Consider the following 66,995-nt stretch of genomic DNA (forward strand, 5'->3'; position numbering starts at 1 on the left):
TCAGTCAACATCTCTGACATCACCTTAGTGTTTCCACGGACGACGTCCAGTTCGCTGCGCAGCCGGCAGATCTGTGCGTTAGAGTGAATTTGTGTACAGTTTTTATATTATTAAGAATTATCCCGCTTGAATTTAACGACATCACTTAGGGGGAGAGAATCCTGACCGAAGGAACATGGAAAGTTTAACGAATAACTCAACTGGTCTCAAATGTTATTGGACTTAAAAGTGTGCAAAGAAGGACAATAAACAGCCATAAAGAATTGCAAATGACAGGAGACAATTTAATAATGGACGCTACCTGCTCAGCTGTGGGATTGATGGATCCAGAGGCCGGGACGACGGGAACCTGAGGGGCGATGTAGGCAGGGGGGACCACCTGTGGTGGGGGCTGAGGAGAGCCGCTGAACTTATGCAGGGTGGAGTCGCCCTCCGGAGCAGAAGCCAACTAGAAGCAGCCGTGGAAGACAGACAAATTACATGAGAACTTTCTTCTAGTTCCATTTGAAAAGTAAAGTTAGGCTGCGTAGGAGGAGGAATAATAAGAAAAGTAATATTGTCAGAAAGTGACGAGGACATTGATTACTCCCTCCTACCCGCTGGGGCGTGTGTATAGGCGACAGGGTCTCTAGGTCCGACATGGGGAACTCGATGCCTTTCCTCTTTAGCTCTTCATAAACTTGGACCACACCTGTAAGGTCTGGACTGCTCCTGAAGGCATCAGCCCACGCCTGGTGGGGGGAGGGTAAGGAAAGAGTGAGAGGAAGAGAGGGCATGGAAACATATTTGTTAGTTAGCAACTAAGAATTGCTTTATTGTTGTCATGACTACTCGTTGTGCACCCAATGCTCACTTGTAACATCGGGTGCACAACGACTAGTTGTTGTGCTCATCATCTCCATGAGTCAACAAGACTTGCCGCTGTGTAGAGGGACGACTGTGTGACACCTTCTCCCACCCGGGTTTCCCCAGCTGACCCCTCTAATGACTAGACAAAAACACACAACGGATCCGCCCATCCAGCCCGCACGCAGCACAGTGTGCGCAGCGACGTGGTTTCACTGGCAGAAATAAGAGCGCTGCAGTGTAAGATGAGCTGCGACAGGTAACTAGAGCCACTGCGCTTCACCTGAGGCTGTGCCTGGGGTGGCCGGGCCTCTGACATGCACCCACGGTGCCTTTAACCGTACCTGAATAAGTGCAAGTACTTTGTCTTGAACTATTGTAGGCGGGTTGTTTTTAGGGGAGATGATTTTCACGAGCACGCCATCCACAAAGTCCCTGCTGGTGACCAAAGCGTGGAAGCGATGGCCGCAGTTTTTCACACCCGTCTCCAGGACCTGACGGATGCAGAGAAGAAACCGCTGTCACTCTAAACTGTGAATCAAATCCGTTTACAGGCATTTCAAGCTCTAGCTTTTCTAACACAGAAAGTTTAAATGATCGGTGAAAGCAGATTGTACATAATACAATAAACTAAAAAAAACAACACGATAGCACTTAATATCACATATGACTCCATTGTCTGATTGGTAAAGGAGACTTTATAAATAACGCTTTTTAATACTGTAGCATTTTAATACTCACCGTTAAAGTCAACATCACTTCTCTGTAGTTCCTGTTGCCATTCAGCCTCTTCTTCACGGCTCTAATCGCATCCTTTGGCCTGCGCACACACATCGACACACACGTAACAAGTCTGAATTAAACATGAAGGATAACATAGTCCAGTAAGTCCAGAGCTTTTAAATGGATTGATAAAGTAATTCCATGCAGAACAAACACATTTACCCAGTTGACGGCGTTCTTTATGCTGCATTCTGAATGAATGAATGATGGACACAATTGCAAAAACCTGATTCCAGGTACAGGTACATGCCAATGTGCATGAACACAGTGGCTGTTAAACTTTACCTGAGGCACTAATGATTAACTTTTACACTCTTAACTCAACTAACAGACCAAATAATCCTCACAGCAGTAACACCCTTTACATTCCCCAGACGGAACGCCAATGCTGATTCAGTTTACAACCTGCTGATCAAACAAGACGTGCACACCACACACTTTAAACACACAGGACGGGGTTACAGGAGGAAGGAGATAAGCAATGAGGCCTTGCATACAGCCAAAGCATCTTCTCCTAGTATGACACAGATGGAGAAAAGAGGAAACGGATCCCTTCTGATAATGTGTCCTTCTCCAGCAACGCACTATGCAAATGGGAGACATCAATAATGCAGCCCATACAAGCGGGTTAATCAATAACAGATATGGACATTCATTGCATGCTTCCATCTGAACTCACCCATCCTCGGTCTCATTGATTAGATCACAGATTTCCATGTTAAGAGTCCAGTCTTCATTTTGCAGAGAGCCATCGGTGGCTCTCTCTGGAAACACACGACATTCGGTTAAAGGGGGAAAAAGCCCCAAAGAGACGCCTTCTTAGTTAAAGTGAGCCGACAATCATTAAGACGAAGCCGGGCGGCTACTGAGCTGTTAGCGGTGGCTTCTACCAATCACCCTCTCAGATATTACAATTACAATCACACACAAATGACTGTTTTATGTCCCACCTCAACTTGACAATGACAGATGTCAGAGCTTTAGTTTGCTAAATGTAGCGCTAGCAGTCCGCCTAGCGCAGCTAGCACTTAGCTAGGCGGCTAACGGTCCGGCTGTAGAGAACTCGTTGGGGCTCGTTAGCATGCTAACGCCAGCACGTAACTGACCATCGAACATGGACCCACACGCATCTCTACGCGGTGCCGAGTGATAAACATGCGGTTACATACCGATGCAATGCCCCACCGGGGTGCTGTAAGGGTTTCCCAGAAGGAACTCCATCTTACTCGACAACAAACAGGTCCATGGGTCGATGACGATTAAAAAAAAAAAAAGAGGAAACGTCCTAAACGTCCCGCCCACAAAGGAACGTAATTGGCTAAGAAATTCTGACATTTGGCGTGACTGGACAGCTGATACGTCCGTCACGAGAGTCGGGCGATGGTAAATAAAAGACACCAAAGGTCGCGGTAATAAAACTCTTAACGGTAATTGTGGGACTGTGCAGTCATCCTTTTGGATTCCAAAGACAAACAACAAACACGCAACAAAAGGCTTTGTTTGGACTTTAGTTCACTATAATCTTTACTGACATTTTGCTTACAAAGGTGGAATCTCAACAGTAATAGTAACAAGACCTTAAACGTTGCACATTGAAATGACTGATGTATGAAGAGTCCGTCTACTTTTCAATTGGATCTTTTGAGAAGAAATACAACTGCAAGTGGAGACTATATTAATGAATCGGTATCTGTATACACAACTCAAACTGAATATGACAAAATAAATACAACATGGATAAGGTCAATATTAACTACAGAAAATAATTTGAACGCAGTACGTTTCATGTATTGCAGACCAAACACTGTACCCGGCACAATTAGAATGGAAAGTCTGCCGTTGGTGTAGAATTTGTCCTTTGCACCGTACAAATGTGGCACAGTGCAAAAGCAGACGCGGAATTAACATTCCACCACCAAACAGACAACAACATTAGTCACTGCTCTGTTGAAACCACGCAGCGGGTCCAACAGGTTACGGATGACTGGAAACTCACTATTTAACGCTGCATAAAGACAGAAAATGTTGACTCCATAAACATCACTGCCAAACAGAGCAGACAGCATGTGTCGTTTGTCTCAATAGAAACAGAAGCACAGATACAGAGTTGCTTGGTGTGTTCTCGGTTTGAGGGCACACTTGATGGTTTTTTTTGCTTCAGCTCATCCATCTCAGTCCTGCATTAGTTTGCGCTTGACAGTCGAACTCTCCGATGCGAGGTGAACAAAAAGAGCTCCAGCTGCGGTCCGTGCCCTCAGCTCATACATGTCATAGTCATGGGCCCACTCCACGTTCCCCCAGAACCCAATCTGTGCAGGGGGGGAAAAACATGTTAGAGGAGTGGAAGATTGTCTGCAGGCAGAGCAGCAGGAACTCAACTGTTAGACTGAAGCCGTAACAGCAAAACATATTTGAATACTCTACCTGGTATTCCTCCTCCAGTCTGGAGAGCAGCACAGCTTGTTCCACTGTCAGATGTCTGTCAATCATCCCCATGGACAACACAACAGACTTCAGCTGGGTGATCACATACTCAAGACCTGCACAGGAGAAGCCATATTACTGTTCAGCTCTGTCCTTCTACAATTAAAGCTTACTGCTAGTGCAAAAGTAATAACACAACTATTACACGTATTTACAATTACCACACAGCCCAAACTAGAACATTTCTAAAACATGGCCCATTTCAGAAGAAACTAAATGTTTGTCTGGGATCAGCTTGGAGGTGATTCACCTGTCAGGGACCAGAAGTTGTAAGAAGTCAGGTGTTGCCGGAAAGTGTCTTTGGTTGCGTTTGGGATCTCAGGACCCAAAATACTGGACGAGGACCCAATGGTGACATCATATCTGCAATTGGGTTGTGAGAAATAAAGACAATGAGGAAAGTGTTTTAATGCACCTTGAGGAAAGCGAACGCTCCCGTTACCTTTTTTCCATCCAGTGCAGCACAGGGTCCCACTCATTCTTCTGCAGCTCAACCAAGGCGTTGGGCTCATCGACTCTGTAACTACACAAAACAAACATTCGACGCCACATCTGCCAGGAAACATGAAATAACATCAAGTCAAAGTTAATAAGAAACAAAGTAGTATACCAGACAGTGTCAGTCTCCAGGAACTTCAGGGCCGCAGTGATCATCTGGTCCTTGTTACGTTGGGTGGGATTGTCCAGAGCGGTGTTGCATAGTGTACTCTGCAGGAAGAGCCCCAACATTTCATTTTCAGTCTTTTTAATGCCCTTCACCAACACACTTTCTCCTCCCCTCCTGCCTTCGGCGTGACGATTACTGGAAGGCTCAATTTTAAAACCTTTAAATAAAGCTCTCAAAGAATATCCAGCAATCCTAAGCAAACATAGACCCTCCTCCAGTCGTACCAGGTGCATGGTGTAGAACTTCAGCGTGTCCCTTTGGGCGTCCCACTCGGTTGCCACGGCGATGGCCAGGGCCTCATTTGGCACTGTGAACAGCTTCCCTCCCGGCGTTTTCAATTTCCTTCTGTCCAGGTTTATCTCATACAAACCAGCTAAAAGGAAAGATTGGAATATATCATTTAAGCAGGACAATGTGTGTGTATTCTTCAAATCTAAAACATCACACATAGAGGAGGGCCGTGCTGAACAGTCACAGTGAAGAGCACCAAAGTGTCCCCAATCAATCACAGAAGACTTAAGACACGTACCTTCCCCTTGCGATATACTGACATCTTGATAAAACCGTTTTCGCTCTGGAAACAACACATCACGCGTGTCAACACAAGAACAACGAGGGTACGTTCCGACCTCGTGCACACTGGTGACGTATCTCACCTGCTGTGGCTGAGGACTGACTTCTTGTGCACAGGTGAGCGGGAGAGAGGACGCGTCCTAAGCGGCTGTGGAGCCTCCTCAACATAGTGGTGGTCATGTGAAGACGTAACGTTGATATTTATGGTTTTAAGAGAAGCTAGCTGACAGGCTAGGCTAGTTTCTGACAGCGATTCTCTACTTCGTCGAACGCTAGCTTAATAAATACGTGTTAGCATCGAGTAGTTTTCTTCCGTAACGTCAGTGGCCAATTGAATAAAGTTGCTATACCTCTATTAACTGGTTCGCATTTTCTCGCTCGGCTTTAGAAGAGCAGCCCCGGCGATGCGTGTGACCTTCTGTGTTTGAAAGATTGCGTCGCAAACAGTTCTCGTAGCAGGGAAGTGTAGTTTTAACAAGTGTCTCCACGTACCGTAACACCACAGGAGAGAACTACAGAAATATATCCCCCACAAAGCCTTCCGCAATCCGCGCCAATCAGCGAGCGGTTTGTAGGCCAGGTGAACTCTGTCGGCCAATGGGAAGCGCGCATTCTGCTGCTCGAAGTCCACATACTTTTCTGGAAGCTTGGCGCCTGGTAAACTAAACTGTGGAGGAATCGAAGGGGTTTCGAATGTCGGCGGACCTCCCGGTCCTCTGCCCCCTTCTCCATAGACGCCGACAGAGACCATCGCTCGGACTGCAATCAACCGAGACCCGTGCCCAGCCAGCCGAGCGGGAGCCATGCCTGTCCCCGCTGGACACGCCAGCGACTCCCCGGCCGCGGCCTTCGCATCCTCGGCCTCGCTTATTCCTCCGCCGCCGATTAACACCCGGCAGCCCGGTGTTGTCACCTCGCTGCTGTACAGCGGCTCCAAGTTCAGGGGCCACCAGAAGAGCAAAGGGAACTCTTACGACGTGGAGGTTGTTTTGCAGGTGGGGCAGTGGAACGCGTATCTCACGCTTTAGGGCAGCTGTCAGGGGGGGTTGATGATCTGTCAAACAGCGTAGTGATGATTGACAGCTGGGAAGCGGTGAGCTCCGGCCTGCCAACACCCCTCAACCAGAAAGACACATGCAGTGCAACACTGATCGATAGCAGTTTGCGTTTGAGTTTTACAAACCCGCATCTTTGTGGCTGTTGTGCGGAAGTATTAGTTTTGTCAAAAAGATCCGTCTACATTATTTGATTGACACTGTCATTTGAATGTAAAACTCTGAACATGAAGTAAATGTGCACTTTTCTTTTTAAGCATGTCACCATGGAGGATTCCTACTTGTGTGGCTACCTGAAGATAAAAGGGCTGACTGAGGTGTGCCAGCATTTGCCTTCTTATTGACCCACAAACATGAAGCATTTAACACTCCTTGTGTTTGTAAGACGAGTGTTTAGTCTGCTTCTCGTGTTCATGCTGTCACGTTACGTCCTAAAGACTCGACTGTCATTCTATACAAAACTCATGATAAACATTGATTATCAGCGGTGAATTCCCACCCTATAATTTAATAGGGTGACTGACAGACTCAATAATAATAATCAATAATAGACGGGACAAAGAGAAGAAAAGCCAAACCGGCATGAATCCGACTCGCAGAATCCGCAGAAAACGGTAACGTGAGCGGTTTTCTGTCGCAGGAATACCCGACTCTGACCACGTTCTTCGCCGGGGAGATCATCAGCGGGAAGCGGCCGTTTCTCACCCGGAAGTGGGACGCAGACGAGGATGTGGACCGTAAGCACTGGGTGAGGCTCGCAGCTTTGGTTCGTGGTCTTCACCAGCGCCCTGCAGCTGGCGCGTCTACCGGGACCTAATCCTTATATCGCTTCTTCTGTCAAGGGCAAGTTCCAGGCTTTCTACCAGTACGCAAAGTCATTCAACTCGGATGATTTTGACTATGAGGATCTGAAGACCTCTGACTACATATTCATGAGGTGGAAGGTAAGGCGCCCCACGTTCGGTGTGACCATGCACATGTTGTATTAAGTCACCTCTGGGCTGCAGCTGCTTCTGTTTCTCGCGCCCGTCCGTCCCTGCAGGAGCAGTTCCTGGTGCCCGACCACACAATAAAAGACATAAGCGGAGCTTCCTTTGCTGGATTCTACTACATATGCTTCCAGAAATCCACGGCAACGATCGAGGGCTACTACTACCACAGGAGCTCCGAATGGTAAAGTCCGTTGGAGTCATTTTTCAAATCAGCACACTTGTTGCTGGAAGGTTGCCGTTGCTGCAACATGTGCTCGGGGAAAAGTCCTCCATGGACCGAATGTCCACGTCTCTGCGGCGTCTGTCAGGCTGCGCTCAGATCTTTACCGTTTGATGAATGTGGCCTTTGCGAACAGCTCCTAGTTAGACTGTGTAACCTTATACGGATGAAGCAGAACAATCCGACCCTCAGTTTGTTGCATTTGATTAATATGGTTGTCATTCCTGGCTGGGAGCAAACTGAGGCCCGCTTGTACTTTAGTGTTTTCAATTTGGTTTGACATTCTTTGGCATTCCTTTCATGCGCCTCTGCACATAATGCTTCGGCCATTGTTACAAGCAGCCCCCCAAATTCCATCCAGTATATTTCATCCCTTCCTGCGACCGATCCCCAGAAGCCGTTTCCCGCTCTGATTGTTTTTCATTTGGCCGCTCGTGTCATTCCCGCTGTAATGTGGACGTTCCTCACCGTCGTGACGAATGTTATGGTCCTCTAAAGCTTCTTCAGAGGACCACCTCGCTGCCCACACAGGGAAAAGGCTGAACGCACTTTGTTTGTTTGTCAGTTCCTCAAGTCAAGAGTTTTTACATCTTAACATCCAACTTTTTTATTCTAGCAAAGCCTTTTATTCTTGCTTTTGACTTCGGTTGTATCAGAAGACTCCGGCCTGGTGTGGATGAACAGATGCTTCAGACTTTTAATACAGTCCACATGATGTTCTTTTTAACATCTTCGGCCTCCACAAACCCTCCCCGCTAGGTGGTGAAAGCTTGGTCAGTCAAACACTTGTGCCTGTAACCCGTGTGGTGTCCTCATGCTGCAGGTACCAGTCCCTGAACCTCACCCACGTTCCCGAGCACAGCGCTGCCGTCTACGAGTTCCGGTGACCCCGGCTGCCTCCGCGGATCCTCGCGTGATGGGACACAGGCGAAGGTCACAGCAGAAGGTCTGCAGACTCGTACGCGTGGCCAACAATCGGACGCAGAGTGACCGGTGGACGGATGAATGTATGGATGCCAACCAGCAGCTCCCACCGGGCCGCAGGACTTCATCATCAGTTTTAACGTCTGGTTTGAAAAACTCGCACGCTCTGTTTGCAACCAGAAGCGTCGCCGGCTTTCACTCGGCCAATGACGGGTGAGCATGAACGCACATGACCTCCCCCCCCCCCCCTGGACGACGACTCTGAGGACGCCGACACGACCTCTAACCAAGTAAAACGCCATGTCGGTGGGCGAGGAGTTTGGCTTCCTGATTGATCGGAGCGTTAATCAGCCCATAAGCTACAGCGGCAGTATTTGGGGCTCTTTGTTTGTCCGCCAACAGGATGGTTGAGTGACACTTTTAAAGGCTGCAATGTGAGTGACGAGCTGAACGAGCCCCCCCCCCCCCCAGAGATTATTATCGACATGTGGCTGCTGTGGATCTTGTTCTATTGCATTACATTTGCACAAAGACGGACTTTACGTTACAAATGATGAGCAGGACGAGCTTCTTGACGGGTTTTTAAGGGTTTGACAGCGGAGGTTCAGAGCCAAAACAAACACAAGTATTCTTTTTTCTTTTCACTGCATCAAACAAAGAGCTTTTTACTCCCTCGTCTGTCCTTTTAAACGAAGATGCTCTCCATCCCCACGTTTCTGTCCCCTCGACTATGCAACGCTTTTAACATGGCACTCTTCAAACATAAAACCTGCAGTTTTCAGAGACAGAATTGTATTCTATCCTCGTGTGTATATATAATGTGTGTATGTATATGAAAAAAGAAAAGAATCTATCTTCATGAAAGGAAATACTTTGTTCAAATTGCCTATGAAAACACTCCCTGATCATGTTCCCTTCCCGCGTGATGGTGCCATCTCTCTAAAGTTTATCAGAGTCGTATTATAACAGTGCGTTTTGGATTGAATTGGTGTGACTGTAAAGAATGGATTTAAAAAAAATACCGTTCACTGTGTTTTTATCTGACAAATATACACCTCAATCATTATTTATTCATTTTAAAGTCTAAAACAATCTGCGTTACAGTTAAATAACTATTGAAATAATTTGTCAACACTGTTAAAAAAATAATGAAACTTTTCACCCTGCATCACTTTGTTTAAAACAACCCAACAACCACTCATACAATCTTTGTCCTGAGCAGAGCAGTGTGACACAATGCCCCCGTGAAGCAGGTGTAACGTGAGCGTCGCTCAAACCAAAGACCTCTGAGGCTGATGGACGAAGGACATCTGTTATCACCAGTGACCAGTGGTGGACAGATGGACGTCTTCCACCTAACCGCTGCTACAGGAACGCGGTTCGGCCGGCAGGCGAGTTCCTCCTGAGGGGGGCATGAATGTCGCAGACTGAACCCAGCGGTCCTTCCAACCCCAAAGTCCCCCACAGGGAGGCATCAGAGGACAAGGAAGACGGTTTTTGGACATTTTCAGTGCTACGGGATTCAAAGCTCTCAGCGCCATGGATTGATTTGTACTGCGATTAATGGGATTATAATGTAGATATAAATCCCCCTGTGACACGTACCTGCAAAACTGTCAGCAACCTAATTAGCAAATGCTAGCATGCTAACATGCTACGGCAGTCCTTTCACTTTATGCAAGTCACTTTCCAGGTGTCCCGCTGACACGTCCACCCAGGTAGGACCAGTCGCAGGCGTCTGCACCTGCACAGGTAATTATTTAGTAATTACGTCTGCCGGTGTGATTACTTAATAATTACGTGTGATAATCACATACTCCAAAAACAGAGACACATAACGCCCTCATGACATCATGCACGACTTTTGGGATTTCAGCCCAATTTATTAATGTATAACGCGTGTTTAGTAACATCCGCTTACTTCAACCATTTCGAATAAGAGCAGCAGAAATGTCAAACTAACCTAAATGTTTAAGAAAGACGATAAAGCGGAACGATAACGTCAAACCCTGAAAACGAAGCCACTGGAGACGAATGTGAGACTTTTCCTGCCGCGATGTGAGACGTGTAGTGACTCTGGCGTGATGCACGCGTCCTTCTCACTCCTCTCACCGAGTGCTGCCTGTGGTTCTTCTACACCGGTGACCAGTGGTTCTGGTCTGCAGGGGGCGAACAGGAGAGCCGACGTCGGCACGAGCAAACGCCTCTGAGTGACCCGCAGGCCTCGGCAGGCCGCTGCTGGGGCGCCATGCAGGTATCGGAGACTCTCAGCGTGGCACTACGGATCGCCCGTCCGCCCCTCCTGACTGAAAGCTCTCACCAACCATTGGAGCGATTCCCAGAGACGTTTGTCTCCAGTACAACAACTCTGCATGTGTGACTGTTCAATATGATATGAATATCAATATGAGCAGACACCTGCAGACCTGTCTTGTGTTGATTAGCAAACGTTAGCATGCTAACATGCTAAACCAAGACGATGAATGCCATAAGAGACAGAATCAAACTGGCAACGCTGCATCCAAGTGGTGTGCGTTGTTCATTCGGCTGCTACGGCAGTTCTTTCACTTTATGTAAGTCACTTTCCAGGTGTACTGCTGACACGTCCGCCCAGGTAGGATCAGTCGCAGGCGTCTGCACCTGCACAGGTAACTTCTCCAAAAACAAAGACATTTTGGATGAATCTTCAGCCCAGTTTATTAATACCTTTAAAAACACCTTTTTCCCGTTTAAAAGAAAATTCATTTCAAATAAGAGCAGCAGGAATATGAAACTAACCTAAATGTTAAAGAAAGAAGATAAAGCAGTCAAAGTGAAACCTGCAGAGGTGTTGATTCGGATTCAGTCTGACAGAAACCAGTTGGGCGTAGTCAGTTTCCGGTTTTGTACACAAAAGAAAGAATTTGAAAAAGTTTGCACAACACGCAACAGATTGTTTGACATACGTGTGTATGCGCGCAGATGTCTTTTGCCAATTAAAACAATAAGGTTAAATGAGGTTAAAGATAAAACAAACATAAACATTATGATGTGAGCAAAGGAAATCTGATTTCTTGCAGCACTATTTTCCACACTGTGTGTGTTTACATGCGTTTATGTTGACTCACAGACAGACATATATGTGTGTATACATATATATATATACTTTACAGTAGTATTCTCACGGGGTTCGACAGGGTTCGGCCCATTGTCTTATCCTCCAACTTCGAGAAGAACAGGTGTATCCACCTGCAGGAGTGTCATTTTTATTGCATTATCCACATTGTGCTTTTGACTTCATGCAAGGCCTTTGGGTAAACCTTCTGCACGCCTTAATGCAGCCTACAAAAGAAAATCAAAAGTAACAAGCTGGGAAACAACTGAACTGAACGTCTTAACAAGAGGAGGATAAAAACGTCAAAGTGACCCATATAATAAACTGGTTTCATAGTGATTAGTTCATTTCACTTGAGGGAGAGTTGGTAGGAAACATGATGCATGAATGCAGAAGTATGATTGTGATCTTCCTTTGCCAGAAGATAACAACATGATGATGAAAAATGGCGAAGAAGAGTCCTTACAGCCCGGCTCCTCCACAATGCTGGGTGTCGTCGTGCCCGTTCGGGGCGCTCTGGATGGGACCGGCTGTTTGTTTGGACCAACCGTTCTGACTACATGGCAGCCTGTGTTTACCGAATCGCCGTCATACCATCTGTTTTGATATTAGATTCATCTGATCACAGATTGCAGCATGTTTGTATTTCGTTCTCCGTAGCCGAATGCTTAAAAGTGCAGTAAAGTGTCCGGCCTTTAATGTGTGCTTGCCAGCCTCACTTTTAGCCTCTAGAGAGTTTTATAGTGTTTGCCAGAGGCTGTGCAGAAAGCCACGAAGGGCGTTTCATGCCACGTCGTCATCTGTTAGGTTTGCAATTAACTGACAAGCTGAGTCCAAAAGAATTATGTGGCCATATATAAAAAACCCACAGCACATTTCCTCATGTGTGAGGGGGAAGAGGTCGGTGCTTCCTCCTTGTTATCGGCATTTAATCCGGATTAGGATTCAAAAGGTCAACCAATAGTTGGGAAAGTGTTTGTTTCGGCGAGAAACAAAGTCAGTGAGGCGGCACCAACGTTTCCCTGTCGGTCCCAAGGAAAACCGACTGTGTGGGACTGTGAAGCAGAACAAATCAAACAAAGTCATGCTCTCTGTCCAGGACGTCATGGTGAGACCTTTATGGTCCAAAGAAGACTCCCACAAAAACACACCCAGACATTTTAAAATGGTGACACCATAATTAAAGATTATTAATGTTTTCATTTTCTTTTACAAGTTGCTATAGTTCTTGATCGAAATGAATGGTGATCCGTTTATTTTCTGCAGGTTTTCTAGAGCTGCGCGGTGTGTGCAGAGTGGTTGGAACGCCCGTTTGGAGGTTTCTTGTTCTGCTGGTTGGAAACAACACTGAAACTATTCACAAAACCAACACTTTTGCAGCCAAATTCCAAGACCGCGTCGCAGAGTCAGCTGGTACGGCGTGATCGTGACACGTGCGTCCTTGTGCGTCCATGTGTGTTCTGTGGCCGCACTACCCGTTGTTATGCTCAATGCAAAGCAAAAGCCCAAAAGCCCAAAAGCCCCAAAATTCCAAAGTCGGGCTCCTCTTGTTCATGTGCCTTTACGCGCAGGCGTTGACATCCCCTCACGTTGTACACAAAGCTGGACATTCCGGCACTGTGTGTGTTGTGTGTCTGCGTGTATGTGTGTGATAACGTCCTGGCACCACTTCAGACTACGACCCCGCAGCCTGGTCCATCTGGTGAGTGGTCGGGAAAAACCCGCCGGCTCCGGTCCCACCGGGCAAGCCTCACTTTGAAGGAACACCTGTTCCCACACACACACACACACACACACACACACACACACACACACACACACACACACACACACACACACGGACACGTGCTCACCTTTTCCCAGTCACACACACACACACACGCCGGGCTCTCCACACTATCTCTGGATAAGGAAGTATTGCTGGCAGATGACAGGTGTGAATGATTGCGTAATTTAATTACCGGCGATACGAGGAAGCGATTGAGCGAGACGGCAGCTGATGTATTAACATTCTCCAGACACCTGCTAAACACGAAGCTACGACCAGGAGGCCGCTAGCTTAGCATTTAGTAGCACACAGCCTTTTCATTAGCTTGTTTTTTTTGTCATTTTTTCGTTTTTTTGTAATTTGTTTAAACAACAAAACATCATTATGTAATACGACTGATGATGAATAATCTAATTACGGACAACTATGTCTACATGTTGTATTCATTAAATGTGAGACAATTGTTTTAATAATCTCCCAATTTAAAAGCTGTCAAATAAATGACTCTGATTTGGATGCTGCCAGAACATGACGTCACTCCCGTTTGACCAATCCTCTGCTTCGGCATCCCTTTTCCCCGCCCTGTCTGACTCCGCCTCCTTCACCTGCGGTGCATATCAGAGCCAAACCGGCTCACCTGCCTGCTGAGCAGAGTCCAGCGCCTGAAGGTCCCCGAAGCTGCTCCTCATCCTCATCCTCATCCTCACGCCAGTGGACGATGTCCGGGGAAAGACGCTTCGTGTTCAGTGCCCGAGTGATCGGAGCCGTCCACAGGGACTCACCCAAGCTGAGGGTGAGGAAGACCTCGTATGACCTGTTAGATGTGTATGTGTTGATGTTTGTGTGAAGGGTTCAAGTCAAACGTCATTTCTCTCTCTCCACAGGTGTTCATGATATCGGTGTTGTGGTCCGACAAGGCTGAAGTTATTGTCTACAGGTCCTTCAGCGATTTCAAGAAACTTCACGTGAGACCAACACTTCTCCCACCTGGAAGCTCGGGGTCATTGACTATTGAGTTGTACAAATAATTCATTAAAATGTGTTTGTTTCACCCAAACAGAAGCAGCTGAAAAAGAGATTTCAACCCGTGAACACTTTAAAGAAAAACGAAAGAGTGATCCCCAAATTTAGAGGTAAGATTATTTTCACTTTGTGTCCAGACATTTATTTAAATGGTTTACTATCTGCTCATTAATTAGAGCAAGGGTCCGATATCTGGTTTGATATTAATATTATTTGATATTTTCTGCTCTGCATTAGTTTTGTGTCTTTGTTGCATTTGATAACATCTATTTCTAAGGAGAACGCTCAAAATGTTGTCCTCACATCCATGCTGGTCCTGATCCTGGAGCGTTCCTCTCTGCAGGCCAGGCCAGGAGGAACAGCCTCCAGCAGAAAGCATCACAGCGATGCGTCCAGCGCATGAAGTTCCTGGAGACCTACTGCCACAAGCTGCTGAAGTGCGACCACGCGGTGACTCAGAGCTCCGAGGCGACTCACTTCTTCTTGCCCAACGACCACGACCTGCAGGCCGACTTCACCAAGAACAGGTAGAGGGTCACGTCGGCGTGGAGCTCCGGTCCTGTGGCGGTTCCGTAGTAGTTGTGCGTTCCTAAAGGCCCGACTTCTCTCTCCCACAGCATCGTGATGCTGCTGTCTGACGATGTGCCCGATGGCGCCGCTGTGAGGCGTCAGCACGCCGCCAGCGTCACTCACCCGTTTGTCAGCCAGACTCACCGCTGCGTGGCTGCTTACGAGACAAAGGACACCAACAACCGGCCCTTTAAGGTGGCTGTGGACCAGGAGCTGGAGGTGCTGATCAAAGACCCGGCAGGTCGGTGCTAAACTTTCCCTCCGTCGCCTCCTGGAAAGCAGCAAAAAGCTCCAGATTACGCCGGCAACCGTTTCCATCCTGCTCAGAGCGCGTTTCACCTGCAGGCTGGTGGCTGGTGGAGGACGAGGACAAACACCTGGCCTGGTTTCCTGCTCCCTACCTGGAGTTGTGGGACCAAGAGGGCGGCGGCGATGATGATGATGGTGATGATGGTGACGATGATGTATTCCCACTCGCAGGTGTGTGATCCTAATTACAATGAGCAAGTACACAAAGTGACTTCATCGAACCAGCTTGATTACACAACTGTGACATTGGTGTGACCTCAGCGGCTTTACTGTGGAACTCGAGGCGCGTCGATGAAGCCGCTTCATGAAACTATGCAGCTAGTTGTCACAGACGGCAACACGTTGATGTGTGCTGACATGCACTGAGCTCGTGGTCTTGTTGGTGACCTGTAGGTGCCCTGTACTGTGCCGTGAGGAGTTACTCCACCAAGGAGGAGGACGAGGTGTCCGTGCCCATTGGCTCCGTGGTGGAAGTGCTGAGGAAGACCGATGACGGCTGGTGGTTCATCAGGTATCTCCATCTTCTTCACATGCAGAGAGGGAAAGTTAGACAGCTGGTTTTATTAGATTTTAAGTTGAAATACAGATTAACAGCAGTATGAGTATTTCTCATTGCCATGCTTGGCAATTGCTGAACAAAATTTGAATAAATCTCCATTTTTTTTTTTCTTCGCTGTGCTCTCTACAGCTTCAATGGGAAGGCAGGTTACATCCCTTCCATGCACCTGCAACCCTACAACAACCCGCGGGCCGGCCTGTACAGCCTGCAGAGAAAGCTGCACGGTTCCACTCTGAACCTGGCGACCAGCAGGGATCTTCGGCCTCCTCGTCCAGCAGGCGTCCACCCGCGGCCGTATTCTGCCGGCCAGCCGGGGAGAGGGCCCAGCGAGCCAGGTCCCCTCAGAAAGGCCCGATCCCTGGACATCCTGTCCGAGGCCCAGTCGCAATCCATAACAGTGAGAGACGACTCCACCTCAGACGGCCGTGCACGCTGCATGAGCAGCACCGTCACCGACACCAGCTTCTCAAACAGCCCATCGTCCTCACGTTCAAGAGACAAGGACCCGCGTGAGAGTCCCACCGGCGGCCCTGCAGCCTCCCTGCAGCCCGGTGACGGGGGGAGCAGCGGCCCCATTAGCGTCCTCTCGGGCCGCCGTGGCTCCAGCACCAGCTCCAGCTCCGACAGGTCCAGCACCAGCTCCGACAGGTCCAGCACCAGCTCCGACAGGTCCAGCACCAGCTCCTACACCTCCGGGTCTGCGAGCTCCAGCGGAGGTGAGACGCCCTCAGCGGCTCCCAGGGTTCCCCCCAGACCCAAGACCGAGGAGATCCTGACCCGGTGCAGCACCATGACCCGCAGGGCCGCCATGGCCTCCAGAAGCCGGCTTCAGATCCAGCCGGAGTCCATCTACAGCCGCTAGCGAATCGCTCGCCTTCTTTTTACGAGCTCTTAAGGGAACACCTGTTTAACCTGTTGCCAGGTGTGTTTGATGCAGCATTGTTGTATCTTAATTAGTTTTGTTGCACCAGAGACAAAATGAACACATGTGAAACTGTATCATCACGTAGCGTCAGAAGGAGCAGGAAACAACATGAACTAGTCGTGTAAAAGAAATGTGTGGATTGTTGGCGTTAATGAGGAAGTAGACGTTTTTATACCAACTGTTTTATGTATCTTTCTTTATCACTCATCACAATTTTTTTTTATACTGCGTTGGTGTTCGAATGTAATTAATCACTGAGTTCTTGTTCACTTTTGTTATCATTCACAGGAGTTATTCTAACCATAATTTGATTATGACCTTCACTTTTCATTTCAATTGTATAGTTATTTACACTCATGTGCAGTGGGTGCTACATCATAACCTGGTCACAAGTTCAAATAAACATGTCAATAAAATCGAATGTGCTCTTCAGTAACTCCTTCTTGCGTCCTTGTCTAATGAATATTGAGACGTGTGGACGTTTCAGCTTTGCACATCGACCTGCTGCACTTACGTGTCTTATGGACAGGAACCAATAAGTGTCCTTTAAGAGGACAGGAACCAATAAGTGGTGTGTCTTCAGTTTGCGGCGGAAGATGTGAAGGCTCTCTGCGGTCCTGGTGTCTTCAGAGAGCTCGTTCCACCATTTCGGCGCAAGGACAGCGAAGAGTCGAGACCTAGTCGAGTGTTTTGCTCTCAGTGAGGGAGGGACGAGTAGTTTTGCAGATGCGGAGAGTGCGGGTTGGGATGTCGGGTTTGACCATGTCCTGGATGTAAGCTGGACCCGATCCATTCACAGCATGGTACGTGAGCACCAGTGTTTTGAACTGGATGAGCCACCGGTACCAGTGAAGAGAGCGGAGGAGTGGAGGAGTGTGGGAGAATTTAGGTTAAAGACCAGTGGAGCTGCTGCATTCTGAATGAGCTGCAGAGGTCGAATGGCGGTGGCAGGGAGACCAGCCAGGAGCGAGTTACAGTAGTCCAGGAGGGAGACGACAAGAGCCTGAATCAGTACCTGCGCTGCCTTCTGAGTGAGAAGGGGACGTGTTCTCCTGATGTTGTAGAGCGAGTATCTGCAGGATCGCGTTGTCGCGGTGATGTTGGGAGTCAGGGAGAGTCGGCTGTCGAGTGTGACGCCGACGTTCTTAGCGGTCAAAGTGGGCGTTAACACGGAGTTCACAAAGTTGGCTGTCAGGTCCTGGGTAAGCGTAAATCATTCCATATCAATGCAGCCAGTTGTTTTTGGCTCAAGTTGTGGACGCTCTTCATACCAAAATGCTGCCAGCGTGTTTTGAATATGCCAAACATACAAGGAATTTGTCTTTGCGGTTAGTGCGCGACAGTGTGACAATAGACAAGACAGCAGTGCACAAGTAATAAAATAAAGTAAAATGAAATGTTAATGCAATGGGTTAGTAGAATAAGGCTATGGGTTGGTATAAAACAAGGGAATAAAGTAAAAAAAAAAAAAAAAAAATGTAATTTAAAAAATTGCACATTAATAAATATTCTGGGACCGGTCCATGAGACTTAAGATTCTTAAAATGAATTCTGAACCCAGCCCGGAGGCCGGTGGAGAGAGGAAAGCACCGGCGTCATGTGCCCATGTTTCTTTGTCCCGGTCAGGAGACGGGCTGCTGCATTCTGCACCAGCTGTAGACGGTTGAGTCCTGAACGGCCGATACCGACACACAGCGAGTTGCAGGAGTCCAAACGTGAAGATGTAAAAGCGTGCATGACTTTCTCCAGATCAGCCCTGTTTAGATCGGGTTGGACTTTGGCTAGAAGCCGAAGCTGAATGAAACCAACCACAGAGCTGACCTGCTTGTTCAATTTAAACGCCCCATCAATAATTACACCAAGGGTTGTGGCCTGGGAACCTTTGTAAGGTGCTAGTGGGCCAAGGGAGCTGGCAAGGACCTGGACCCAGTCAGGGCGACCAAATAGCACCATCTCTGTTTAGGTTTAAGAAGTTTAGGTCCATCCATGTTTTAATGTCCGTCATGCAATCAAACACAGCATGAAGCATTTCAGCTAAAAGGTGACAAAGGCAGAACAATGAAGGAATTAGTGACCGGCCCTGCTCATGACTCACTGCTGAGCACCGTGCATGTAATCGGGATTAGATTGGATTGGAGGACACGGTTTCATCACTGCAGAGAGCGAGTTCATCCTCCATCATAAACCGATTGTTTCGGCGCTTATCAGCCAAACGCAACAATCTCCACATCAACAAGGTCTCTGCCAACCTTTTATTTACTTTAGCTACTTTATGCTTGAAACTCCAACTCATCACAACGCGACTACAAGGGGCCGTAAGTTGAGATTCAGTTGTTGCAAAATGTGAAAACGATACAGACGTTTACCGAAGAGGAAATAGATTCGAGGGTTACGGTAACTCCTGTGTTTATCTTCAGAACCGAGGTGGATGATTAATCAAACGCGTGCCGCTGTGGACACAGTTTGCACTTTGCTTTTATTACAGTCATTAAAACAGCTCTGTAATGATTGTGTGTGTGTGTGTGTGTGTGTGATGCAATGACTGTGATTCTTGTTTTGTTGTGTAATGGATGACCCAGATTCAACTTAATATTGAGCTCATAAAGCTTCATGTTGTACATACAGATACATACAACATCTACAATCCCTTCATTATGTGCAAAATAGGTACAAAAAGGAATCCCGTCGGCGTGTGTGTGAGAAACACAAGCTGTCCTTTGTGAAGCAACCGGTGTAAACAAGTCACCACACTTACGGCCTCCAGTGGTTATGTACACGTTTACACCTCGTGTGGTCTAATATGAATCCATTAAAGCCAAAGGGAGGCACAGCTGATGCTCATTAAACTCTAGACAGTTGCTATAGCAACAGAGTCCAGACTCACACTGGTGCACGCTTCATGCATCAGCATCTCTCCAGACGCCTTTCAAACGCAGCCTCAGGAAGAAGAAACGTGAGAGATCAGAGTGAGGTGTGTGGAATCGTTGGATCAATGATCAGTTGATCGATTGGCTCGTGCTCAGCAGGGATTCTTGTGGTTAAAGGCTTCGAAATGCCTTTAGAAGGGACACTGAACTCTTTCACAGGCCTCTGGTGGCTCGAACCGGCTGTGATGCGGCGAGGTGCACGGAGCTGCTCCCCCCCCCCCCCCCCCCTCACCCCCCACCTGAGTGACAGGCGGGAGGCCGGTCCACGTCCCCACAAATGGTCTCCAGCCGTCTCACCTGTTTGGCGGATCAAAGCTCATTATTTGGGCTTTTACTTTATTTTAGTTTGAAAGTAGGAGTCACAGCTGCAGATCACGAGGGTGACGGATCCACCGGGTCCATTACGCAACAAACCCGTTGTCTTACGTCAAGTGAAGCTCTTCTTCCTGAGCTGTGTGTGTGTGTTATGAGTTATGATGTGCTGCTATAGCAACTATGCAGAAAGAAATACAGACAGTAATGAAATGAAAGATTCCATTCAGTGACTCATCGGATGGAGCCGAGCCTTCGTGTTGTCTTAACGCAGACAGACTTTAAGCTCTTTGAGAGAACGCAGTCGGCCTCTGGTCCGATCGCAGTGCGTATCAGATTGGGTTTCCTTATCTTTCCTGTAATAACACAACAAATGCTTCCCTTATCGCCACCTCAGAACTTCACAAAGGAGTCACCGTATCGATTTCCTTTGGCGGCGGGCGGATGAATGGCGCTCGGGTTAAAAGGAGCGTGACCCACTAAACCGGGTGACGGGAAGGCCACAAAAGCCGACGCGCTGCCAAGTGGCCGTCTGCACGTTCAGGTGGATGAAAGGAGGGAAGATATTACACTCCTTCATTGTTAGCGAGGCGTCGAGGTAGAAGACGTCGTTTCAGGGAAACAGAAACACAAAGCAGCGTTTCTACTGCTGATTTCTCTCATTTGACTGTAAAACCTGTTTTTAATTCTTCATTTCGTGAGCTCCTCTCTGTACTACTGTATAATGTGTATCTGTACTACTGTATAATGTGTATCTGTACAGTTACTTTAGTAACTTTTAGTTGGAAATATTTTTTGTTAAACCTTGAAACAAAAAAGACAATATTATAACTTTTGGCTATTTATTAAATAGAATGTATTCAGATGATTAAAATATATTTAATGTAGAAATACCTCAAAGGTCATACTAAAATATTTGATTCATTAAACAGGAAATTCTTGATACTTTAGTTTAAATCCGACTTTATTGTCATGTTTATAAGTTTACACATAAATAATGCAGAACATACTGTACATGAAAGGACAATATTATAAATATTAATATTAATACAATAAGCAACAAAACTAGCAACATGTTATAACAGGAAACTGTCACCGTCACATTCAGCGGCTTCATTTGGAAGCTTCGTGTTTCTGTGCTGATGTGAACATGTGAGAATTTAGAGTAAATAATCAACCAACAGTCTTAATTCAACTCAAAGCTGAAGAAGATATACAGACAATTTGTGCACTTTTGAATAAAAATGTTGTGTACATTTCATTGTTCCTTCTGACGCTTCACTGAAGCTACGTTTCTTTTATTACGGTCAACTTTCAACAAATATCTACATGCCAAAGTAACGTGGACCTCTTGCATGACAAACATGTAAATAATGATATAAACAGTGCTGCACAAAACACGGCCGACAGGTTAAATGTGTTACAAGGACATTTTCATAAATCAGAGCCGGCTCCTGGAGGCCATGGCGGCCCTGCGGGTCGTGGAGCTGCACCGGGTCAGGATCTCCTCGGTCTTGGGTCTGGGGGGAACCCCGGGAGCCGCTGAGGGCGTCTCACCTCCGCCGGAGCTCGCAGACCCGGAGCTGTCGGATCCGGTGCTGGAGCCACGGCGGCCCGAGAGGACGCTAATGGGGCTGCCGCTCCCCCCGCCACCGGGCTGCAGGGAGGCTGCGGGACCGCCGGGGCGACTTGATGAGCTCGAGGGGAAGTCGGTCTCGGCGCTCATGCTGCGCCCACGGCCGTCTGAGGTCGAGGGCGACTGCGTCTCAGAGAGGAAGTCCAGAGATCGGGCCTTCTGGAGGCGACCTCCTCTGGACTGACCTGGAGACTCTCGTGGCCGAGGAACCCGAGGAGCCTGAAAATCGCTGCCGGCCGTCAGGTTCAGAGTGGAACTGTGCAGCTTTCTGTGCAGGAGGTGCAGTGGGTGGTTGTGAGGTTTCAGGTTCCTGGAAGGGACGTAGCCTGATTTTCCATCAAACCTGATGAACCACCAGCCGTCATCGGTCTTCCTCAGCACTTCCACCACGGAGCCAATGGGCACGGACACCTCGTCCTCCTCCTTGGTGGAGTAACTCCTCACGGCACAGTACAGGGCACCTACAGGTCACCAACAAGACCACGAGCTCAGTGCATGTCAGCACACATCAACGTGTTGCCGTCTGTAACAACTAGCTGCATAGTTTCATGAAGCGGCTTCATCGACGCGCCTCGAGTTCCACAGTAAAGCCGCTGAGGTCACACCAATGTCACAGTTGTGTAATCAAGCTGGTTCGATGAAGTCACTTTGTGTACTTGCTCATTGTAATTAGGATCACACACCTGCGAGTGGGAATACATCATCGTCACCATCATCATCATCGCCGCCGCCCTCTTGGTCCCACAACTCCAGGTAGGGAGCAGGAAACCAGGCCAGGTGTTTGTCCTCGTCCTCCACCAGCCACCAGCCTGCAGGTGAAACGCGCTCTGAGCAGGATGGAAACGGTTGCCGGCGTAATCTGGAGCTTTTTGCTGCTTTCCAGGAGGCGACGGAGGGAAAGTTTAGCACCGACCTGCCGGGTCTTTGATCAGCACCTCCAGCTCCTGGTCCACAGCCACCTTAAAGGGCCGGTTGTTGGTGTCCTTTGTCTCGTAAGCAGCCACGCAGCGGTGAGTCTGGCTGACAAACGGGTGAGTGACGCTGGCGGCGTGCTGACGCCTCACAGCGGCGCCATCGGGCACATCGTCAGACAGCAGCATCACGATGCTGTGGGAGAGAGAAGTCGGGCCTTTAGGAACGCACAACTACTACGGAACCGCCACAGGACCGGAGCTCCACGCCGACGTGACCCTCTACCTGTTCTTGGTGAAGTCGGCCTGCAGGTCGTGGTCGTTGGGCAAGAAGAAGTGAGTCGCCTCGGAGCTCTGAGTCACCGCGTGGTCGCACTTCAGCAGCTTGTGGCAGTAGGTCTCCAGGAACTTCATGCGCTGGACGCATCGCTGTGATGCTTTCTGCTGGAGGCTGTTCCTCCTGGCCTGGCCTGCAGAGAGGAACGCTCCAGGATCAGGACCAGCATGGATGTGAGGACAACATTTTGAGCGTTCTCCTTAGAAATAGATGTTATCAAATGCAACAAAGACACAAAACTAATGCAGAGCAGAAAATATAAGATAATATTAATATCAAACCAGATATCGGACCCTTCCTCTAATTAATGAGCAGATAGTAAACCATTTAAATAAGCGTCTGGACATAAAGTGAAAATAATCTTACCTCTAAATTTGGGGATCACTCTTTCGTTTTTCTTTAAAGTGTTCACGGGTTGAAATCTCTTTTTCAGCTGCTTCTGTTTGGGTGAAACAAACACATTTTAATGAATTATTTGTACAACTCAATAGTCAATGACCCCGAGCTTCCAGGTGGGAGAAGTGTTGGTCTCACGTGAAGTTTCTTGAAATCGCTGAAGGACCTGTAGACAATAACTTCAGCCTTGTCGGACCACAACACCGATATCATGAACACCTGTGGAGAGAGAGAAATGACGTTTGACTTGAACCCTTCACACAAACATCAACACATACACATCTAACAGGTCACACGAGGTCTTCCTCACCCTCAGCTTGGGTGAGTCCCTGTGGACGGCTCCGATCACTCGGGCACTGAACACGAAGCGTCTTTCCCCGGACATCGTCCACTGGCGTGAGGATGAGGATGAGGATGAGGGTGAGGAGCAGCTTCAGGGACCTTCAGCGTCTGAACTCTGCTCTGCAGGCAGGTGAGCCGGCGCTGCAGCTATACAGGTAAAGGAGGCGGAGCCAGCAGCGTGCAGAGGCGTGGTCACACCGGTGAAGCCGGATCTTCTGGTTATCAAATCGTCTTTATTTAATTCAGGATTCACGCAGGAGAATTCAGCCCAGCTGCTCATTGACGGTGCTTTCCGGAAACGTTTCACACCTGAGGAGAAGAAAAGCACCTGATGGAGAATAGAAACTATTCAAGGTTTTGAGTTTAGATGTCAAAGAGCGTTGAGAATAATGTTGCCACCATTATTCTGTTTACTTTCACCGCTTTGCAAATTGAGTGCAGTTTAATTCTTAATGATGATGTTGTAGTAAATTGTTCTTGCACGAGGAGGGAATCCAGCATCCTTTATTCATAACGCGACTTGATGACGTAACGGGAATATGAAGGGAAATGGTCACAAAAATGATCTTTGTGCTTTAATTTAACCTTTAATAACTATAGAAGAATTATAAATAAATCCTTTCTTAGGTTTTTCTGTTACTTGGAATGTTATTTCATCTTAAGACATAACTGAGCAAAGTGTGTGAAGTACAAAGAATGATCCTTTCTGCGGATACAACTCGTTACATACTTGACTCATTCACACACACACACACGGGAAAGAAAAGGATTGAGGGGAATTCTTTGGACGAGTAATGAAAGGAACTTTTTTTTCAAGGAAGTGTTTGGAGTCACAGCGAGAAAGACGGGAAACATTGAGACGAGAGGCGAGTCCAACGCGAGCTGCTCATGGACGAGTTTTACTCCTGACTCAGTCCTTTATGGCCGTGTGTGTGTGTGTGTGCGTGTGCGTGTGTGTGTGTGTGCGTGTGCGTGTGTGCGTGTGTGTGTGTGTGTGTACGTGTGTGTGTGTGTGTGTGTCACACAGGCACCAGGAAACGTTCAGGAAGTCACACAAGTATCAGTGAAAAACGTCCTCAGGCATCACACTGCATCATTTCATCATTTCATCATTTCCCAGAAACGTAAAGCTCATTTTCATTGAATGTCAAATAATATGTGAGGAGAAGAAAAACACTGATTCATGTTTCTACTCAGAGTTCATGTTAAAAACCATCAGCTGCTCCGATCAATCAACATATGGATCCGTCACGTGTATCAAACATCATCAGACACACGAGGTTTATGATGCTGCATCTGACACACACACACACACACACACACACACACAGAAGGCGTGTGGTGACTGTAAGACGTCTGACTCAATTAATTCTTTTCAAACTTCCACGTTGGTGCCAACACGGAATTTCCCGTTTGAATATTTGTGCGTTGTGCACTCGTTTACATAATGTGGTTAAAGTTCATCTTGTTAGAAGTCGTGGAATCAGTTCAGTTATTTGTAGGCGATGTTTTCACACTAGATACACAACATAAGACGTAACTAAAACCAGTTGTTTTAATCAATAATATTAAAATATGTCATTACTAATAATAATCTAAGCTATTTAAACTAAGTAAATAACGTATTTAAACGTAAATAATAAAAGTAAATAACAATAATTGATCAGTGCAACAACAGTAACACTTGTGACTGTGTGTGTTTATGAGCACTTGAACGACGCTCCAGCGTGTCTGATTCCCTCTGAAGACACAACAGCTGGTAACTAATAATAAACCTGTCACCTTGGATCAAACTGTCACTTCATCCTGATGAAAGCTCGTCAGAAGGAGCTCCCTTCCTCCCTCCCTTCCTTCCTCCCTCCTAATCCCCTGAAAAACAAGTGAAAGTGTCTGACACGCGATCAATACGTGTGTGGCGATGCAGCAGCTTAGTGCGTTGAGCTGGAATCACCCCGTGAAGCTGCTGGATGATTATTAGAATGTTCATGTGGTTTATTTCCACGGTGGAATAACGACGTTCGCTGCAACGACATCATCACACTCTCAAACGCAGCCGCTCCAACAAACCATGACGCAAATAACTCGACGGCGTCCCGCAGAGCGACACGCACACACACACCCTCCCACACATCATCACACGCCTTCCTCGTGTGATTCCATTTCATGCATTTTACACGGGTTGTTTTTCCACCAGCTTGAGTCTTTGAAATGATTTGAACAAAAACACCAACATTGTGGGTTAATTTACAGCACTGTTCTGTTTAATGGTGCTTTTTTAAATATGAGGCGTTACATCGATCACACGCAGGAACAGTGTAATCTCTGCTACAAAAGAGGAAACGGGTTTCTTCTGCCTCACATTTGCGTTTTGTTCCTCGGGGTTTCGTGGCGTTGAGGTGCAGGAACCCTCACGCGTAAACATTAGTTGAAGGTATCACTTGTGCGGTTTGTCCTCTAGTCCGACTCGTGGGCCTCCGGCGGGATCCCCTGGATGGACTCGCTGGAGGAGCTGCGGGGCGGCTTGGGCCGAGCGGCCGGTCGGGGCCCGTCCACCACCGAGCGCATCAGGGGGACGCAGATGTCGTCCATGTTTGGCAGCACGAACACTTTCTGGAGGAAGGACAAGAGATGAGGGCGAAGAAAGCTGAGAGGACGACGGCAGCGAAGGACGCTTGTTCTTTTTCTACCTGGAACTCGTCCTGCAGCTTCTTTTCAATCCACTCGGTGACGTGACAGAAGGTGACCTCCCTCTCGCCGAGCTTGGGACGGACATGCAGGTCCAGCTTGGGGGGGACGCAGAAGCTGTACCTGCAGAGGAGATCGTAACAGGACCATTCAGTGTCCTGCCGCTATGCAAACCACCATCCGAACCAGAGGCATGAAGCGACGGTATTGACCATATCCTGTCTGATGGAGGCGGTGGGATGTTGACGACGAGGGTCCCTGACAGCTCCTGGACCTCCACGGTGAGCAGCAGGGGCGTGTTGGACATCTCCTCAAACTTCTTCTTGATGAACTCGTTCTCTGCCGCCTTCTGGAAGTACTTGGATTTAGCGATTTTGTCCATAAATCTCAAAATCTTGCGTCCAGTCTTCCCGCCTCCCGTCCTGTAAGACAGGATTAGACAGAGATGAAGAGGAGAGAGATGAGATGAAGAGGGAAGCAGAGAGGAGAGGAGAGGAGAGGAGAGGAGAGGAGAGGAAGAGAGGAGAGGAAGAGAGGAGAGGAAGAGAGGAGAGGAAGAGAGGAGAGGAGAGGAGAGGAGAGGGAGAGAGGAGAGGAGAGGAGAGGAAGAGAGGAGAGGAGAGGGAGACGAGAGGAGAGGAGAGGAGAGGAAGAGAGGAGAGGAGAGGAGAGGAGAGGAGAGGAGAGGAGAGGAGAGGAAGAGAGGAGAGGAGAGGAGAGGGAGAGAGGAGAGGAGAGGAGAGGAGAGGAGAGGAGGAGAGGAGAGGAAGAGAGGAGAGGAGGAGAGGAGAGGAGAGGGAGAGGAGAGGAGAGGAGAGGAAGAGAGGAGAGGAGAGGAGAGGAGAGGAGAGGAAGAGAGGAGAGGAGAGGAGAGGAAGAGAGGAGAGGAGAGGAGAGGAGAGGAAGAGAGGAGAGGAGAGGAGAGGAGAGGAGAGGAGAGGAAGAGAGGAGAGGAGAGGAGAGGAAGAGAGGAGAGGAGAGGAGAGGAGAGGGAGAGGAGAGGAGAGGAAGAGAGGAGAGGAGAGGAGAGGGAGAGGAGAGGAGAGGAGAGGGAGAGGAGAGGAAGAGAGGAGAGGAGAGGAGAGGAAGAGAGGAGAGGAGAGGAGAGGAGAGGAAGAGAGGAGAGGGAGAGGAGAGGAGAGGAGAGGAGAGGAAGAGAGGAGAGGAGAGGGAGAGGAGAGGAGAGGAGAGGAAGAGAGGAGAGGAGAGGAGAGGAGAGGAGAGGAAGAGAGGAGAGGAGAGGAGAGGAGAGGGAGAGGAGAGGAGAGGAAGAGAGGAGAGGAGAGGAGAGGAAGAGAGGAGAGGAGAGGAGAGGAGAGGAGAGAGATGAGATGAAGAGGAAAGAAGAGAGGAGAGGAGATTTAGTTTTCAGAGGCTGGAGTCAGAATCTGAGCAGAAATGAAAGGAGAGTTAAAGCCATTTGGCGAAGGACACTTTCTGCCTTTTAGCTGTTCATGTAAAAGTCTTTACATGAGTTCTCGCCGTCGGCAGTCTCTACCGCAGCACGTACCCATCAGGAGCCGGGGGGGGTCCTTTCTCCCCCGCCGGAGCCTGAGGCTCGGAGAGCAGCAGCTCCTCCTCGTCGGACGAACCCGCACTGGAAGACTCCTCGTCGCTGTCCGCCAACACGCCGAACACGGGCCTGCAGCCAGATCAGAGCCCATGTGAGCATCGGTGCTGCATCACAGAGGTGGACAGATGCTCTCAATGCGTTTCCACTGTCTGAAGGCTTGACGAGATTAACAAACACAAGCTTTCCATCTCTGCAGTAAAGCCTCAGATGCACCACAGGCAGCTCTGGGCTGTAATCCCCCCCCCACTGCAGGTCTATGACAGGCAGGTCTACGCTAGTCAATGTAATGTGGATCAGAGACAAGAGGGATGAAGAAGCTGTGTGTGTGTGTGTGTGTGTGTGTGTGTGTGTGTGTGCAGACCGGTGGCTAGCGGCTTCAGTCGTGCAGTCTGCATCCTGGCCGCCGTCTTTACCCAACTTGGACAGGTTGAACTTGGTCTGCAGGGTCATCTGCAGGCCGCCGGCGTACACCAGCTGCAGCTCCACCCACAGGCCTGCAGGGGGCGACGGGAGGAGGTCAACGCCAGACCAGCAGAACCAAGACAGGACTCTCTCACACACACACACACACACACACACTGCAGGGTGGGTGGATTAAAACAGCTTTTACAGTGATTATCAAGCCTTGAAATTGAATTTAATACAAATCAGGGCAGATTTCTAAAGCCCTCTAGGAGCTGGAAGAGGATAATTGGTCGGCAGGTGGTTACGGCGAATTGGAGGGGGGGGGGGGTTAAAGTCAGCGGCTTTCCTCTGGTGTCTGCCAGATTAGCTCACGGGCTGATGCGCGGTAAATGTCGGAGGCCGCGCGGCGCGATGAGTCTGCTGCGAGATTACAAGCGGCTGACAGCGTCTGATCTGATGCACCTTGCGTGTCCTCACCTCTGTGGTTGACCTGCGGCGTGGAGGCGGCGGTGATCTGTGGCATGGAGCAGCCCATGTCCAACTCAGTCAGCGTCAGCTCATTCATGAAGTAAGGCAGCTGTGAAATGACGTGAAATGCGTTACACTTTTCCCGTGACCCCCGATGGACACGGTGACTTTTTTTTTCTCACGAAAACTGCTCGCACTCTGATTTTGCTCAGCTTCTTCTGGATCTTGTGGGAAACCGCGTCGGACCAGCGCTTCTCCCGCAGGAAGTCCCAGAAGACCCGACCAATTAGAGCGTTGGCCCACGCCGCCTGGCTGGGCCCGGCCCGCTCCGCCGGATCACAGGTACACTGGAGAAACGTGGCAGCTGAACGCAGGGCAGGAAGGGTGGAATGAATCCTTCACTTCTTCCTTTGAGCGCCTGAAGCGCCACCTACCTTCCCTTTCAGCGTGGGACTCGACTCCGTGCCGCCGGCTGCAGGACTCCGGGGGGGGGGCCCCTCCTCTGCAGCCAGGAGACGGGCCATGTAGCTGGGGTAGTCCGGCGGGGAGAGGCCCCCGGCGCCACCGGAGCTCTGGCTGACCGGAGCCGGGGGGACGCAGGCGACCGGAGACGTTGGGGGGGCGTCGTCGGCGTCGTCGCCGTCTTCTTCGCTGCCGCCCACCCTGCCGCTCGGGACGGAGCCGCCCGGTGCCGCCGCTGGCTCACCTGGGACGACACAGGCAGCATTTGGTGCGTGTTTGAGGCCCGGTGCAGACTGATTTGTGTTGGGAGATGAAATGCAAACGATTCCGGTTTCAAACATTCACACTTTTCTTTTCCTGAAGCCATCGCGTGACGCCGCAGGGAGGCAGAGAACCGGAGCATGTAACCCATAAGCCACACATCGACACACATCCACCTCGTACCCGATCTCCCCGCCTCCCCCTCGCCGTCCATGGACGCAAACAGGAAGTGACGAAACCACTCCTCTTTCTCCCTCCCCGTGCGTCCGAAGAGGTAAAGCGTGGCGGGGGGGTCCGGGTCGCGTTCGGAGGAGGAGCTCGGCTCCGATCCTCCTCCCTCGTCCTCCCGGGAGTTCGATCCCCCGGCCAATCGGATGCAGACGGGATACTTTGGGTTCCACATCCTCTTGCGAGCCAACACAGACGGCAGCAGGAACACCTTTGCAGACGGGGGCAGAGTTTTATTGTGTCAAACGTAGAATCGATGGTCTGTGCAGTCAGATTTATTTGAATCATATGTTCTTGTCTATGTCATGTTTTTTTTCTCCCTCAGACATTTGAACATCAATGCATTACATCCCTGAACACAACATCATAACCAAAATCCATCAGCCTCAAATACACAGCAAACATTCCCACGTTGGTCGCCGTACTTTGCTGTGCGCGAGCTGGAAGCAGCGTGACCGGACGAAGGCGGCCTCGTGGGGCCTCTCGTCGTGCGCCGCCCGGCGCCCGATGTTGCTCCGCGGGGAATCGAGGCAGAGGCGAGAGCCCTGCAGGGCGGCAAACACGGAGTGCGTCGCCGCGGGATGCCACGTCTCCGGGTCGTAGTCCTGCACCTCGTTCATCCAGCCCTGAGCAGGCAGAGGAGTGTGAACGCAAACAGCACCAATCGCAAGTCATGATGCACAAAGCGAAGGAAAGAGCATCGAAAAGGGAAATGTACTTAGTGAGTGTTTTTATCAAACAAGATAAATCCTTAATTATTTTTAACATGGACAAATTAGTGGTGGATTATATGCAGAAACAGACAACTACATGCAAATAGGTGAGTTTGATTCTTCCTCCAATTAACGATGTTTTATTCAAAGTGAGATTTGATTTGTTCTTTAAAGCGCTTGAGTTTCCTCCTTCTGTCGTCTCTTTACCAGAAACCTCAGCAGCTCCCGAACCGCTAATGACCAAACCAGGGAATTATCTCGCCACCAAGACAGCAAACCCCCCCCCTCTCCAAACCCAGGCCTCCCTGACGGATGACAGCTTCCTCCCCCGGCCTCTGCAGCTGAAGCTGACCTCTCCCGATGCCCCGTGTCTCCAGCTCAGCCAGGAGGAGAACAGTAATTACCGCAGAGGCTCTGATAGCATCTTTTTATTAAAGCTTTTAATTGCACTTTAGTCTGTGAAGGAAACCGTCAGCTGAGGTGCTCGAGTGACTCAAGTTCAAACTTCCTCCAGTCGTTCCCGATACCAGAAACCTTGACTGAGTTTGGGTTCTCCCTGTTCCCCGTCGTTGTGCTAAGCTAACTGGTTGTAGCCTCACACTGGACACAACCCTGGTTTGGATGAGAGTTCGCACAGCAATGGGATTTACCTTGAGCGCGTCAGGCTCGGCGCCGACATCGACAGCTGGCGGAATCCCCCCCCCCGACGGAGTCCGTGCCGGTCCGTGTGGTGAAGCTGAGCGGCGAGACGTGGGGGAGCCCATCCTGATGAGCAGCAGTCCCAGCAAGAAGCCCAGCGCCAATCCCAGAGCCAGGCCGGACAGGTACGGGCTGAGAGGTAGGATGAAGTAGCCATAGGACAGCACCGCCACGCAGAACAAACTCATGCCGGGCAGAGGGCGCGGGGGCTGGGAGAGGTCAAAGGTCCTAACCACGGGCTCGGCCCTGGTGGGCGACGTCCTCGCCTGCCCGCGAGTCTCGGCGACCGGCGGCTGCGCGGCGTCGGCCTCCGCGCCCGCGTCCAGCTCCTCGTCACCGTGATGCGGCCGGTTGTGATGCACGGGGCAGCAGCCCCGCTGGCCCCTCCCGGGCCAGTTGAACACGGGCAAGAAGTCAGCCTCTGCTCTCCTGGCGTTCCTCACGGGAGACTCGGAGAGGACCGTGTCCGTGGCACCTTCGTGCCCCGACCCCCGGGAGCCGACCGGGGGGGCACCCGGGCCCCTACACTGGTGTCTGGGACTGCCGGCGCCCTCCTCCCTCAATATCTTACTGAACATGCTGCTGAAGGGCTCGTGCACGGCCTCCGAGAGCTTCCTCTTGGTGTCCTCCAGCTCCATCTTGAAGAAGCCCCCTTTTGGACCCTCTGCGGTGGGGGAGTGTGAGCTAGGGGAGGGGGGCGCGGTGCGGGAGTCCCCGTTGCCGCGGCCTTTGTGCTGGGTGAGCTGCTTCCACATGTGGAGGTTGAGGCGAGAGTCGGACTTTGACTGCGACACCTCCGGCTCCGAGCGGGAGATCTCGGTGGAGATGGACTTCACCAGGCTGATGATGGGCCGCGGCCTGAGAGTGGAGCTTTCTTTGAGCTCCAGCTCCGTGGAGAGAGACTTGACCAGGCTGGCCAGGGGCCGCTGGCGGGGGGAAGAAGGACCCGGGGACAGGAAGCCGTCCCCCAGAGAGCCGGGGTCCGAAGGGGAGAGAGGGACGTGGAACGACGGGGAATGCAACCTGCGCTCGTCCTCGCCGGAAGGCTGCCTCTCTTTGGGGAGCGGGACGGACGGGCAGTCGTCGTCGTGGTCGAGGGAGAAGACGAGCTCGCCGTCGTCCAGACTGTCCCATTCGCCCTCCGTCCCAGTCAGCTGGATCACAATGCCCCGGGGGAGGTGCCTCTTGGTGCCAGCGACCGGGGAGGGGCCACCACCGGCGGGGCAGCGGGCCTCCTGGGGAGGTCCGCCTCCTCTTCTCCCGCCATCCTCGCTTCTTCTCTCGCCGCTCTTTCCACTCTCTGCCATTTTCTTGGGTTCACATGGCACGGCCGAGGCACCTGGGAGTCAACGACAGAGAACGAGTGAAGAACACCGCGAAGCGTCGGAGCGAACACGAGCAGCGAGGGGAGGAGCCACGGAGAGATTGGACGCAATCTTTTCTGCGCTTGTGCGTCGTTTCCTGCCGGTGACGTGTGCGATCTCTGCATCAACGGGAGAATGTCGCTTAGTCGTCTGAAGACTTTTGATCCAAATAAGCAACTCTCTGCTCTGGCTTACAGAGTCTTTGTGCACTTTGTTCCCTCTGACCAAAGACGCGTACGTCGTGGTAAGAAACCTTAAACGGTTTGGGGACGGCAGCCCCCAGTGAGAGAACCCTTTCCCTCACGGTGTCTCCCGGTTCGAGGGCCCTGCGACGGCGAGGCGCCGCCTGGTCGCCTTTACGTAAGCGCCGGGACGATTTCAACCAATTCCACAGCAGCTGGTGGACTCTGACTAATCTGCTCTGACCCAAAATGGACGGCGGAGAGATAAACCTTAGCGACACGCATGCAGTCAAAAGTGCCAGAAAATGAACACATGCGCTCACACGCACATCAGGCCGGCTAAACCGGCGCTAAGCTACCGTGGCTCCGTCCCAGCTAATTGTAGAGCGCTATGACAGGACTGCCTGGTGCTGCCGTATTGTCGACCAGTGTGGAGGCTGCAGGAGATGAACTCTGGATTTTTATTTTGTTGTTTTTGTTTGTTGAACTAGTCGCTGCAGCGAAGTCGTCCTTTTTGCATCAACTCGTTGTAGCTGGATAGGAAATAAATGGAAGGAGCAGATAAAGTCTGTTGGGCTTGAGTTTTGAATCATCTCAAACATCATCAGTTCAACAACAAACTGTCTAATACAACTATATTATATATAGACTCTTATACTAAGAGTCTGCAGCCACTGCAGCTATGTGAGCTTACAACATGTCCAATATAGTGAATGTAGGAACATTGTGTATTTTTATGTGCTAGCATCATATACACGTATCATATAGCACACGCCATTCAATAGGAGCTCCTGTATGTACGCATGGATGACTGGTTCTGTTCAAATGTTGTATTCATAGAATTCTTAAGCTTAACCCCCAGCTCTGTCCTTCAGGTTTTGGGTCTACCTGCCACAGGTAACAGGAAGCTGAGTAAAACCTGGACAAGGACAACCAAAGAATGCAGGACTGAAAAGATACTACTAAGTATTATTTTTTATGATTAATATTTGCTTGATTTTAGGGCTGAGAGCATATTCTCCTGGTGTGGAGTCATTTCATCACAGTCAACACAAAGTGATGCCGCTGCAGCTAGTCAAACCTTTACAATCTCGATCAGTGCGACATCAGAACGACATCATATCTGTAACTGTGTGTGTGTGTGTGTGTGTGTGTGTGTGTGTGTGTGTGTGTGTGTGTGTGTGTGTGAGATTGTGTTGCCATGCGTCCTCTGATCAGACACCAACAGTAGCAATCTCAGATTAACATTAATGGAGGATTTTACTTTGAAATCGGACAAATCACAGCCGGATTACGGGCTAAACCAACATTCCAGGGGGTGCGTTTCCAAGACAGCTCATCTCCCGACGCCGTGTTGGTGATCAGCAGCATCCGTGCTCCGGGTTGGATGCTGCAGGGCAGATGCAGATGTTTCTGTACAGAGTCACTAAATGTTGGATGAGTTTGATAATAGATTCTAAACAATGGCCACAAAGCGACACAGGGCCCACGTGTCCATGTAGTGGCCCGTTGGTCCCCTGTCAACAGGGGTCAACTTTGTCTGGTCCTCTATAGCTTCTCAAAGGTCAGAATAAAAACACGTTTCTCTCATTTCTGATACTAAATAATTAGATTAATTGTGAGAATAATTGACAGATCGATGCCCCCCCAAAAAATAACCCCAGGTTCATATTAAAAAATAAAACCCAAACAAACAACGTGTGGCTGAAATTCAGGTCACAAACTCACTGTTCCACTTCCACTACAGCACAGAGCTGCACTGCTCTCTTGGCAGACCGACAAAGCACGAGCCTATCGGGACGTGCAGACGTGACGGAATAAGTTCTAGTTACTGAGACAACGCTGCAAAGATGCTCCTGCAGACTGAAAGAATTCCAAATATGTGCAGCGCTGATGTTTTGCAAGAATAAAAACACAAATGGAGACGAGGAATAAAATGTACTTACACAAAAAGATGATTTGGAACTGTGACTAAAGCCGCCGGTCAGCGATGTCGTCTGTTGGTTCCTCCTCCAAACGCATGCGTAACGCCGGCCGAGTGTGGAGCATCTCTCCCTCCCTCCCTCCCTCTCTCCCTCTCTCTCTCTCCCTCCCTCCCTCTCACACATACCTCCCCTTCACCGACTGCCTCCATCCAGATGTGTCGCGCGCTGCCGAGAATCACAGCGCACCAGACTGACGATGGAGAGCACGGCCGCGCTGCATGATAATCCAGATTAAGGGTCCTGACGCACACAGAGCTCACCCACACTTGTGGAAAGGCTGTCTAATTACTGAATATGAAACACGTTGACAGCTAAAGTTCAGCGTTGGGTTAGCGGCATGTCCTAATCTGGCAAACACAGATACAAAAAGTGTTTTCAATTGCAAAAATGCTAAAAAAATAGTCCAGCGACAGTGAAAACGAGCAAAGCGGACATAACGAATAGTGTCTCTCGTCTCCCTCCCCCTTCCCATCTTGGCCTACATTACACACCAGAAGCCCTAGAAATGACAATGCGAAGAACGGGCCGAGGGATCGGGTCAGAGACAATGGCCCCCATCCATCAGGGAGAGGAGGTTGTGCTCCTGATCAGCACCCCCCGCCCCCCCTCCACCCCCGCTTACAGGAATATACAAATGCTGATGTCTTTCTACTGTCTGGGGGCTTTAGATGCTCTAAATCCACGCAGGGAAGTTACAGTAAAAGGGGTTGAAACTGTAATAGCATCACTTTTCTTCTCAGAGATCACAAATCCTTCAGCTTGGGCCTCCTGGGTGGAAGCCTGCACAGTCACGAGGTGACTCGTGGTCAGCCTGCTGTCTGCGCCGAGACCACCTGCTTCGCAGCCCCGCCATGCGTTCCAAAGGTGGAGGCCAGAGAGACCGGCATGGTGGAGGCAAGGAGATGCAGCTGGTGGACGCAGACCAGCACGCCGACGCCCCGGAGGTTCTGCAGCATCAGTTCTGATCAGTGATCTGATCTCATCAGTACCGCTCTGAAGGTTGATGGAGGACGTCGGGGATGCTCGTTTTAAAGGCTTGACCAGCGAAGGAAATGCTGCAAATGACTGCACGTTAACCTGTTATGTAACCACTATATCAGATATGATCATATAACTAATATGACTCAAGTCATGCACAATGAATATATAGAGTAAAGTAAGTAGTCTTGCACATTCTTATGCAAAATTCCACCAGATAAATCAGCAAGATAAATGTCCACAGCCCTCCCCATCCTGGAATATTACTTTCTGCTTTGCATAAGAACAAGATCCCGACTGTACCGACTATATTTAGCGTGCAGCTATGAAAGGCCGTCCAACGTCTCCTCGCCATATGGCTCCATGTTGGTGAAACTGAATGAGGGCGGTCGCCTGGGGGATCGGGGGCTTTGTTACTGCCCTTAACCCCTATTCAATCTTTGTGCATGAGTGTGACTGTGGGCACGTGCATGGTGGCCACCCCCCCTCAACACACACACACACACACACACATACACACACAGACACACATACCTTGCCATCTGTTGGTGCATGTAGTTCAAAAATAGCTCCTGCGAGTGTCCCACAGATAAGCAGAGTGTCGCGCTGCACCTCCTCCCACCATGTGCCTCCTGTAAGGATCCACAGGCCGTTTGGTCGGCGCCTTTCGGACAGGATGCAGCCCCTTCCTGATGAGTTCATGGAATTCCATCCGGTACACGGATCCAACGTCAGACTGGACTTCTCGGGCACGCAGGCCACCCGCGTGGAGAGCTTCGCAAACGGAGTGTGTTTCAGCAAACGGCCGCTGAAGCCCGGGGAGATTTTTCTCATAGAGATCGAGGACAAGGAGCTGGGCTGGTGCGGCCACCTCCGGGTGGGCCTGACAGCCAGGGACCCCGGGAGCTTGGACGCGGTACCCGAGTACTCCATCCCGGACCTGACGGACTCGGGGGACAGCTGGGTGTTCGCCATCACTCGCAACCACAACAAGATCGCGGAGGACCCTGTGGAGGCGGCGGACGGAGGAGCCGCCGGGGGCCACAGGCTCGGACGAGGGGAGGCCGGCGAAGGGGACGGAGGGGCAGACAACAGCAAACCGAAGACTTTCTTCACCGACTCTCACCTGGACATCGACGATGTTCGGATCCCCTTGGACAAGCTGGTCGGACGGAGCAGGCCGGGCCGCTACAGCCACATTTTGGACGACTTGTACAAGACCAACGCCTTGCCCCCTACGGCCAGACGCAGCCGGATAGGAGTGCTGTACGTGGCCAAAGGGCGAGACCTGGCCGACATGCACATTGTGATCAATGGGGAGGACATGGGAGCTTCCGCAAAGGGGATTCCCTCCGTGCAGCCTCTCCACGCCGTGGTGGACGTCTTCGCCGCGACCAAGTGCGTCCGGATTGTCCAAGTGGAGTACGGATGTGAGTGCCACGTTGATAATCGCAGACTCTGGAGGGGACAAAACCCCACATACTGTAGATGCTGCCTGCTGCTCATTGTGTGTCTCTTTGAGGTCACTTTGTGTGTCTTTTTGAGTGAGGACATGGTGATGTTGTGTCTCTCTGAGGTCGTCTTGAATCTATTTGTATGTGGTTGTTTTGGATCTTTTCAATCAGTGTCCATCCCCCTGTAGTCTTTTTAAGCTCTGTGCTTATTTCTTGTCTCTTTATAATCATTATCCGTGTCGATCTTTCAGAAGTCATTTCGTATTTGTCAGTCTTTTTGTTGCAGTCTTGTTTCTGTATGATTGTACAGGTACATCTGTATTTAAGGGGCCAATTCAGCAACCCATCAGTTTTATCATCAACTGTCCTTCGTTTGTCCCCACTACCGTGATTCCGCTAAACCACAAACCGCTTGTTGCTTCAGTCTCGTCCCTGCAGACGTTGTGCAGGAAATCCATCCAGAAGCACATCGTCCACAGGATGGCCATCGACTGGCTGGAGCTGCCCGAGGCCCTGAAGCACTACTGCAAGTACGAATGAGGAGCACCGAGCAAGATGCACCTATGCTCGTGATCCAAGTGTCCCAAGGGGACAACAATAAATTGACTTCTTGGTTAGTCGGCCTGTTTGTGTGATTCCATATTTCTTCGCATTACTCGCAGCTCGTCACTCTGGTATTGATCACGTCTACGTCTGCGTGTGCATCTTCAGGGAGAACGTTGTCCTGGAGACGACCACTGTAGCAGAAAAATACTACAGGTGGTTACACGTCTCTCTGTCTGTCTCTGTCTGTGTAAAAACACGACTGACTCAGTCAGGAAACTAAACAGCTGTTTAGATTTTTTGCGATAATCTTTCTGTGTAATTGATTTACAAGATACGCATCAAAAGTCAATTATAAGTACAAAGCACCATGCAAGCATACACGCACACACACGTGCATGAAAATATATGGTTATATATACACGCACTCGAGTGTGAAGGTGCACCCACACTGACACCTAGCGGAGGAACACGGGTAACTGCAGGGGGAGGAGCTGCCGTCAGAACTCCATCCTGCACCACCTGCGTCACGAGAGGAGCCCGTCGGAAATAAGGAGGGAAGGAGGCTTCTGCTCCGTAAAGCTGCAGCATGTCCTTCTGCCGCTTCTCTGGAGGTGAAGTCTACAAAGATCATTTCAGACCAGGTGAGCAGGAAGGAGCCGCTGATGTGACGTAACCTCCCTTTAGGCCGGATTACTGTTATCCAATGGTTGTGTAACGCCACGGGGATGACGTCACAAGGGAGGCCACGTGGTGCCACGGTATTTATTTATTTCTATGCCATGTCGGATTTGAAGTTTCTTATAGAAATTAGAATAATGAATAATATTAGTATTAATAATAATAATAAACACAGCAGTGATATGATTGATTTAATCTTGACATAAATTTGCTTTAAAGGTATATTTAAGTAATATTTTCTTATTGCAGTGATTCCAACTGGGCCTTGTGACCCTTTTTTTTAAATAAAGACCTCCTATTCTGCTGTTGGTCGACCACCGTCATCTTCCTTGAGATAAATGCATTGGGTTTCGAAGAATAAGAAAAAGCCAAATTACAGAAAAATAAGGATTAAATGTGTGAGGTTTGTAGTACGGGTTTCCTTAGGCGGACGATCCCTTTTAGTTATCTCGCGCCCCTCTAACTTGTATAACTTTACAGCCATTCCATTGGCGTTTCTGCAGAGGGCAATAAAGCGATGCGATGGCTTCTTAACGCCACTCTTCCCTCGCAGGTATGTACGTGTGCGCCCAGTGTAACCATCCACTGTTCTCCAGTCAGTCCAAGTTCGCCCACTCGTCCCCCTGGCCGGCCTTCACTGACACCATCAGAGAGGACAGCGTCACCAGAATGATGGAGACTCTGACCGCCTTCAAGGTCTCTTTGCCATCGCCGCGTGATTTAACTCAAGCAGGAAGTGAGCCAGCGGGATGACGTCACCGGGTTTGTGTTCCCAGGTCCTGTGCGGCAGGTGTGGCAACGGGCTGGGCCACGAGTTTGTGAACGACGGCCCGCAGGATGGAGCCTCGCGCTTCTGAATATTCGCTCAAGTTTGTCCCAAGCAAAGGTAAAATCACCAGACAGGTAACGGCAGTGGGAGGAGCATCTTCATTTTTAAAACACAACACCAGCTATGCAAGAGTTCAACAAACCTTCTGATTTAAGATGTAAAAGTATTTAAAGCAGAATGTACTTAAAGTACACAGTACGCAGAATGGTACCTTTCAGAGTGGTATTTGCTACAGTATTTTTAAGGGTTATTGTCACAATTTAGTTTTGTTGCTTTGTCTCAGTCTAAGGCGTGGGCAAGCAGTGAAGAGCGGGCCGACTTTCTGCTCTACCAGGTCAACAGGTCGGGTCGGTGGATGACGTGGACGGGGAAAAGGCCCGAGAGGGACGTCCTGTTCACTGAAAGATCTTAAACCGGCCTGTGAAGAAGTAAGCGGACCTCAGCTGTGCAAATATTCCTTTACGAAAATAAGTTACATTCCTCAAATACCTCATAATGAAATAGTTAAATGTAATCGTAATATTTATGCTCATATTTTTAGTCAGTCTGCTCCTTTAGTGTGTTTATTTAAAGATTATTTCAAACATTTCTAAATTTACATTTTATTTTGAAAACTCACCTTTGAGTCAGTTTACAAATGTGAAATATTATAGTGACTCCTCCATTGTTGATGAGGAACAAACAATAAACAATAGTTTAACACATTTTGGTGTTTCCTTTTATTCACCATCTCAATACGTTTTAATGGTTTAAAACCAAAATATAAAGGACAATGATTCTAAATGGACTACATTTAGATATGGAGAGGAGGTGATGTTCTTCAAACTGACCTGTAGATGGAGCTTCCATCCTGCTTCTCTCCGGTAGGAATAGGCGGCTGCATGGAGAGAGACTGAAGGCTGTCATTACAAAGGAATTAGCCCCCCCCCCATCCACACACACACACACACACGTTGTGTGTTTATACAACAATGTATGTTGTTATGCATAAATATAATTCACGTGCAGCATTCACACAACATACACGCGTGTTATTGTTTTGGGGCGTTTGCGGTGCTGGTACCCACCATGTGCATCCCTAGCTTAGGTGGTCCCGCCTGTAATCAAACCCGCAGCCGGGGTCCACGATGTCTGGTGCGTGGCGGCGTCCGATAAGCACAAAGCAAACACGGCGGGATGAGAGGCTGATGCTATCTGGGATAAGTGGGCTGAGGTCTAATTAAAGTAAAGAGCAGCTCCTGGATCATCTTACGCCGTCTCATCAGGCCGAAAGGTTGAGCGCGTTCTGGATGCAATTTACCGCACTTTACTTTAACATCTTATCGATGCTCGGTTACATCGGTACGTCACCTCAGTGGCTTTCTGCTTTCTGCATCGTCCTTATTCATTTCTACTTATTCAGTTTGTATACAGCTGCTACTGTGAACAGCCTGCAGACACAAGTTTAAACTACTGATCAAATACTCTACCAGAGGAAATTAAGTTAACAAAGTTACTAGTAGGCGTTACATTTGCAGTCATATTTGAGTTTTAATGTCAATATGTTGATAACCTCATGCAGTGTTAACTTAATAATATAATTAAGGTATAGCCGTTGGCTAGGTGGGAAATTAGCCGTTGGCTCAGTGGGATATTAGCCGTCGGCTAGGTGGGATATTGGCTAGGTGGGATATTAGCCATTGGCTAGGTGGGATATTAGCTTGTGGCTCAATGGGATATTAGCCGTTGGCTAGGTGGGATATTAGCTTGTGGCTCAGTGGGATGTTAGCTGTTGGCTAGGTGAGATATTAGCCGTCGGCTAGCCGGGATATTGGCTAGGTGGGATATTAGCCGTTGGCTAGGTGGGATATTAGCTTGTGGCTCAGTGGGATGTTAGCTGTTGGCTAGGTGAGATATTAGCCGTCGGCTAGCCGGGATATTGGCTAGGTGGGATATTAGCCGTTGGCTAGGTGGGATATTAGCTTGTGGCTCAGTGGGATGTTAGCTGTTGGCTAGGTGAGATATTAGCCGTCGGCTAGCCGGGATATTGGCTAGGTGGGATATTAGCCGTTGGCTAGCTAGCAATGCACAGTAGGCCTACGCGCCACACGTGACGTACCTTAGGGTTTCTGTGATTTTTGTTCCCTAGTTAGTTCATTATTTTTTCTTTCTATTTCTCCCTTTCCTTCTTTGCCTCACATCTAAATATATTTACAAATTGTTTTCCTCGGGCTGAGGAGAATACTAAAGGAGAACGTGCTTAAAGTGTTGATTGGGCTTTTCCCCGATAAAACCAGAATTCAAAGGGGTTCTTTGGCTGTTACCATGTGTCATGTGAACAGAGGAGCCTCCATAAAGTGCTTCCTGTTGGCATTCACTCAACTATGACAAATACATCAGCCATAATTCATCTTCCCATCACTGCCATTACCCTCTTTGTGACTCATAACCACAGACGCATTCTAAATAGTGTTTTTCTCAAGTGAAAGGAACCGGTCTGCAGAGGAGGAGTCCTCCCTCACTGCGGTGTGCGTTGTGTTTTCATAGCGGTGAACTTGAGGTTAACGGTGAATCCCCTGAGAGGGCCGACATTACGCCGCTCGGTCACACAGGCACTGCATTAACCAGGCGCCCGGCAGACGTTTCAAACACAGGGTTAATGTTTGATTCAACGCGATGTTATTAAAGGAACGAATGGAAGGAAGGAAGGAAGGAAGGAAAGGAAAGAGGACAGCTGCCTTTTCTAAAAGGTGTTTTTCTTTGCACGGTTGCATTTAGGAACTCCCACCTTTCCTCCATGTGAGCAGGTGAATGACACCAAAAGAGTGCGTTCTAAGAAAGGAAACGCTTTTGTGTACAACGCAAACACCTTTTCAGACTTGATCAACGTTGTTTGAGAGAAAATAAGTGGAAAACCCTGGAGTGTGCAATTTCCCCCAAAACGGACAAAACCCCCGGGGGTTTTCAGAACAGACGACATTTAACATTTGTAGTCTACCACTTATTTGTGTTTCAGCTCATGCGCTCCAGATCAGATAAGATGATTATTCCAAATTGCCCCATCAGTCATCGGTACCCTGAGCCAAAGAAACAGGTGGATGGCATGGTGGTTATTAGAGCAGGATGGCGTGCCAAAGCACACAAACACACACTCGCGGGGACACTGGTTTTGTCATGGGACAGTGAAGCGCTATTCTCTAGATTCTAGATTACGCGTTAGATTGAAGCATTACGCGCCGGCGTAACGCCCCCGCTCATGAGGGCCAGTTAGATTGAACCATTAGACGTTCATGTAAAGCTCATAGGGGCGGCTGCTTTACCACGCCGGCATCGGGGCATGTTGGCGGTACCCTGAGACTCTAATCTCCCCTTTCAGGGGTTTCATAAGGAATCTGGCAGGCCTGGTTAATTGTAAGTTAAGTGAGGATTTATCGTGAAATGCCCCCCCCCCCCCACAGAGACTATGTGCTGTTTACAGGAAGACAATCTTAGGCCTCGACTCGCTCATTCACTCAAAGGCGTGTATGTCATTTTGCACTAAAGCAATTATATTTGCCTTAACTGCTCTTGGCAGCCAGCTAGTATTTTAATAACCGGGTGTGTCTGTGATGTCAGCAAAGTACCTCTTATCGCCAGGTGATTTTCCCGGTAAGCGTTGGTTGGACTTTGCTGTGATGGATGTCTCTAAAGAAGGAGAACGGCTGTTTCTACGTGTTGAACTGCGATGGACGTCAGGCCCCGACGCCGCGGCCAGAATGTCGGCAGTTGTTGATACTTTGGACTGACGGATGTTCAGGGCGTAGGACAGCTCCACCTGTGAGTCACGTACCTGATTAGAGGGAACCTGAATTGGACTTGGAACCCTCGGCACCCCAAATAGCTCCTTCCACTGTGCTGCATATCTGACTCCAGCCTGGAAACTTTGTGTTTTTAGCCGTATTCCAAATAACGAGTAAATTGTCCGTCATCTGTGGAGATTTGTGCGACATTTTCATTACGTTGACATCCTAAACCAACGCATCATCCTGTAGATTATCGCTTAAGCTGTCTGCGACCATCCTCCTCCCACGGACAGCTAACCACGCGGGACGAGAGCCTCTCGGCGCGTGGGCTTAATTATGCTCCATCCTCTCGGCGCGGAGCAAATCGCCACCATCCATCTCCACGTCCTGACGTGTGGCGCCCGGCGCTTCGGTCCCCGCTGACCCCACGCACCCATCGCCGTGCATCACGCTCCCCGAGCATCGAGCTGCGCCTCCGGGGGGGGTATCGACACTTTTCGTCACAGACGTCTCACAATTGTTGTGATTGTGCAAACGATGTGATGCTACTGTACATATTCTACTATTCTACTGTACAAAAGGGGTAAGCTGCAATACGCGGATGGTCCGATTGACTCTACTGCTTCAATCCCCAACGACACTGATGTTCATTGTTCACATGTCCGTTTATAGCCTGGTTCAAAGTCTACACAGAGTTCTTTCTGGCAGCAGCAGGTAGAAACGCATCCAGGTTGCGGTGAACTTCTGCCCAGCGATCACCGTCTAGTTTCCCTTCTGCTGAGCCATATGTGTGCCCCCCCCCACCCCCCGTCGCCCCCCCGTCGCCCCCCCCCCCGTCCACCTGACAGCGCCGCTGACTGTTTGTAAACATGGAGTCTGAGCGCTGCGTTATCTTCAGGCCCGAAGAGACGATAACGGCCGCTGGCTTCAAAGCCGCTGAGCTCCTCCAGCCGGAGCGACGCGCTGCAGAACTGTTTGATCAGGGGCCTTTTCTCTGGGCCCCCGTGTGTGTGTGTGTGTGTGTGTGTGTGTGTGTGTGTGGTTGAGGGGTCATGTTTGTTTAGGCGGCCTGTCTCCCTCGGTGGTTCAGGCTCAGACTCACAGAGGTATAATCCTGCGGTCAGACTGCTGAGGATCTCACTAGCTTTCAAAGTTCTCCTGAGGCCCCTCGGGCTCCACAGGCCGAAGAATTCCGCAGCTCAGATTGTCCGTGATGAAGGTCGTCCCGTGGCCTGTTGATGAAGGTGTGACGGTATGTCAGAGATGCTGGCGTCACTCCCTCTTTGCTCGCTGCCCATCAGATGGCCCGCCAGCTCCGTGAGCGTCTATGTTTACAGCTGCGTGCAGCCCGTGATGTACGGTCCTCCCGCGTGGAATTTCACGGCAGAGAGGAAGTGACCGGCGTGATTACAGGCCAGCTTTCCCTCGGCGCGAATGACATCATGACGTTAGATCACGGAATCGCAGGGCTTTGGAGAATCCTCGCTGCGCGGCGCGGTAAACTGCCCGCTAGCTGTGGCGTGCAGTCCAAGACTCTTGGCTGGATGAATTGGATGCAGAGGGAAACAGGAGGTCGGCGAGGAGACGCCTGCACGCCAGAACACCCACGTGCACGGCGCTCCTCAGCAGCCTGGGAGTGGAGCGCTGGTTTTACAGGGTGGCCATGTTACCTTGAGATAAGAGCAGTGGATCGCTTACTAAGTGCAGATCAGCTGATAGCACGGCTGCCATTAAAGGAGCCTGATGTCACCTGTGCTGTAATTTGAGCGCCGTGTTTAGACCTCAGCTGTTATACGACCAAACTTGTTTTTGTCCAACGCCCCGTGAAGGAATTCAGTTAAAGTTCACAGTTAATAGCTCTTGAAATCCATGTGTCAGCCTTTTTGATGAGAGTCAATTTGAGAAGATGCCTCCTTTTTTCTGCATCTCCGCCTGCATTGTTGCACCACGAGGCTTAAAACGGCTCCAGAAAGCTGGAAGCATCAACAAATACCAACAGATCATTATGTATTTCCCCAAATCCTATTACACAGAGGGTGAATGTTTAATGACTCAGGCTATTTGTTTTAGTATAAAACCAGATTGCTTCCACTAAGCAGCAACCATCTGAAGCTGTTTGTTCCCCTGCAGTTTATCTCTCAACCAAGAGGTTTTTCCTTTCACAGCTTCTTCAATAAAAAAAAACATTTAAAGAATGAGGAGAACAAGCAGGAAATAAACAACGAGCGGTTGGAAACGCCTCATGTACGAGACGGTGTCACCGTTGAAGCGCAGTGACCTGCAGTGAAGATGGCGAGAGGCACCAGGCGGTCACGTGGAAGCCGCTCCGCGTCTCTCCTGCCACTTTGTCGCGCTTCTCCTGCGATCCAGCGCATTTTTTTCGAGCGGCGAGCTCGTGGCCACACCCATGTGATGGTGTACGGGGCCGGCGGGCCCTATACTTACCCAGCTCGCCGCAGAGCCGGGGGCCCGGGCCAACGCCACCGGGCCGCTGGGTGTGCGTCTCGTCCGCAGGCTCTGTCTGCTTGTTGACGTCTTTGGTGCCAAGTTCACGTTCCCCCGTGTTTTCGGTGGCGAACTGGAGCAGCGGTCGATCCGCCGGGTGCGTAGCCGATGGAGGGAGGGATGCGCTGAGGCCTCGCGGGGGTCCGAGCGCAGATGCTTTAGGGGAGCTGAAGAGGACCAGCCAACAGGCGCGTTGAGTTGTGTTATTATTGTTCGTACCTCTGAGCCTCTTTTCCTCCAGCACCGTCATCGCGTCACAGCTTCAACATGTGAATAGTTACAAAAACTCAAATCGGCATCAACTGAGCCTGAACGACAGCAAACATGCGATGGCCGCTTCAATTGGTGGAGGTGATCATGGCGCCGGTCCCGTGAGGCAGCGAGCAGCAGCTCCTCGCCAACGGAGCGCTAATGCAGCGTGTTTACGTGCTGCTGACGCGCTGTGAGGAGCCGCTGGTGCCATCTGGGTTCGATTTGTGCTTCTAATCATACAGTCACGGGTTACGGTGCATTTACGTGGGTACATGCATCCCATGATTACATGCAGCCGAGACGGGATAATCGCTCACTCCGGCCCGCCGCTTGTAATCTGCGAGCCGGAGATACCGGTAGTTAGTGACAGCTGAGCAGCTGAGCCCCCCCCCCACACCCCCCCTCGGTAAGAACGCAGTCCGGCACACGAGCGTCAATACGGCAAAGTGTCGATAAAAGAAAAGTCCCGATGAATGGAATCTAAACAAGCTGCACGTTTGTCTTTGTTCCCTGAGGCACAAACAAACGATCACACGCAACATCAGCTCGGGTTCCCGCCGACATCTGCCAAACATCTGCAAGCCTCTGCAAAGTGGCTCCGCGTAACAGCAACGTGCAACAGCTTCCCCCGAAAGAAACCTGCTTGTAACTCATCCTTTAATCCGAGCGCCTTTGAAGATGAAGGCGTCCGGGGGGGTTTGGTGACAAGTGTGTGTGTGTGTGTGTGTGTGTGTGTGTGTGTGTGTGTGTGTGTGTGTGTGTGTGTGTGTGTGTGTGTGTGTGTGTGTGTGTGTGTGTGTGTGTGTGAGAGAGACGCATTCCTTCCAGGTGAGTTAACAGCCGTGTGAAGATCGTGCATTGTGTCCTCAGTGATCCGCTGAGACGTCGGGACAATGCTGCGTCTTCTCCTGCAGGACAAAGACCACGACGCCGCTGGACAACTCGAGGAGTGTTGAAAACTAAACTGAAACCCTTTTAGACACAAAGCGGAGACTCGCTTCATAAATGAGTTGGTTTTAAATCCTTTGAAGTTCTCGGCCTCTGAGGGAAACTTCCAGCTTTTACCCGACGGGAATCTAACGTGAGACTGAAATTTAATCAAATGGTTTTAATGTAAGAAGGTTATGGTTTACTTTTCAAACATGTGGTCAGTTTTTCTATATATGCCGTGACATCTTTCTGTCTCAGAGACCAAATACAACTTTGTAGTGGTTCCTTCCACTAGTTTGTGTGAACGTAAAGTCCGACGAGACGTTCCCACACATCAGCTGCTACGGGACACAGTGGACACGCTGCAGACACAAGTCGTCCCTGTTGCACTTTATTGAGGGACCAATTCATTCATGCATTTCATGCTGTGACTCGAGCATCTCGTGATAACATGAATTGAGTTTTGCATCCCAACATGGAAATGATGTGTGCAAAAAAAAACACAACCAAATAAAGACACAATGTTGATAAAAAGGTAAATAATATTAAAATATCTTATTGGTCAGAACTGCGAGTTGGACTTTTGACAAGAGTTTTACTGCATCAAATTAAAATCAACTGTATGTTGCTTTACTAAATAAACCAAACAAAGGTTTTTAAAAAAAACATGGAATCGAAAGCTGACAATTAGTTTGCATTTTCACATTCGCACCCTGTAAAGATTTTACAAACCCTGCTCTTAAAAGATGTTTTGCATTCTAGCAGACAGATATGAGCCAATTTGGCTTGAAAACTACTTAAAAAAAAGCCAAATCCTGTGAGCCATTAAAGAGCAGACTGTGTCCACGCTACACAAAACCAATCGATCACTTTGACTCCAGAGTGTCACGCAGGCCCGCGGATCAATACGGAGGAGAGCTCGCACAGTCCAGGAGGCTGAATGATGCCTTCTCTGTTTAGAGACTTGAGCAAATTGACATACTGCCGCGTTGGAGGAGGCCGGGTCGATGGATATTGTCACCCCCCCTCAGATTTATCATCCATGTGGATGTGCTGCCATGTAGCACCTCACTTACACCACGACGCACACATTGTGATTTATACTCCAGCACGTACAAGAACTATTTGGAGAAAGTGGGTTTTGGATCCAGAAGAATCCGTTTTAAAACCTCTGAGATCTCGGACTCACAGCATCGAGCGAACAGACGATGAAATCGGCTCCTGTTTGGTAGCGTGACGGCAGCTCTTATGGCCCCTGTGTGTCTGTAGGTAACCACAGGGCCTGCTTCTTCGCCCTTTGACCGAAGGGCCACAAGAGGAAACATGAGGTGAATCATGTGACATTCCTCATGTAATGTGTGATGACCACGTTCTTCATCAGGGTACAAGCAGCGATCCGCACACTTCATCTCCTGCAACATAATTTGTGTCCTCAGGCTTCAAGATTCAAGAAAAATAAATAAAGAGGTTCCACAAACCTGCAGCAAATTCATCTTTTCTTAAACTGCTGTCAAGGTTTTTATTTTAAATGATTGTATAGTTTTAAATTCCTTCTCCGGCTCCGTGGAATGTGATGACATGCAGCAGCGTAAAGGTTAAACGCGCGCGTCACGCTGGCTCCGTGGAGGTGTGTGGTCAGCAGACAGCAGGTGGACACGAGCCGTGTGGGAAAGAAACAACTGCTCGGACAGTCTGCGATCCAGACTGATATCCCCCTCCATCGAGACCCGAATATTTCCTCCTCCTCCCGATAATTAAATGACGGAACAATAATAATAATTTGACGTGTGGGAGAGTTTCTCCCTCGGTGACAACCAGCGGGAGGAAAGTTAATCATTGCTCGCTGTTGTTGTCGGATGGGGGGGGGGGGGGGGGGGGGGCAGTCGGAGCCGCCGCGTGCCAACGAACCACCGGGAGGCACATCCGCCTCCCGGAGAGAGAGAGGGAGAGAGAGAGAGAGGGGAGGGAGGGAGGGAGAGAGGCTGAGATGTTGAGGGAGACGCGCAGCTCCTTTACGCGCGGGCGGGCAGGTTTTTGCGCCACTCGCTGTCGTGGAACGAGCCCGTAAATGTGTATTTGCGGGGACTCCCTGAAGTATGACGCGTCTGGATGCGGCATGTTTCCTGCGTTGTGCCCCCGTGCTGCGGAGTGCGACTCATGGGATGTAGCAGATGGAGAGCCGCGTGCAACCCCGGACCCGCGAGGGCGCAGACCAAGCTGCCCGTCTTCTTGGCCATGATCTTTCTCTTCACGTACCTCTTCTACTGCCTCAACGGACACTGCGAGTCGTCGCCCGGACGCGTCCACGACCGACGGAACGCGCTCCAGAACGGCGACGGGCGCGAGCCGCGCGGCGCGCTCGGCGCGTCCCGGCTGCTCCGCGCGCGGCTGTCGGACTCGGCGGACGGCGACGCGCCGCCTAAGAACATCTCCACAGGCGACACGTTCGGCAGCCAGAAGTTCCCCCAGGCCATCATCATCGGGGTGAAGAAAGGAGGCACGCGGGCTCTGCTGGAGTTCCTGCGCGTGCACCCGGACGTGAGAGCCGTCGGCTCCGAGCCGCACTTCTTCGACCGCTTCTACGACAAGGGCCCGGACTGGTACAGGTACACGTCTGCTCTGAAACGCAATCATACAATAAAGACAACATAGACTCAAATCCCCGCGGACGACGGGCAAATCACCCGGATTAGTAATGAACTGTGAGGGTCAAAGGTCAGGGCTTTTTTCTTCTCTGTGGCTGGATGCGTCGTTGTTTATTTTATATATTTTTTTAAGGCTTTTACTTGCATGTTATGGTGCAGAATCTCATTGTGTCTTTGAATCGGTTCAAACTGAGAATAATAGTTGGAAATAATAATGATGATACGAAGGTTTTGGTGCCACGTCACGAGAACTTTTTGTTCCACGACTCGGGGCCTTTTCACGCTCTGCTGTCAAATTGTCGCCACTATTATTCAGAAGAGTAAATGGCGGCATGTGAGTGAGCGAGCGCCGCACAGATCGGCGAATCAGCGTCTCCCTCCTCTTCATCAGTGTCCCTCAGCACCGATGAGACGCTCCGCAGGACGGCGGCGTGTTCTGTCCCCTGCCAATAAATAACAGTTTGAGCTGACGTGCTGCTTCCCTGAGTGTCCAACGTTGGTCCCTGGAGGCCCCCCCTCCTCCCCCGCCTGGTCACAGATGGAGGACGGGGGTCTTGTGGGTGGTGGCAGGGTGGATGACCCCCTCGGAGGCGTCTGCTTGGGGAATAGCAGAAATGTATTCTTCTTCTTCTTGTAGATTGAATCCCATAATTCTTTTGTCACGTATAGAATTAAAACATTCAAAATAGTTCAAGATGTTTTCAGAAGAGCAGCTGAGTTCATGAATCAAGAGGTTTTGGATGGAAATGATGACACGATAATACAGAGACGAGAGGAGAAGGGGAGGTGGGGAAGGCGGGGGGGGGGGGGGGGGGCAGAGGGAGGGAAGAAGATCAGGGACAAATTAAGGTTTTATAAAGAGGCAAGAAGATGAGAGAGGAAAACGCTGGAGGAGATCAATACATCCGGGTAATGATCGGCTCCCTGAGCGGCTCAGCTGGAACGTCACGAAGCGACATCAGAGAAGTGTGTGTGTGTGTGTGTGTGTGTGTGTGTGTGTGTGTGTGTGTGTGTGTGTGTGTGTGTGTGGTTCTTAGGGAGAGGAGGATGGGCGTGTTCGTGCGTCTTGTTGTGAGGAGTTGTGATCAGTTTAATGTTTAACGACCAAAAGTGAACCCACGTAGAAAACGTTCCACCGCAGACGCGGCTGAAATATTCAAGTTGTGACATCTGGAAACCAGCTGGTCATTATCGGTTTAGGGAAAACGCTCTTGAGTGGGTGGAGGAGACGCCAACGCGTGTTGCCCTGCCGAGGCCACACGGGGCCCGTGGTCATCTGAACACGGGGAGACGACCAGCGAACGCATCACCTTCCTTTTACCGACCTCACCTTGCACCTCGCGTTCCCCTCCCATCCGCTCGGGTCATCGCCGCGTGGAGGCGGGTCTGGCGGCGGCGGCGGCTCAGAGGGATTCGCACCAGTGAAGCATTAGTGAACAGCACCAATGCTCGTCTGCAGTACTCGCGCACCTCAACCGGGAGGCTGGCTGCACCCATGTAGTTCACGGCGTACGGTCTCTTCTGAGACCTGATGTAGAGGTTCTGGGGCTGCTGGGTACTCCCTACTGCCCTTTCTTCTCCTCTCCTGCCTCCCTACACCCTCCCACCCGGCCCCCCCCCTGTATTCAGTCGGTGACCAAGTAAAACACATGGACATCCTTAGAGGAAGCATTTGGCCAATTGTTGTAGAAAGAAACGCTTACATGTGGAAAAGCGCTGGCGTGGCCTGTGTGGTTCTGTGGTGGAGAGCGAGGGCTCAGGCAGTCGTGGCGTGCAAAGTGAGCGTGAGCACGTGTTGCGCGCTGGGACTCGACCCCTGTGAGGCGTCAGGACTTGGACTCAGAGTGCAGAGCAATAAGGCAACGTAAAACGTCTTTCCAGGTTTGGAACCTTTTACTTGCAGAAACGAAGGGCGAGGAACTGATTACAGGAAGTGCACTGGTTACAGAAATAAAAACAGGAAGTTAATCTTCACAGTCCCTGCGAGTCGTCACAACCCCTTTTCTCAATGCTATAAATATCCAGGAGATATAAACGTCATCTCCCGATATCGATCGCCTGAAATAGGTTCTCTATTGATCTCCCTGCTCGCGCCTGCAGAAATGAATTAACTTGTGAATATTCAATCTTGTTGACAAGAAGCTGTTGCTCCCGTCAACGGCTGACATCTGCACGCCACGGGGACGCCGGGGTCGCATCCATTGCCCTGTTCAGGTCACTCAACCCGTGTAGCGCAAAGCGCCACTGGACCAATGGACCAATGGACGAGTCCGCTGCTTGTGGCTCCTCAGAGTCCTTCTTCTTTCTCTCTGTGTCCAAAGTGCTCTTCTGACTTATTTCGTTGGCTCATCGTCTCTCTCTCACTGTGTCTCTGTCTCTGTCTCTGTCTCTCTGTCTCTCTGTCTCTCCGGTTGGGCTTCCCGGCTGGAATGTCCTGGTTTGATTTCCTGTCAGACTGATTGAGTTCCTCTCAGCCGCTGCAGGTTTTTGTTTAGGAACAGAAAGCGGCTTCCGAGCAAAAAGAAGAGAGAAATAGGAAATGTAAACAGATCTTGGAGGAACGACGTCTCTGTGCCGATGACGGGTCGATGCATAAACACCATCCGGCACGTCTGTCACAGCCAATGAACATGAGACGACGCGTGCTGATATTTACATTTAAATGTTTTTCTTTGCCCGAATTAATATGTAAATGTAGTTTGAAAAAGTGAAACGACATAATCAAACAGGACTTGATGAATTGCTGTGGGACAGGTATGGATTCCTACTTGTAAAAAGCGTTTTGCTCCAACTCAGTCATCAATATTTGGACGGGCCGTCATTGGACGACCTTTAGACTCCCAGCACGCCGCGTCCCGTCCAGGCGGGAATAATGGAGCGAGACGCTTCGGGACGGATCTTAAGTAACGCACTCGGCACCTTTAAACAGACGGAGATCAGGATGACTGACGAAATGTTTAATGGACCACAAGAAGATAATCATCTGCCTGCTTCCTCCAGCTCCTCTTCTCCATCTCTGTCGCTTCTGCTTCCTCTTTCTGCTCGGGATCATCGGCAAACGGTCGCCGATCGTTTCATTATGGAGCCGATATTGTAAAGTAGAGGACGATCAGCTGCTCTGCGTGGCTGTTTGGTTGTGATGTGCAGACAGACGCACAAACCCAGTTGATCATTGACTCTGTCTCTCTGTTTAATGTCTGACTGGTTGGCGGGTCGTGAGAACCTGCAGCCGCCCTGAGAATCCCAAACAGAAACACACCTTTCTTTGTCTGATAATTAAGCCCCTTCGGTCCGACCGCGCCGGCACGAACCCTCCGCGGCGTCCGCGCCGCTTTCACCAGGAAATGAGATTAATTACCCCTGGAGGTCTGGCAAACGCTCCGGCGCCGTGATTGGAGGAAAACGGCCGCTTCGTCCTGCGTGACGATTCTGGCATGAATGATTGTCCAAAAATTCATTCATTCAATAGGTGCACACACACATACGCTCGCATGGACTCACACAGACACACACACACATAACAGGCTTATCTCCATGTTCCAACATCGCGTCATCAGACAGGTTCTGGTTCTTCATGTTCTCTTCTTTCTTGCTCATTATATTATTTTGTTTGTCATTGCTGTGATATTGTCGACATTTAACTCTCACCGATAAGTTGTTTATAGTTCATATTTGGTGAATAAGTGAACTTTTTGAGAGTTGGATGAGAGGCTGATTCCACTTGGAGGGTCTACGAGGAGACAGTTAACCGAGCAGAGAATGAAGAAGGGAAACAGTGTTAATCTTTACTTCTCACTCTAGTTGTACATTTGATGATGTACATTAATGATTGTAATACAGTATCTTTATTTATGGCAATAACCTGAAAAACCTGAAAGAAGACGATTGAAGAAAGGAGTTCTGTACTTTGACAGCATCATGATGTAAACTCACACACAGAAGCACCACTTTGCTCCCCTTTCATCCACACGAGCTCCTCACCCTGTGTTTTCCGTCGGTAATGAGAAACGTGCTGCGGCGAGCAGCTTCAACACGTCTGGGCGCACGCAGAAAGACTGTCTTCACGTGTCTTCACGTGTCTTCACGTGTCGATGGGTTTTTAAGTCCCGTCAAACGTGGCAAATGTACACAACAAGCTCGCTGTGAGGGATGCGGTGAAGGCCGTGTGGCGGCTTTGAAGTCGCGTGAGGGAGCCGGGAGGAGGAGGAGGAGGGATGGATGGAGGAGGAGGAGGAGGAGGAGGAATGGATGGAGGAGGAGGAGGAGGAGGAGGAATGGATGGAGGAGAAGGAGGAGGGATGGACGGAGGAGGAGGAGGAGGGATGGACGGAGGAGGAGGAGGAGGGATGGATGGACGGAGGAGGAGGAGGAGGGATGGATGGACAGAGGAGGAGGAGGAGGGATGGACGGAGGAGGAGGGATGGACGGAGGAGGAGGGATGGATGGACGGAGGAGGAGGAGGAGGGATGGACGGAGGAGGAGGGATGGACGGAGGAGAAGAGGGAGGGATGGACGGAGGAGAAGAGGGAGATCTGCACATGATGACATGTTGCATTACGTGATCCCCGGTGGTCTCGCCCTCTGAATCACAGCCATCTGCCTCTGACCTTCGGGGTGTGAGGGTACATACCCGCAGGCTGGTGGGGATTATGTAGGGGGGGGGGGCGGGGGGCAGAGGGGGGGGGGTGGGGCGGGGGGGAGGGGGTATCAGAGCTCGGTAAACCCCGACACAAGAGGGAAACTTCCTAACCCAGAAACACTTCCCTCATCTCCGCCTCACTGAGGACTTAATTACTCCCAGATGTGGATCTCTGTGTTTACGTGCGTGTGTGTGTGTGTGTGTGTGTGTGTGTGTGTGTGTGTGTGTGTGTGTGTGTGTGGAAAGCGCACAGAGAAGAACAGACGGGTGGTGTACAAACAGAGTGCATGCTTCCTCCACCTGCAGGTGTCCCACTTTAACTTCTAAGTAGAACAAACTGACATCCGAGTAACACTTTAGTCCCTTTTTAAGTCCTAATAATAAAAACATGTCATTTAGCTGATGCTTTTATTGCATTTCCAACCCGTGGTTGTTACGTTTTGCAGTTAAGGGGTTGGGCGCTTTGCTCAGGGACACACGGCACACGGAGCAGCCGGCGCTCAAACCGCCAACCCTGCGGTTCCCCCTCTACTCCACCCGCCTCCGTCGGCCCTCATAAAAGGAGGCACAGAAACAGTCACGTCATGGAATAATTGCCGGGATCCCCTTCAACCAGACCAGAGTGCTAAGCTAGGCTAGTTCTCTGATTTAGTGACTTCATCGTTTATACGCACTTCAGTTTTTACAGATATGCAACAGCTGCTTGTAGGCACAGAAACCGTTAGCTAATGCTAGCTGTGGCTAACGTTACAGCTCCGTAGCACTTAGCACTTTGCTGCGAACTCTGCAGTGTTTTGGTTTTTTTGTGCAGTAAAAACTCACTTTTGACCAAATATGTCGATATCTAAACTGGGTCTTGTGAAGCAGGAATGGAAAAAGCTTTTTAAAAGCAGGGCCCACTGGCCCCCCACCCGGCACGCACGGCCCCCCCGCGGACCCTCGTATTCTGGTTGTAAACAGTAGCCCATTAGCCCGCGGCGCTTTAAACAGCCCGACGAAGCCCAGCCCACCCACCAGGACCACAGGCGTGAGCGCGTGTGAGCGCACGGACACATGTGCACGCACAGATAAACGCACATCTGCGCTCTCTGAAAGCCAAACGCATTCCAGCTGACGGAGACGCGTGATAAAAATCACACCGCATCGCGCTCTTTGCTCTTTGCAAACCGGTTCAGAAGGAAAAACACGGTGATTATTATCATCTTCTGGAGAGAAAAGGAGACGAGATGCTTCTTTTCTTCGCCTCTCAGTCCCTCCGTCCTCTTAACTGTTTTTGCTGCTCCCTGCTGTGACAACATGCAAACGCGGCGTCACCGGGACCCCACGCGGGACCCTGAGCACTGCCTGTGAATCTGTTGCTTCCCATCGTGGTTTGACGCTTGGAGACTCGGGGCTGACGTTTGAGGGATGGAGGCGTCTCCATCACGCTCACAGACCGGGCATCTCCCACCGATGCACCGCCGGCGTTCCTCGCTGCTCAGCCGGAGATGTTTCCTCTCCTCTTCAGGCTCCACACAAGTCGTGTTTGAACTTTTAAAATGAAGAAAACTGGCGGAATCTTTCTTTTCTCCTTTTACAGCCGAGGTGATTCGATTTCAGCATTTGAATGAAACAAAGGTCACGAGCCTCATTGGTTTCTCTTTCCCTCGCTGGCGCGTCGTACTGACTCAGGGTTGGTTGAAGGTCACTACACGTGTCTTCTCAGTGAGTGGAGACCCAGAGGAAGAGGACGGCCCTGTCCTCCGATTACAGAAACAGTGCCGAGCAGACAAAGCTACGGGAATAACGACTGTGAATAATAATTGTCTCGGTGTATTTACAGGTTTAATGATGGCGGCCTTTTCTTTTCTCTGTCACGCAGGAGCCTCATGCCTCGGACTCTGGAGGGCCAGATCACCATGGAGAAGACCCCCAGTTACTTCATCACCAAGGAAGCCCCTCGCCGCGTCTTCTCCATGAGCCGCCACACCAAGCTCATCGTGGTGGTGCGCGACCCGGTGACCCGGGCCGTCTCCGACTACACGCAGACGCTGTCCAAGTCTCCCGGGCTGCCGTCCTTCCAGAGCCTGGCCTTCCGCAACGCCACCACGGGCCTCATCGACACGTCGTGGAGCGCCGTGCGCATCGGCATCTACGCCAAGCACCTGGAGAACTGGCTGCGCTTCTTCCCGCTCTCGGGCCTCCTCTTCGTCAGCGGCGAGCGGCTGGTGACGGACCCGGCGGGCGAGATGGGCCGCGTCCAGGACTTCCTGGGGCTCAAGCGCGTGGTGACGGACAAGCACTTCTACTTCAACCAGACCAAAGGCTTCCCCTGCCTGAAGAAGCCCGAGGGCAGCAGCAGGCCTCGCTGCCTGGGGAAGTCCAAGGGCCGGCCCCACCCCCGGGTCCCCGCCGACACCCTGCGGCGCCTCCGAGACTTTTACAGACCCTTCAACCTCAAGTTCTACCAAATGACCGGCCACGACTTCGGCTGGGACTCGGCGGCTCACCGCCAGAGCTCCTGAAAGCTGTTGGCGGCGTCCTCGGTCCGCCGGACAGAGATGCCTCCAAGACGTCGTTGTCCAAAGATCACCAAAGCTTTTACTGTGCAACATGTACCTTCATTTCTGGAGATCCCTCCAGAGGGATCCGACGCCAAAGTTAAAACGCCAAAAGAGGAACCTTGTCGGCCGCCTGGCTGGAAACACACCAAGCGACATATTAAAGGACGTAAGCTGAGAAACGACATTTACAAGAAGCGTAGCTTCCAATCACGCACAATCAAAGTAAATGTAAACCTGTGTTGTCGAGATTTTACTCCCTTTTCTGGACCGTCTGTTAAAAAATAAAGATCTCGCATACGCAGCAGGACACTTGGTCCGGGTGGAAAGAAACGGACCAGAAAGTTAAAACACACCTTTTATGTGCCGAACGTTTGTTATTTATGTCGCCAATACAAAGCTTGTATAAAACTTCTGAATCTGATTGTTTCCTACTTCATTTGATCAACCTTCATCTCCACACGCAGTACTTGCTAAACAAGCTTCGTTTACTGTTGTTGAAAAGTGTCTTTTGTATGTGAAATTCTGCAGGAAGTTATGACTAAAAGTTTTATTCAAAAAACGTTGAATGTTTTGGGCTCATTTTGGCTTTGAGGCACCGAGTTCATGGTCCAAACATCTGCCCAGCAGCTGATTTCAGTTTGGATTTTGGTTTTTGTTGTTCATTGTTCATGTTTAGCGTTTTATTCTTCACATCACTTCCTGCGCCGACCTGACGAGTTGCACCGGTTCCTCGTTAGCGGTGCGATCACCTGACCTCCGGCTGACCCTTCGGCCCTTTCCCAATCAGTCACCCAGGACGTTCTCCTGGGTCCATCACGTAGATGGACCTAATCTCTGTGACGAGACACGATCAGCAAACACAATCAGTGAAGTAAAGAACCTTCTCAATGAGTAACCGCGAGCCGCTTAGAAGATCAACGGCTGAACGTGGCAGCGCGGTCCAGGAATGTTTCCTCTGGTGGAGTTAGTGGGGGGAGTTTAGGGGGGGGGGGGCGTTCATGCGGCGTCTGCGATCTAAATTTGGAGTCAACGCGGGACAGTGACTTTTCCGATGTGTAAGCAATTAATTCACTGGGCTGATTGGAGGCGTTTGGGAATGAGCCCCCTTTGACCCCTCCAGCCCCCCCCCCCCCCCCTGTGACCTGTGAGCCCGGCCCCGGCCGCCATGAAGCCCCCTCGCCCCCCCGCCAGCCCCCACGCTGCCCGGCGAAGTCGCCCCGTAGGAGCTGTGAGAGCGGATGCATGCTGCCACACACTCGCACACAAATAACCACACACAGGCCCACAAACCCCCCCCCCCTCCGACCCCCACGACCCATTAATACTGCATTCTCGGCCCGAGAGAGGGTCCCGATCAATAAGCGCCTGTTTAGTTTATGGGCGGCGGGGATATGTGCTGATACGCACGGTGTCCCGCTGTCACTTTGATTTACCTCCGGGTCGAACGCGGGCCGCTATCACACATTTGTAGGATGTTATTTAACATCTGATATATCTTCTAAACATCTGTAATCAATGCAGGAAACACACACACGCGTGGGCCACACGGCTTCTGCTCCACCCGCACACACCGTCTCCCGTGCTGATGCTATTTCATCACAAATCAGTTCGAGCTTCCTCTTTTCTTCTGAAAGTAATCATCCAACCGCAGTTCCTCTGTAAACACTGACGATCACTACAATCCAGCACCAACCGGCCGTACGCTACGTGGAACACTAGAAGACGTTACCTAAGAAAACAGAGCTTAGGACGGTGCAATTATCCAAATATCCAGGAACTGAATAATATTGTTTTGTATTCCGTTTTAGTTTTGGTTCCTGTTGTCACCAAAGAGCAAAATAACTAACAAGAGCGTCTTCTCCAGATATAAAATACCTTGAAGTCGCACAACTGATGGTGAGCAATGCGTGAAGGGAACCGTCCGTTGTGTCATTGAGTAAAAAGTTTCCTTTATGTTTCTCTACCAAAGAGCTGAGACTTCAAATCTCTCATCCACCGGCTGACTGAAGCTCTGCAAACAGGACGGTTCAGCTGCAGGTCTGCAGAACGGACCTTTATCCTCCTCGATGACCCCCTCAATGGTGCCAAGCATCCAAACGCGCATGGACCAGACCAACGCGGCCCGCGGAGCGACGGGCGAAGGTCACATCTTCACCCTCCTGATGAAGGTAGTCAGTGACCCTTCTTGAGGGGGTCAGGCGTCCTCGCTGCGGCGGCTTGAGGACGGCCCGCTGCTTCCTGCAGGGTCCGGCTCGGGCGCTAAAAAGCCTCCTTTTATTTGGTGAAATACCATCAGGGGCAGAAGGACACATTTATACGAGAACCAAATGTCGCGGTAATGAACTAAATAGTCCACATTCCCCCCTAACTGCCCAGACAACATCTACTCTCACTCCTCAAGTGACCGAAGCAACTGGCCCTCTGGTGTAGCCAGAGGTCAGAGGTCAAAGAGCATCCCACCGCCAGGGCCCTCTGTGGTCATTCGAGCCTCGTCTGCAGAGAGTTATTCTCAGTCAGGAGCCGCCGTGTAACGGACTCATTTACTGTGAAGTGCCCCGTTCTTTAAACTGGACCGCGTGGCCCCAACATGCAAAAGTTGTTCTCCCCCCTTCAGGGCCTTGAAGTGGTTGAACTTTGGCCAGCTCTCCCGTGGAGGAGGACTCTCTCGCTCTTACCCAGTAAACAAGAACTTGAAATCAAAGCCTTGGACATCAAATGGCGTCCTACAGGCGCTCCGTCCGCCCGTTCATCAGAACCGCCTGAATCGATGCCAAATCATACAGCCCGTGATTGGCTTAATACGGGGCCTTCTGTACTTCCACGAGCAGCCTTCAAATTACCAGCGAAGCCAGCGGCTGCAGAGCGCTGAGGATTCACACCCGCGTTTCCTCTTTAATCAGCAGATGAAGGGAGGAACAAAGACACGTACCAAACGTCAATGGCAAATCGTCATGGAACCCATTTTCCATCTGAGTGGCGCGCTGGCGGCCGTCTGCTGGACGAACGTTCTGCAGAGCCGCCTCGAGGAGCTTCCGTGTTGTTTGAATCCGAGGTGCTCGGTGGTTCACTCGCTCATCATCTCGCGGGGGGGGGGGAGGAGGTGGAGGACGAGCCGAGGGCCCGATGAACACACTCCATGTTGTCTTTTCACGCAAACAAAGGAGGCTGAGTTAATAACACAAAGGTGGAAAAGCGCAGCTGACAACTGGCCCCCGGGGAGGGTCATTAACACCTAATGAAGCCGACCCCACAGCGGGTATCTACGGATGACCTTTGACCCTTAAAGTGCATGTCAAACTCCACATAACAGGGCACATGTGTGGAGAAAGGCTAGCTGCCCTCCTGAGGTGTGGTTATATGTGTCATTGGTGCCATGCAGATGGGCCCTGCGAATAGTAAAATCAGTCAAAAACACAATATTTTGCCTTGTAAAAATGATTAAAAGAGATCGTGAGTCGCTGCACTTTACAAGGTTTTAGTCTGAATGAGCAGAACGAGCGAGTCCTCGCGTGCGTTGGCTGTTCAACCCCCCCGCGTGGCCTTTGTTGTTCCCTCTGCAGCAAAAGGTAAATTAGAGGCCGTTGCACACAGCAGATGTCTGGTCAGGTCTCCTCCTGTGCCGTCTGTCCTCCTTCCTCAGGGACCTGACCGTCTTACAGAAAAGTCCAAACGGAAGACGTGCCGTTGCTTTTGTTGCTGCGGTGTTGCTCTCAGTTCAATCTGTGCCACGTGGCGTGTGTCGTGTGACGCGTGTCAGCGCGTTAGCGGCTCCCGTGTTACATCACCCGATGACCTCGGCCATGTTTGAACGGTTGCGTTGTGGCCTTAAAGTGCATCAGACGTCCTGACAGCGGTGACATGTTCTTATCCGCCTCAGTGGGGTCGAAGTCACCGAAAGCCACAAGTTCATTGAGGTCAAACGCAACCCGTCGGTATGAGAGGAGATCATCAAGCTTTATTGTGTATCCTGTCCACAGAAGACGGCGTCCTCTTCCTGTCCCCTGCAGGCAGCGTACAGTTAATTCCCACATTGGAGTCAGAGATGGGAACGAGATCACATCTCATCCCTCGGGGGCCCCAGATCATTATTTAATATCAGAGCGCTTTGCTCAGAGGCCACGAGGAGGTCTGAGATTTATGCTCAGTGTTCAATGAGAAGCATGCCCCCCCCCCTCACTCCTCACCCCTCACCCCTCACTCCTCACTCCTCACCCCCCCACGAACACACACACGAGCAACAGTCACGAGCTGTCCTGCAGAGACGGAAAAGAGAGACACGTTTGGGACAAACCGGGTGATTAGAAGGAGCCTGATGATGATGATGATGATGAAGACAAACTTACTGGTGTGATTTGTACTCATATTGAACCAATGCAAATGGAGGCAAAGCTTTTTAAACCAACACGTGTTCCATAGAGCTCAGATTCTGGTCTGGAATCAGAAACAAATAAACACCAGACCTTGTATTTGACGTTTTAATAAATATGTGGTATCAACAAATCACTGTGAATTCCTCACTGAGACATTGAGAGGAGATCTAAGAGTCATGAAGTCCTCATTAATGTCAAATACTGAATCTAATCCAGGGGGTTTAGTTTCAGTAGCCCTGAATGAATATACCTTCTATATATATATATATATATATATATATATATATATATGTCCTGTCTGTACACATGAGGTCATGTTGTGTCTCATAACCGCTGTCGGTGAACGAAGGAGTCGTTTTACACACAGCTGTGATCTGCACGGATTTCGGTCGGTGTAAAATATAATGACTGTTGGAATTGAGCTCCACCTTTTAATAAGAAACACACTTTCCGAAGGAGCCTTTCAGAAATCAATACCGAGCTAAAGCCAATCTATACTTCCCATGCAGGCCACCGTGACAGAGGGTCCTCACCTCAGACACTAACAGAGACCACCCCCCCGCCCCCCCTGACACTAACACAGCGGTAACAGAGCACGTCGTAACCCGCGCACGGAGGAACCCTGCAGGCGAGATCAATGGGCGGCCGAGGGAGCAGTAATATGATATTGATGGAGCCACAACAAGCAGGATGCTGAACGGACGGGTGCCGGTTTGTGGCGTCTCTGCATCCATGTGTGTCTGAGTTAATGCGTCTTTTTACAGCACACATGTATCTCTGTCTGACACACCGGAGTCAGTAGAGGAAATCAATCCACGGCGACGGTGCTGCTATTATCACGATGCATCAGCTCGTACTCATGAATAAGTCCCTATTTACCATTAAATCAGCTGGGATTGAAAAATAAACCAGCAGCAAATTGACCCGGAGGACGGGTTGGCTTTCAAATCACTGATATTTGGTTTCATATGACAATCTGCAGCTATTATTGTACAAGAAATATTGTGTCACTACTACAGTTTGCAGTCGGAGGAACGAGCTCGTTCAGTGAAAACCTCCTCGTGCTGTCGAGCCAAATACCACCAACCCCCCTGTGGTGGTCCAGAGTCACAGGGGCCTCAAGGTCACAACGAGAGCCAGCTGGTTGTAGTAAAAACACAGGCGGAGGGTGGAGGAGGCAGGATAGTCCACGTAGTCCAACCCTGCAGCTCCACAGCCTCCACCCACAGCCTCCACCTACAGCCTCCACCCAGACCTCCACCCACAGACTCCATCCACAGCCTCCGTTCACAGCCTCCACCCACAGCCTCCACCCACAGCCTCCAGCCACAGCCTCCATACACAGCCTCCATCCACGCCTCCATCCACAGCCTCCACCCACAGCCTCCACCCACAACCTCCATTCACAGCCTCCATCCACAGCCTCCACCCACAGACTCCATCCACAGCCTCCACCCACAGCCTCCACCCACAACCTCCATTCACAGCCTCCATCCACAGACTCCATCCACAGCCTCCATCCACAGCCTCCACCCACAGCCTCCACCCACAGCCTCCATCCACAGCCTCAACCCACAGCTTCCATTCACAGCCTCCACCCACAGCCTCCATCCACAGCCTCCATTCACAGCCTCCACCCACAGCCTCCATCCACAGCCTCAACCCACAGCTTCCATTCACAGCCTCCACCCACAGCCTCCATCCACAGACTCCATCCACAGACTCCATCCACAGCCTCTATTCACAGCCTCCACCCACAGCCTCCATTCACAGCCTCCACCCACAGCCTCCATCCACAGCCTCCGTCCACAGCCTCCACCCACAGCCTCCATCCACAGCCTCCGTCCACAGCCTCCACCCAGAGACTCCATTCACAGCCTCCATCCACAGCCTCCACCCACAGCCCCCATCCACAGACTCCATCCACAGCCTCCATCCACAGCCTCCATCCACAACCTCAACCCGAGGCGAGGCCGCCGCGCCGGTCGGACTCACTGGCGCTCGCCCTGATGGAGCCCTCGAGCTCTCTGCTCCCCTGTAGGTCTGAACCCGAGTCACGGCCGCCCACCCAGGAAGCAGCAGACCCCCCCACCTTCACCGCCAACTGCTCCACCCGTGTCTTCATCCACCCTGTTCTCTCAATGCAGCTTGATTGACTTTTCACACCTAAACAGACACGGGGCAGTAAGGTGGGGGCTCTGAGGGAGGAACTCTAAGGTGGTCTCGGGGGGGTTGGGGGGGGGGGAGGGGGGAAATGTCACTGTGAAGCTCGCAGGCAGGTGGCAAAGAGAACCTGGTCAATAAGAGCAAACGGATGAGACAGAAGCACCAATATGATTAAAGCATGTGAATAAGTCAAAGGAGATGAACTCGACTTGTTCCGCATCTGCATCATTAAAAAACAAACTTCGTGTTGACCCAAAAACTCTGGAACGGCACCGGAAGTCGAAAAGAAAACGTATTTTATTTCTTTCCCGTCCTCCACCGTCTCTGCGAGTCGTAACCCAGAAGCACATGAAGATATGGTGAAGACATCTAAATAAGACGAGCAGAGTCCCTTTTAAAGTCAGTAACTCGATAAACACGATGTCCCTGCTGCTCCGCTCTCCGTGGGCGCTTTGAGAGACTTTGCATGTGTTCCTATTCATTCACTCGTTCCGCTGAGCGGGACGCGGCTCCACGTCCTCTGTCAAACTGCAGTTGGCGTTCCTTCGCCCCCCCCCGGCGGAGCCCGTCTCCGTCTGCACACATCTCCCTGTGTGTTCCCCCTCTCAGCTGGGCCCTTCCCAGTCCCATGCCCCTCTGCATAGTCTCCTGTCGTCCCTCCCAGTCTGCGCTGGTCTGGACTGGCGGCCGAGGCCGCGCTAATGCGCTGCAGTGCACGAGGGCTGGGACGGGCTGTAATTGGTTGCATTCCTTTCTATTAAACCCACAGCTCGCACTGTTATTAGCGCTCGGTGAGCAGAGCTGCTTTGTAACAGCATGATGTCTTCCATATGTGATGTTAGGACCGTCCCATGCAGAGAGGACTGGGAGAGACGGGGGAGGGTTAACAGGACGGCTGATGGACCAGTGAAGCCCTGCAATGCAACACTCATTGTGGACATATTACTCGTCTTTAACACAATGTGTGCTACGTTTTAACAGGAATGGATCATTTAGAGGACATTGTATTTAGTTTCTTCTGTTCGCCTAGCTTAGCATTAAGACTAGAAAGACAGGAAGCGGCTGTCTGTGTCTGAAGACATCCACCTGTACCTCTCAGGGCCACTTCTTGACATTCACATCGAGTTTGCACAGACTGAGCCGGCCTGCAGCTTCACATTTAACTGGTGAAGACGAATGAAATGCAGCACAGATCCTTTGTTCGATGGCAGAATAACCTTTTCTCCATGAGAAATAACAACATCCGTATTGATCTGCTTGTGTCTGTTATACATGTTATGCATATTAAATAATTCAGTAAACAGATTATAACTATAATAAAATGAAAAGAAACAAAGACAACTAATAACTCATGTTTGTTTCCTAGAGGACACGAATACCAGTGAAAAATGAAGATGATTAATGATTAATGTCCAAATCTACATGTCCTGGAAAGCCAACGTGTCAACAAGCGTTCCATTGAATAATAGAAGAGCTGTTCATCTGAATACGTCGACCGTCGGCCATATGATGCTTTACACAGAACATCAGGCCCACGTACCACAACCTCAGCGCATAAACATCTGATCCGTAGACGAAGCTGCGTCCGACTTCGTTCCTGCAGAATATAAGGATTCCATTGTCACGAAAGCTTCTGCTTCATACATCACGCGGGAATAATTGAAGAAATGTGTTTCCCCCCAATCGAGGACGAGAAAACCCTTCAAAGATGTTTTATTTAGAGGTCAAACGCGGAGCAGGACGTTTGTGCGATGGGGGCTCCCGAGCAGTGAGGACGTCGGTGATGGACGGGGACAGCGGGACAGGCTTTGATGTCTCTGAAATACAGCTCCGGGCCCGAACACAGTTAAAGTGATGAATGGGGGAAAACGTCTCTGGGTAACATTAAATGGCATTGGCAGTGTATCGGGTAGGAGTTTTGTCCAAGAGGATGAAAAAGTGGAATTATGTGAAACTGCGACTCGATACTGAAGGCTACGTGTGCACAAAGACGTCAAAGTGCCGTCACTCACTCTGCTGAACACAATCCCTCGCTGTTGTCCATTAAACATCATGTTATTTATTCCGTATTCAGATGGGAAACAGCTGGCACGCGACTTTCAACGAAAACCTCTTTCCTTCTGGCTGGCGGGAAGAACGGCGATGCCTCCTTCGTCGATCCGCCACTGAAACACGTGAGCGGCCAACCGGACCGCCGTCGCATGCAAATGCCGTTGATGACCGCGGAGCTGCACGGGGGGGCCCTCGGGGGGGGGGGGGGGGGGGGGGGCGCCGATCAGCGCGACGCAGCTTCGTGTTGGCGTTTTAGCTTCAGCGCTCACCTCAACGCGCGCTATGCCGTCTCGTCTTCATCGACTACAACTGGAATAAGCGCATTCAACAGCATTGCAGTAACCGTCAAGTCAAATGTTGAAATGGAAATTCATTTGAATAAAACAGAAAACCACATTTTTAATGCTCAAACCTAAATAAATAGTTGTTCCTCTTATCTCTTTGAGCTTTGCGTTGCTGTTTCAAATTGTTGCCTTCAAGTGAGTAAGTTGGACGGATGTGGGAGGCGCACATCAGCCTCTTTAAATGACTCCTTTGTTTGTGAGCCGGTGCCAAACCCTGGACTCCTCCACCCGTCCCTCGTGCATTCTGGCTGAACAACGACACCACACATTTGGATGAAGGCCATGAGCGCGCACGCCAGACGACAGGGCGATGGAAGGGGAATTCCTGAGCTGGGTGCGTAGGTGGAGGTACCTGTTTTCAGTCGACGTCCTTCGGGCACGGCCTTTGTTCACCGCAAACACGCAGCCAACTCAAAGAGTTTCAGTCATGTTTTGCAACGGAAACGTCTCTTTCCCGTCTGCCAGGCGAGACTCGCGGTCCTCGCCCTCACCTCGATGAGGTGGCACGCGCTCCTAATGGGCGTCGACATCACGCATGCCACTGAGTCTTTGTCAGCTTTTCAACGCGTCATTCGAGGCGGCGCAGCGGCAGCTAACGGGCAGTTAGTCCCACAGGTGGCGGGGAGATTACAGCGGGAGCCGCACACATTCTTGTAGTTTGGACGTCGTCCACTTCTGGAAGCCAGTGAAGACTGAAAAGGCCGCTGCCAACGAGTGCAAAAGCTAAACTTGGACGTTTGGGTCGTGCCAACGCCGTTCACCACGATGTGTTTTAATGATTTAATAACGATTGGTTCCATTAGATCCTCGCAGGGTGTCTCTGTCAGGAGGCAGTGCAAAGAAAAGAAACGCACAACACGATATATATATGTTATATTATACTGTGTCTATTTGTGTGCATGCATGCTTGCGTGCTTGCGTGCGAACTAAAATCTTTGATTCACCAGCCCAAATACTAAAGAGTCACCGCCCACTTCCTCTGTGGTGCTTTTTGGTACAATGCATGTGGATGTAAACACCAGTTCCCTAAATTAGATCAAACAATGACTCTGAGCCGCTGTGTAAGCTGAGGACAGCATGTGGCTGTCCCACGACGGACTCGTCTCTGGGTTGTCTCTGCCGTGCCTCTCGTCTCATGTCCCACACACAGATCTCCCCCTGTCACCGTGGAGGTCCAGTCGCTAAGTGTGAACATTGGTGGAGGAAGCAGGCTATTCTGATATGTATTACTGTACCACAGTGTGAAAGTACAAGCATAATAATATAAGTATCATTTAACTATGTCGAAAAAAGACAGCGTGACAATGTTTGAGGGTCTGGTTCGATGCCTCAATTTCCAGAAGACGTTTTATTATTCTAAGTTTGAAAGGCAGTTTTCTTAAGAAGCAGCAATTGTGTTCACTACGAGACACTAATTGATTGGCAGTACGACATAGAACACAGCTGAGATGGATATGCAACGTCCCCTGCAGATATGTCCCCCTGCAGGAACATCCCCCTGCAGACGTCCCCCTGCAGACGTCCCCCTGCAGATATGTCCCCCTGCAGGAACGTCCCTCTGCAGACGTCCCCCTGCAGATATGTCCCCCTGAAGGAACATCCCTCTGCAGATATGTCCCCCTGAA

General features: G+C 50.3%; 9 protein-coding genes across 17 annotated transcripts in view; 5 read left to right on the forward strand and 4 right to left on the reverse strand.

Annotated features, from left to right (window-relative positions):
* Nucleotides 1-2,942, reverse strand: part of tom1l2b (target of myb1 like 2 membrane trafficking protein b) — an 8,707-nt gene extending 5,765 nt beyond the window's left edge. For 4 of the 6 annotated variants that reach the window (XM_078102594.1, XM_078102592.1, XM_078102593.1 and 1 more), the window contains exons 1-7: nt 2,799-2,942; nt 2,309-2,393; nt 1,588-1,666; nt 1,191-1,340; nt 597-731; nt 302-448; nt 1-71 (exon numbers count right to left, since the gene is read on the reverse strand). The exon at nt 1-71 is cut by the window's left edge and continues 46 nt beyond it. In XM_078102594.1, the coding sequence (XP_077958720.1) occupies nt 1-71; nt 302-448; nt 597-731; nt 1,191-1,340; nt 1,588-1,666; nt 2,309-2,393; nt 2,799-2,850 (719 nt within the window). In that variant the 5' untranslated portion in view covers nt 2,851-2,942. The remainder of the gene's footprint in view (nt 72-301; nt 449-596; nt 732-1,190; nt 1,341-1,587; nt 1,667-2,308; nt 2,394-2,798) is intronic. The other 2 variants (XM_078102596.1, XM_078102595.1) reach the window with 1 other exon arrangement.
* Nucleotides 2,943-3,124: 182 nt separating this feature from the next.
* atpaf2 (ATP synthase mitochondrial F1 complex assembly factor 2) lies at nt 3,125-5,798 on the reverse strand. Its single transcript, XM_040176354.2, has 8 exons — nt 5,437-5,798; nt 5,310-5,354; nt 5,005-5,153; nt 4,724-4,821; nt 4,556-4,636; nt 4,364-4,476; nt 4,054-4,169; nt 3,125-3,938 (listed from the first exon to the last, which is right to left on the reverse strand). The coding sequence occupies exons 1-8, from the start codon at nt 5,531-5,533 to the stop codon at nt 3,801-3,803; spliced, it is 837 nt and encodes a 278-aa protein (XP_040032288.2). The 5' UTR covers nt 5,534-5,798; the 3' UTR covers nt 3,125-3,800.
* A 150-nt stretch (nt 5,799-5,948) lies between these two features.
* LOC120819187 (glucose-induced degradation protein 4 homolog) lies at nt 5,949-9,390 on the forward strand. The gene is made up of 6 exons (XM_040176357.2): nt 5,949-6,348; nt 6,666-6,725; nt 7,049-7,156; nt 7,251-7,352; nt 7,451-7,581; nt 8,444-9,390. Exons 1-6 carry the CDS (start codon nt 6,157-6,159, stop codon nt 8,505-8,507), a joined length of 657 nt encoding a protein of 218 aa, XP_040032291.1. The 5' UTR covers nt 5,949-6,156; the 3' UTR covers nt 8,508-9,390.
* Nucleotides 9,391-14,028: 4,638 nt separating this feature from the next.
* Nucleotides 14,029-17,228, forward strand: LOC120818852 (NADPH oxidase organizer 1). Of its 2 annotated transcripts, none has more exons than XM_040175708.2 (8): nt 14,029-14,199; nt 14,291-14,371; nt 14,467-14,539; nt 14,773-14,956; nt 15,047-15,240; nt 15,345-15,479; nt 15,702-15,819; nt 15,997-17,228. In XM_040175708.2, exons 1-8 carry the CDS (start codon nt 14,125-14,127, stop codon nt 16,727-16,729), a joined length of 1,593 nt encoding a protein of 530 aa, XP_040031642.2. In that variant the 5' UTR covers nt 14,029-14,124; the 3' UTR covers nt 16,730-17,228. The 2 variants fall into 2 exon arrangements, with proteins under 2 accessions (XP_040031642.2, XP_077958723.1); XM_078102597.1 differs by having other exon boundaries at nt 14,039-14,199; nt 14,707-14,956.
* A 3,749-nt stretch (nt 17,229-20,977) lies between these two features.
* LOC120819571 (NADPH oxidase organizer 1) lies at nt 20,978-24,276 on the reverse strand. The gene is made up of 7 exons (XM_040177106.2): nt 23,622-24,276; nt 23,450-23,530; nt 23,282-23,354; nt 22,865-23,048; nt 22,581-22,774; nt 22,351-22,476; nt 20,978-22,128 (listed from the first exon to the last, which is right to left on the reverse strand). Exons 1-7 carry the CDS (start codon nt 23,694-23,696, stop codon nt 21,473-21,475), a joined length of 1,389 nt encoding a protein of 462 aa, XP_040033040.2. The 5' UTR covers nt 23,697-24,276; the 3' UTR covers nt 20,978-21,472.
* A 1,616-nt stretch (nt 24,277-25,892) lies between these two features.
* On the reverse strand, nt 25,893-34,769 carry tex2l (testis expressed 2, like). Of its 2 annotated transcripts, none has more exons than XM_078102605.1 (12): nt 34,640-34,769; nt 31,099-32,486; nt 30,161-30,361; nt 29,691-29,946; nt 29,219-29,490; nt 28,982-29,131; nt 28,794-28,893; nt 28,273-28,405; nt 27,849-27,980; nt 26,551-26,760; nt 26,341-26,461; nt 25,893-26,263 (listed from the first exon to the last, which is right to left on the reverse strand). In XM_078102605.1, the coding sequence occupies exons 2-12, from the start codon at nt 32,452-32,454 to the stop codon at nt 26,108-26,110; spliced, it is 3,087 nt and encodes a 1,028-aa protein (XP_077958731.1). In that variant the 5' UTR covers nt 32,455-32,486; nt 34,640-34,769; the 3' UTR covers nt 25,893-26,107. The 2 variants fall into 2 exon arrangements, with proteins under 2 accessions (XP_077958731.1, XP_040033038.2); XM_040177104.2 differs by lacking the exon at nt 34,640-34,769 and adding an exon at nt 33,958-34,069.
* A 1,427-nt stretch (nt 34,770-36,196) lies between these two features.
* neurl2 (neuralized E3 ubiquitin protein ligase 2) lies at nt 36,197-37,727 on the forward strand. The gene is made up of 2 exons (XM_040177108.2): nt 36,197-37,086; nt 37,535-37,727. Exons 1-2 carry the CDS (start codon nt 36,333-36,335, stop codon nt 37,648-37,650), a joined length of 870 nt encoding a protein of 289 aa, XP_040033042.1. The 5' UTR covers nt 36,197-36,332; the 3' UTR covers nt 37,651-37,727.
* A 390-nt stretch (nt 37,728-38,117) lies between these two features.
* Nucleotides 38,118-39,867, forward strand: msrb1b (methionine sulfoxide reductase B1b). 2 transcript variants are annotated; one of them, XM_040177110.2, is made up of 4 exons: nt 38,122-38,297; nt 38,888-39,030; nt 39,111-39,220; nt 39,447-39,867. In XM_040177110.2, the coding sequence occupies exons 1-4, from the start codon at nt 38,243-38,245 to the stop codon at nt 39,520-39,522; spliced, it is 384 nt and encodes a 127-aa protein (XP_040033044.2). In that variant the 5' UTR covers nt 38,122-38,242; the 3' UTR covers nt 39,523-39,867. The 2 variants fall into 2 exon arrangements, with proteins under 2 accessions (XP_077958741.1, XP_040033044.2); XM_078102615.1 differs by lacking the exon at nt 39,447-39,867 and having other exon boundaries at nt 38,118-38,297; nt 39,111-39,191.
* An 8,619-nt stretch (nt 39,868-48,486) lies between these two features.
* On the forward strand, nt 48,487-56,859 carry LOC120819493 (heparan sulfate glucosamine 3-O-sulfotransferase 6-like). Its single transcript, XM_040176956.2, has 2 exons — nt 48,487-49,217; nt 55,757-56,859. Exons 1-2 carry the CDS (start codon nt 48,721-48,723, stop codon nt 56,397-56,399), a joined length of 1,140 nt encoding a protein of 379 aa, XP_040032890.2. The 5' UTR covers nt 48,487-48,720; the 3' UTR covers nt 56,400-56,859.
* The last annotated feature ends 10,136 nt before the right edge of the window (nt 56,860-66,995 follow it).

This window comes from Gasterosteus aculeatus, chromosome 5 (genome assembly GCF_964276395.1).
Source record: "Gasterosteus aculeatus chromosome 5, fGasAcu3.hap1.1, whole genome shotgun sequence".
In the NCBI taxonomy this organism is placed as follows: Eukaryota; Metazoa; Chordata; class Actinopteri; order Perciformes; family Gasterosteidae; genus Gasterosteus; species Gasterosteus aculeatus.

Coding starts and splice junctions, on each gene's coding strand:
- LOC120819187 (XM_040176357.2), top strand. CDS start 6,157: ATGCCTGTCCCCGCTGGACACGCCAGCGACTCCCCGGCCGCGGCCTTC. Junction 6,726..7,048: donor AGATAAAAGGGCTGACTGAG/GTGTGCCAGCAT, acceptor TTTCTGTCGCAG/GAATACCCGACTCTGACCAC. Junction 7,353..7,450: donor ACATATTCATGAGGTGGAAG/GTAAGGCGCCCC, acceptor CCGTCCCTGCAG/GAGCAGTTCCTGGTGCCCGA.
- neurl2 (XM_040177108.2), top strand. CDS start 36,333: ATGCAGCCCCTTCCTGATGAGTTCATGGAATTCCATCCGGTACACGGA. Junction 37,087..37,534: donor TGTCCAAGTGGAGTACGGAT/GTGAGTGCCACG, acceptor TTGTTGCTTCAG/TCTCGTCCCTGCAGACGTTG.
- tex2l (XM_078102605.1), bottom strand. CDS start 32,454: ATGGCAGAGAGTGGAAAGAGCGGCGAGAGAAGAAGCGAGGATGGCGGG. Junction 26,462..26,550: donor CCTCCATCAGACAGGATATG/GTCAATACCGTC, acceptor TCTCCTCTGCAG/GTACAGCTTCTGCGTCCCCC. Junction 26,264..26,340: donor AGCTGCAGGACGAGTTCCAG/GTAGAAAAAGAA, acceptor TCCTTCCTCCAG/AAAGTGTTCGTGCTGCCAAA.
- atpaf2 (XM_040176354.2), bottom strand. CDS start 5,533: ATGACCACCACTATGTTGAGGAGGCTCCACAGCCGCTTAGGACGCGTC. Junction 4,822..5,004: donor AGTTCTACACCATGCACCTG/GTACGACTGGAG, acceptor CTCTTCCTGCAG/AGTACACTATGCAACACCGC. Junction 3,939..4,053: donor GACTGGAGGAGGAATACCAG/GTAGAGTATTCA, acceptor CCCCCTGCACAG/ATTGGGTTCTGGGGGAACGT.
- msrb1b (XM_078102615.1), top strand. CDS start 38,243: ATGTCCTTCTGCCGCTTCTCTGGAGGTGAAGTCTACAAAGATCATTTC. Junction 38,298..38,887: donor CAAAGATCATTTCAGACCAG/GTGAGCAGGAAG, acceptor CTTCCCTCGCAG/GTATGTACGTGTGCGCCCAG. Junction 39,031..39,110: donor AGACTCTGACCGCCTTCAAG/GTCTCTTTGCCA, acceptor TTGTGTTCCCAG/GTCCTGTGCGGCAGGTGTGG.
- LOC120819571 (XM_040177106.2), bottom strand. CDS start 23,696: ATGTCCGGGGAAAGACGCTTCGTGTTCAGTGCCCGAGTGATCGGAGCC. Junction 23,355..23,449: donor GCGATTTCAAGAAACTTCAC/GTGAGACCAACA, acceptor TCACCCAAACAG/AAGCAGCTGAAAAAGAGATT. Junction 22,129..22,350: donor TGATGTATTCCCACTCGCAG/GTGTGTGATCCT, acceptor GGTGACCTGTAG/GTGCCCTGTACTGTGCCGTG.
- LOC120818852 (XM_078102597.1), top strand. CDS start 14,125: ATGTCCGGGGAAAGACGCTTCGTGTTCAGTGCCCGAGTGATCGGAGCC. Junction 14,200..14,290: donor GGGACTCACCCAAGCTGAGG/GTGAGGAAGACC, acceptor CTCTCTCCACAG/GTGTTCATGATATCGGTGTT. Junction 15,480..15,701: donor TGATGTATTCCCACTCGCAG/GTGTGTGATCCT, acceptor GGTGACCTGTAG/GTGCCCTGTACTGTGCCGTG.
- LOC120819493 (XM_040176956.2), top strand. CDS start 48,721: ATGCGGCATGTTTCCTGCGTTGTGCCCCCGTGCTGCGGAGTGCGACTC. Junction 49,218..55,756: donor AAGGGCCCGGACTGGTACAG/GTACACGTCTGC, acceptor TCTGTCACGCAG/GAGCCTCATGCCTCGGACTC.